Below are 72,089 nucleotides of genomic sequence, written 5' to 3' on the forward strand. Positions count from 1 at the left end.
GCCAGCCCCAAATTAAATGTTTTCTTTTATAAAAGTTGCTCTGGTCATGTTGTCTCTTCAAAGCAACAAAACCCCAACTAAGACAACTACTTAAATCTTACATAATGCAAAATCTACGGAAATTGTAGCTAGATTATCATTTTGGAAATAACTGTAAGAAAAAGTTTGTATGTGTTTACCACAGATGTAGTTCTTCTAACTATTTTGATTCAAATAGTTGACTCTTCGGATGCAGAGTGGGGCGATATGGAGAACTGTACTTAACAGAGCAGCCTGGGACAAACCAGGGCATGTTACAGATGTGTTTGAAACAGGTAGAAGGAGGGACACTTCTGCAATTGGTCAGAAATATGCCTTCTCTCCCTGCCCCCCCTTAGAAGTAAACCGAAGTTTCAGTGGGGGACAGCATACTGAGTTAAACGACCCTAGCCCCTGATCTTCTGGCAGTTGGGTGGCTGTAATATTGTCCTTAACAGTGTGAGCTGCAGTTGAATGAATATGGTCTTAAAATGTGGGAAGAGTAGAGGGCAAAGAGAGGCTTATACTCAGCTGAGTCACCCTTCACCAGCTACCTTCAACAGTCTTGCTTCACAGGACAAGAGGGAACCACTGTCATGGTGAAGAAACACAAGACCAAGCAGAGACGTGGACTCTCCAGGCCTTAGCTGTGCCTCCGGTCTGTCCCTCACCTAGGAAACAAAACCAATGGTTCTTTTAAGATTCTGTTGTACGAGTCTGTTTCTTTCAGCTGAGTAGAATCCTTAACCCCTATGTTACGTGGTGTTCCATTTGAATCGTTAATTTATGAGGAGTATGTCATTTTTAACTAGATTTCTGAAATGATTGCCTCTTAGAAGAACCAGGCCATCCCAGAATTGGTCCAGAGTGAGGGTTCATTTGGCCAAAGTGAGGTTTTCCTTTGTTTGGGTGTCTCTTTCTCTGCCGGAAGGTGATCTGACCTCCAGGCACCGCATATGAAATGATAAGCATGAAGCAGCTCAACTGGGTTCATTCGTTTTCCTTGGCCTTTGCTCTAAAAAAGGTTTCTCGCCGAGCCGATTTCACTCCCCGATAACTTCCTTTACATGCCACTTCCTAATCGAAGAGGGCCCACATCAGGGGCAGAGAAACAGAGGCGATCCTTTCCCAGCCCTCTCCTGGGGCTCCTTAGCTCTTTACTGCACCGCTGGGCTGGCTTAGCAAAAGCAATTTGATGTCCAGAATTTCCTGGCAGCCTGCCACAGCGCTGTCTACCCTCAGAACGTGTAGTCTGGGCGTGTGGCTGAGCAGCCTCGCTTTGTTCTGCCTCGCTTCAGCTTTGTTCTCTCTGCCGGTGTGTTCGGTGCTCACAGTGGGGCTTGTTCCGCTCCAGCCATGAAAGCCAACATGATTTTGGAAACTGAAATATATTTTCCCAAATCCTAGTCCTTGGGTGAGACTCCTCAAACCCTTAGTCTTGTGGGGGACCTCAGAAGGGAGCTTTCGGAACTGGATTCCCAAAGCCTAGATTTAAAATTGTACATTGCGGTGTGGTAGCTCACAACTAAACCAAATGAGGAATAAAATCAATAAACTATCAGGCTTTTTAAATTAAAGTGCTAGGAACTAGAAGTGGTGATGCTTGAGATTAGCTCCGCCCTTCTTTCCAGGGGATGTCCACCCAGAACTAGCCAAGATGCTCAGAGATTCCAAGGAACACAAACACACACACACACACACACACACACACACACACACACACACACGCACACGCACACGCACACGCACACGCACGCGCGCGCGCACACGCACACGCACACGCACACGCACACGCACGCGCGCGCGCACACGCACACGCACGCGCGCGCGCACACACACCACCCACATCACACACAGAGGGGTTTTGAAAACTTTGCCAGTCAGCTTACAATAGCAAGAAAATGCTCTGCTTCTCAAGTAAGCGAGCTGCAGATAAAATGAAGCTGGCTGCTGGGGTCTCTCCATAAAAGCTTCCAGAACATCTCCAGTTTTTCATTTGCATGGCTGAATTAACAAATGAAGTTGTAGGTACGAACCACAAATATTAAGATGTTATGAAGTATTCATCTCCTGTGATTCATCACCAAACCATGAGGATCATTTTTGAGCTCCTTTTATTTTGTTCTTACTTGTATTTTCTTTGAGTTACTGCTTTAACTTACTTAGAAACATAGCTAGAAGCAAGATTGCTAGAACATATTGTGATGTGTGTGTGTGTGTGTGTATACATGTGTGCATGGATGTGTGTATGTATGATGTGTGTATACAGGTGTGTGTGTGCTTCTATGGCTATGTATAGTGTCTGTATATATGTGTGTTTGTGTGTCTGTGTATGGTGTCTGTGTATATGCGTATGTGTTTGTGTGGCTGTGTATAGTGTGTGTATGCGTGTACGTATGTGCATGTGTGTGTGTGGCTGTATATGATGTGTGTATATGTGTGTGTGCACTTGTGTGACCATGTGTCTGTGTATATGTGTGTATGTTTGTGTGGCTGTGTATGGTGTATGTATGTGCATATGAATGTGTGTCTCTGTGTGTGTTGTCTACTTGTGTGCTCACTCATACACGTTCATGTGAGGAACAGAGATCGACTTTGTCATTCTCTATTACCCTGTACTTTACTTTTTTGAGAGCTTAGAGCTTGCCAGTTTGCTTCTATGACAGGACAGTGAGTCCCCAGGACCTGCCTGCCTTTGTTCCCCTAGCTCTGGAATCACAAATGCATGCAGCTGCCCCCAGCATTTACATGGGTGCTGAGGGTCTGGACTCAGGTCATGACTATAGAGCAAACACTTCCCACCTGGAGCCATCTCCTCAAAGTCATCGGTTCTAATTTATCCTCCACTCTGCTTTCCAGAGTGGCTGCCATCAATTTAGATTACAGATCACCCTCCGTCTTCACAATGCCGGCTAGCATTACTGTTTGCACCAGTCTTAAAGGCCTTTGAAAGCTTATAGTTTTGCCCAACCCATGGCTTGCTAACATTGCCTTTAAAATATTTGTATTAATAATTTGAGATGTTATGCTTTGATCATATTCACTTCCCACTCTTCCAAGATCCAGCCCATCTCTCTTCCCTCCTCACAACTCCATGTCCTTTTTTGTAAATAAGATATAAACTCCAATTTGTGCTGTTCGCATTATTTTCATGCATGGGGCCATTTACTGGAGTGTAGTTGACCTACCAGGAGCCACTTAAAGAAAATTGCCTCTGCCTCCCCAGAAGCCATCTATCCAGAGCTTCTCGGGTAGGGATGGGGACCCACAAACTCCCTCTTACACTAGTATGTTGGGTGTTGACTGGCTTAATCCTGTAGAGGTCATGTGCAGGCAGCCACAGATGCTGGGAGCCCATGAGCACAGCGATCCTATCACGTCCTGAAGACACTATTTTGAGTGGATACTTTCTGATCTTTGGCTCTTACAGTCTCTTTTTTTTACTTCCATGGTGGCCCTAGAGCCTTGGGGGTGAGGATGTGATATTTGTGTCCTATTGGTGACTCATCACTTCACTGATGCTTATTCTGGGCTCTTTGGCTAGTTGTAAGTCTCTGTATTAACTAGAGTATGCTGCTTAAAGAAGCCTCCCCATGAGGTCTGAGAGGCACGCTTATCTACAGATAGATAATTACGAATTTGAAACTCAGTTTGATATTGTACCTCTCTTGTAAAATAACAGAATCACCCCTGGGCCCTGTGAGCTCCCCAACCACAGATACTTGGCTAGATTTGCAGTAGCAAACATTTATTTCCTCCTGTGGAATGGGCCTTGAATCCAATCAAAAACATCGTCCCCATAATTTTCATGCCTAGCATTTTCTATTTCAAAGCAACGAGCTCGAGCTCGCTGAGCAAAATTAATGACCATCTCACAGACTGTCTTCATGTGTTTTCCCGATGTTGTGATAAAATTCTCTGGCTCAGGCAGCTTAAAGTTGACAGGGCAACACTTTATACTCATAGCTTACGTCTTGGTTTATTGTGTTCTGGAACTCCAGGCAGCTGGTCACATTGTATCAGAAGTCAGAAGAGAGCCAGGAATGCATTCATGTTAGCGCTCAGCTCCACCTCCCTGTCTTACACACAACCTAGGATCCTCCAGCCCAGCAAATGCTGTATTTCTTCATGTGTTATAATTTTTGTTTGAATTTTTTTCCAGTATCTATGTATGGGCGCAGACCTCCTCTAATCTCTTAATGTATCATTATGGTGGTTCCTGTAGGTTGTCAACGTGATTAGATTGAGATGTGTCTAGGAAATGAATCGTGCACACTTCTGGGTATGCTTAGGAGGCCATTTGCATAGACAGCATGATGAACAGCGGCTGAGTGAGAAATGGCCCATCCTGTGGCTGCTGGGACTCTAGAGGAATAAGAAGAAGCAAGAGTTCTCCAGACTGTGCATGCAAGCTTCATTCTCCCTGAAGGACGGTATCTATTGCTGCTCCCACTGCCCATTCTTCAGTCATTCTGTGATTCTGCAGGGAGGTTCTGGTCTCTAGCTTTAGTCTGGACTTCTATCACCATTCAGCTCACATAGAAGCTTTAGAAGCTTGAGTGACAGCTGTCAAGAGCTCCTAAGGGCAGATGCCCATTGTTGGACTATTAGGCCTCTAATTGTGTAAGTCAGCCTCATAAACCTCCACATTTAATTCTCTATGTAGTATACACACACACGCACACACAAACACAAACACATGACATATTCTATTGCTTCTCTTCCTCTAGAAGCCCTAATTAGTATGCTAATACTTCTCAGAACACTGTCAATGTACATAAGCAGATATACCGGCAAGAAAAGAAATCCTAGCTCCAGCAGAAAATCAATTTTATTACTAGAAGAATGGAAGAGTATCCTTGAAGACCAAGTAAAATTAAGTCACATGAAAATGTTTAACATAGTGTCTAGTCTATTATTATATTATTCTATTATTGTGACAAAGTACCCTGACCAACAAACAAACTTGGGTAGAAAAGGGTTCATTTTTTTCTTACATTTCCAGGTCATAATATATCATTGAAGGAAGTCAGGGTGGGAACTCTAGGCATGAACCTGTTATAGAAATCATGGAGGAACAGTTTACTGACTCACTTTCTGGCTTTCTCACTCTCTCATGCTTAGCTAGCTTTTCTGTATAGCCCAGGACCACCTACCCAGGTGTGGTACCATCCATATGGGATAGAAAGTACCACATCAACCAGCACCCAAGACAATGCCCTACAGGCATACCATGGGCCAGTCCGACAAAGGAAATCCATCAGCTAAAGTTCCTGGGGGGACTCTAGGTTGTCTCAGGCTGACAAAAACAACTAACCCATCATGGTGCCCAACGTGTCATAGAAACCATGCTCAAGATGATGACGATGTAGTTTTTCTCCTCTATCCTTCCGCAGAGAGCAGATGAAAATGCTCTGGGTGACTTAAGACTGAAAAGTAGCTATATGAGTAGCCTTGCTTGCCCAAAACACTCAGGAAGTTCCATACTGAGAAAATATGGGATCCTCTGAACTCTTCATCTTAATGTGTGTCAGCATTCCAACACTCCTTTGTTATATTCTGTTTGTTTGGTTAGTTTCCACCTTTTATCAATGGTCAGGCCTTCAAGAAGGGACCTTTCACATATTCAATGACGAACCTTTGCTCTGACTCAGCCACAGAAGCTTCCAATTTATTTTGGAATAACTGGCTTCCTTAAAAATGATTTCTTTGGATCAGTAGCAGAATTAAATGTTAGAGTGAAGAAAATCTTTCCTAGTTCCTGTTGTGACTTGGATCCATTTTTTGACAGAGAGGGAGAACTGGGGACCCCAGGTTCTGTCACACTTAAAGAATGGCGGTAAAGCCATTTCTACCCCAGCCTCACCAAGACCACCATGAAACTCCACCACGAAGCTGTCCTCAGAGCTGACGGTGAGAAGTTACACTGCACTCAGACATCAACTTAAGTGCATATTCATTCATGTGTTCACAAATACAAGCACACATACACACAGAGACACACAAGTTCACCAAGACTTTGGTAGAATGTGGTAGACATAAGATCCCAACCAAACATGTGTGCCTTTCCTATTCATGTTACACTTCAATGTCTCTTGGGTAATTCTTCATCCACTTTTGGCAAGTATAGAATGCAACTATAGGAAGAGAATTAATATATTTTGAGTACACCTTTTAAATAACCAAACCCAGTACTAGACACTGGACCCTATGTGAACTTATGCAAAAGCTCTGATGGTAATGAATCACTATTGTCATTTTAAAGCAAGGACCCTGAGGTCAAAGGAAGACTATGCTCAGTGTGGGTATAGTAATGATACTGATGTGAAGTTCTGGGTGTGGTTCCAGCCTGGAGAGAAGGCACCTCAAGAGAAAAGGTTTCATGTGACAGATGAAGACATCTGGATTCTTTAGTGAGGTGCTACATGGTTGTAAGGGGAAATGGGCCTTAGAGAAGAAGCAGACTGGCTTGAGTTCCCACTCTTCCAGTTGTAAGTTGTGTTTCTTTGGGCATCATATGAGATCATCTTGAATCTCTAGTTTCCATGTACAACAGTGATAACGTGTGTGTGTGTGTGTGTGTGTGTGTGTGTGTGTGTGTGTGTGTGTGTGTGTTTGTCTCAGAACATATCTGGCACTGCCCAGCTCAGGTCTCTGCCCAGTGGATATCCCATTAATGTTTGTTTCTTTCTCCCATCTCTGCAGCTTGGTAGAGTTCACAGACTCTCTCTACACAGAGTCATATTTGTATTGATTTGTATTGAGCACCACTCCTGCCCACCTAGTATTTCACATTTCAATGGCAGAGTGACGGAGGTATGATTAGAGCCTGTGATTCCTTTAAAAACTCAGAATAGTGAAATAAGAATACAATACAGTGCAAGTACTGTCTGTGTTTCATTTTTTCCTTCCTTGTAATTGAAACCATTTTCCAAGTTTTATTTAGCACAAAATTAATTTCACATTTTCATCAAGGAGCCTGGTCCCAGAGTGATTCAAACTTTCCAATACAAAAATTCATAGCATTCGTTATTGGTATTTTTCAAGAAGTTTATGCCAGAAAGACCCTTTCTAGTCCTTCTGTATAATAATGTTTTGTAAGAGGTAAGTTTAAACAACAACAACTAAAAACTACTTACTTGGACTCAACATTCTATTTTCCCAAATCAAAACATAGAGCTGGCTGGTGAGGGTCAAATGTAAAGGCACCTGCTACTGAGTCTAATGACCCAGGTTTGATGTCCATGACCCACATAGTAGGAGAGAATCAACTCTCAAAGCTGACCTCTGGCCTCCACATGCACACCATAACATGTACCCTCTCCCATGTAAAACAGTAGTTGGACTTGAATAAATTGATTTCCTCTTGACCTGAGCTCAGAACTGACAGGGCTTACTCATAAAGGAGAAATGCACATTAAATCAAAATGTGGGGGGTAGACTTTGGCAGAAGGCATCAGAAGAATAGAATCTCATGCCTCAGCTTTGCATGGGTCAGATGGGCCTGCTAGGACAAGCCCAGACGTGGGCAGTGCTGCACAGTATAAGCTGAGGACCTCCTGAACTTTGGTTTGTCCCAGCAGAGAAAAGAAGGTCTGCTTTAAATCATCTAACCCAAGCAATGTAAGGAGAAGGCCAGAGTTTGAGCCTCCAGGTCAAACTTTTTGACCTTAAGGTCAAAATTGAGCCACACTAAGGACAGGTAAGCATGGGCACTGGCCACAGGTCACATTGTGCATGCCTTCCAGGATGCACCTTGTACTTCTCAGCTTTTTGACTAAGACTAAATGGAGAATGTGCGTGTGGGCACACTGCTCATGATTCCCTCCACACCTCACCATGGAAGCCTTCTTTCTGAGTTTAAATTTTTAAATATATTTTTAGTTAGCATACAAAATAATATGCTTTATTATGACACTTTCAAACACATATATCATTGCACCTTGCTCATATTCATCTGCCCGTTACACTCTCACAAAGTTTGCTCCACTGTTTGCCTTTATGCTAATCTCAGACATAGATCTAGCTGGGCATAGTGGCTCACACTTATAATCCAAAAGCTCAAGAGGCTGAGAGATGAGGAACACAGTATATCTGAGGGCAGTCTGGGATACTTGCTAAGTTGCACAACACCCTGGGTTACAATGTAAGGCTCTGCCTTTAAACAAACAATCTAGATAAATCTAGATTCCACATATGAGAGAAAACATGCAATATTTATCTGCTAAGTCTAACTTATTTTGCATAGCAATATAATGTATAGTTTCATCTAGTTTCCTGCAAATAGTATAATTTCTATGAATATGAGAATGTCTCTCATAGGTTCATATGTTTAAATATTTGGTCCCAGTTGGTGGAACTGTTTGGAAAGGCTTAGGGATGTAGAGGTTTGTCACTTTGTCACTGGGGTATACTTTGAGGTTTCAAAAAAACCTTGTGCTATTCCAATTCTCTCTCTCTCTCTCTCTCTTTCTCTCTCTCTCTCTCTCTCTCTCCCTCTCTCTCTCTCTCTCTCATATCAAGATGTAAGCTCTCAGCTGTTCCTGCCTTTGCTCTGCCATCGTGGATGCTAACCCTCTGAAACCGTAAGTCCCAATTTACATGCTTTCTTTTATAAGCTGCTTTGATCATGGTATTTTTATCACAGCAATAGAAAGGTAAGACACAGTTGAATAAAATCTCATCATATATGTGTATTCCATTTCATTATCCATTCATCTGTTGGTGGACATCCATATCTTGTTAATATTGAATAGTGCAGTAATAAACACAGTTATGCAGTATTCACTTGGAAGCAGACTTAAATTCCTTTTGGTATACACAGGAGTGTTATTGCTGGATCATGTGGTAGTCTATTTTCATTTACTTTAAGGAACTTCCATCCTGGTTTCCATGGTGATTATACCAACTTGCATCCCCAGCAGCAGAGGAAAGTTGCTTGTTTCCTTGCTGACAGGTTTAATTTCCATTTCCCTGATGGCAAAGGATGCCAAGCATTTCTTCAGATACTTATTGGCCATTTATATTTCTTCTTTTGAGAACCGTCTGTTCAACTCATTTGACCACCTATTGATTGGATGACTTATTTGAAGTGTTTACTTTTTATAGTTCTTTATATATTCTGGTATTAATCCTCTCTCAGATGATAGTTGGAAAAAGTTTTCTCTCATTCTATTGATTTTCTTTTTTCCCCATTGATTGCTTTCTTTGCTGTCTGTAAGCCCTTTTTAATTTCACACAAATTAATTTCATGTCAGTTCATATTTCCTATGCCACAGGAATCTGACCTTCAGATTTTTTGCTTTACTTCCTCTAACTCCTGTCTCAAGCCATCATTGTCCTGGGCTTTTTCCAGGCACTGAGAGCCTTCCAGCCCCTACAGGATGCAGGCTGGACACTGCTCCCTAGTACTTAGAAAAGTAGCTATTTACTCTCTCATTCAAAACTCCTACTTTCATGGTCACATTGGTGACAATGTCCATAACATAAAATCCACCATTTTAATCAGGAGTTCAACTATGTATATAATGCGATAAAATGAAATCTACCTAATTTCATAACACCTTTATGAACCTATGCCTTGTAAGCACTTTCTCTGCATTCCCTTTTGCCCTAGCTGGAATAAGCCACCAATCTGCTTCGGTATCCATGGGTCTGCCAATGCTAGACAAGGTCCTTCAGGAAATCCTTTTTTCTTTAGACAATATCTTAGAAATGATGCAAAAGATGACCCAAGTCATTTCAAAATATCAACATTCCTCAAGCCAAATCTTAAATCACCTCAGAACAGAGTACATTGTTTTATAATCTTACCCCTAATTCCCTGTTTCATTGCAATGAACTTGAGTTCTTCCATACATGATAGCTTGTGTGTGTGTGTGTGTGTGTGTGTGTGTGTGTGTGTGTGTGTGGTGTATCCCTGCATGTATGTTATTGCAAATATGCATATGTTCTGATTACATGGGGGTAGAGGAATTTCCATAGTCTCCACACTACAAGGCCTGTTACTGTCAAATGGAAAGAAACAAACAACGCTTGATCCAGCAGTAAGAAGAATTTTGACTGCAGCCTGGCATTACAGGAGGAAAAGCAGAGTTTGATTCAGCCAAGTCACTCCCATCCCTGGGTCTCATAGAATTTTGCCCCTCTGCATCAAATGTCTGTGCTCACAGAAGTGCATGAAGAAGTCTGACATTCGTGTCTCTGTCTCAGACCTCCTGGAAAAACTTGGAAGAGCATAATACAGATTTCTAAAGTTATATTCAAAGGTCAACTCTCCTAGCTAAGATTCTTAAGGTGTCTGCTTCATTTAAATCAAGTATTGTGTTTGTACATGTGTGCTTTTTTAAAAGAGAAAATGGGATCTATTGAGATAACAATTCCATAGAAATTAGAAATATGTGCAGGTGTTCAGTAGGTTAGCTTTGCGAAGATGTGTTATTGTAGCCGTGTTTATAGGAACCGGATTCTCAGACAAGGACCACATACAAGGTTTACAGTTCTCTAGTGCCCTGGTTAGCCCCTTTTCCTTAGTGATGACATACTAGCTTAGACTGAGAAAAATCTTTCTATTCCTCCAGAAGTGGTCTCAGATGAACATGAATATACCATGAACTATCTTGGTGTTGTCATACTCAATATTGTACAATTGAAGAGACACGCAGCTTGAATGGGCCACACTAATTTGGCCAGCTTTGCCTTGATTGTAATGATGCAGACTACTTCAGGGCCAATTCTCTACGTAAATATAAGAAAGATTTGGAGACAAGCTTAACCCTCGGAGGGGTTTTGTTTCCTTGTTGATTATTGTTGTTTGATTGAGGGTCCCGCTATGTAGCCCAGGTTGACTTGGAATTCTATAACCTTCCTGCCTCAAGCCTCCAACTGATGTGATCACAGGTGCATACCACCATGCCTGACTGTCAAATTTAGTACTGTTTATATGACTTCCTGCGTTTAAAATTAAATACCTCAAATCATATTTCAGGTGCTGTTTACAATTACTGCTTCCTGTCCCTGGCGTTGGAAAACTACTAAGTCTCTAGTGACAATATAATGAAAGAGAAGAGGAAGAGAAAGGAAGGAAGGAGAGCCAGCATTCACTGGCCATCTTGTTGTCTGTTGGCTTTTGATTAATTTGATCTCAATTCAAATGTCTCAGCATCAACACATGAAGCAGATATCATTTCCATTTTCACAGATGAGAAGAGAGCCTGAGCAATTCACAAGAGGAAACAGAGCTGAAACTTACAGCCAGGTTGTTCTGCTAAAACTCAGATAACAGTTAGCTAAACGCTCCAAAACCAAGAGAGAAGTATGGGAAGGACCTGGCAGGCTCACTCTTGTTGCCAACTTTGTCTCTCTCTCTTTGGTCCTGTCATTTGAGAGCCAAGGCTTCTCTGGATTTGTCTTTGCTATACAATAAGAACAGTATTACTTACCTCTCTTGCCTCTTATGGGCATCATGACCATCAAATACGGAAACAAACACTGGCAAGAGGGTGGTGAAGTTCAAAAGTAAAGCATCTAAATTTAAGTGTAGTAATTTAAGGGTGTCTCTAGTTGGAAGCGAAAGTCAAACCTGCAACTTGGCCATCACAAGATTGAGAGATGAGGCCACTAAGATTGCTGTCACTTCTCTTCACTTGCCATTTTACTTCAAATACAGACATGTGAGCAGTCGCAGATGAACAAAGCATGGATGGGCCATGGTGCTTGATTGAGTGTGTGTCACAGAAGCTTCAGGAATACGAATGCATGGGATAATCAGGAGAAATCCACACTGTGGGTGTATGTGTTGCAGCCCTGGATGCAACATGAAGCTTCTTGTGAATGAATGAAGTCTCTCCCAAGTGATGGAGTCTCCACTTCTACTCCTCAAGCATCCTACAGAAAATAAAAACCATAAAGGCTACTTTTCTTCCATCAATGGAATTCACTTTTAGGGTTAAACTATTCACTAGTTTTAATCATAATACACTGTCATCATTGGTCCAAGTTGAAAAGATCTTTAGTCTGGCTATATCCATTTGTTCACCCATTAATTCATTCAGTGAAAAGGACATGGAAAGCCTAAACCCACTTTTCTGCTCAACGTGGGAGCAGGACCTCCCAGTGTCTGCCAGTTACCGCCCTCTACTGCCCTGTCTCCTATCTCCCTCACAGAAGCAACCAGGACCCAGTGTCCAAACCATCATTTCCTTGCTTTAGACAGTTTGAGCACATGTACTAAATACTGTGCTGCAGTTTTGTAGTTTTTGTTTTTTCTTTGTTTCTAAGATGTTATCAGACTTTGTTTCACTGAATGATAAGTGGGACACCTACATCTTGTAGTAACCAGAGATCACTTCATCGTGTGATGTTCTTTGAGGTGTGTTTGTACCATAAACTTTTCGCTTCCCCAAGGATGAATGGGTTATGCTATTAAACATTTGTGTTCATGACTCTTGCAAGAGCATGTTAAAAAAAAAATCAACAAACAGAATAAAACTAAATTAATTTCCAGAGTAGTAATGCATATGTCACTTTCTTAGTGACAAACTCCGGTTTTCTCATATGGAAAACTTGGATAATAAAGATAATACTATTAATAATATATAATAATTTTAAGTACACATAACTGTGAAGATTTGAGTGGTCACACCAGAAATACTTATGGTCCCTCAGAAAACAAAACTATCAACACATCAGCATTTAAACTTCTTTCCCAGACAGCTTAATGCCAAGTGTAGGCCAGCCTTGTATTCATTTGTATCTTCTAAAGGAGGAGCCTGTGGCACAGGCAACTGTTGTCCATCCCTGTAGACTGCAGAAACTCCTGTTCACCGTCAGATGTTCTTTCCTGTCTCCTTGGTAATTGTTCCCTGATCCTTGGAGCATATCAGGAAACATATCGCCACTGGAATGACTCTAACTCAGATGGCAGGCTTTCATTGTTAAATCACTGTGCAAAACTGTGACAGGGAGGGCAGACAGCTAATGGATGGAGTGGTGCTGAGAACAAAGTCCAAGTTCATAGGAGAGTCCTTGCTGACTTACACGGCATCTCCAGCGGCTGGCCTTTTTGCCCTCCTTGGCTATCTCCAGCTATTCACCTCTGAGACCACTGACCTCGTCGAACCCCAGAAGCCATGCTGTCTCTCTCTTTCCTGACTCGGGGCTGCTGCATACATCATGCACGTCATTCCTCCAGCCCTGACTCGTTTCGTGGCTACCTCTTTCTCGTGATTCAGTTCTTTGCCTAAAACCATTCTCTCATCTACCCCAAGCTGTACCCATGATCAACTCAGCTGACAAGAGAAGGAACTGGTTTTATAGAGGTTAAGTACCACCCCCAAAGTTATATACCCAGAAAGGAGCAGAATAGAGCTTTGGGCACAGCTCTGACTCCAAAGTCAGTAGGCCATGAAAGCTATAGGGAGAGGTAGCTAGAAAACACAGCTCTAGTGGATAGCCTTTTCTAATTTTCCAGCTTAGTTTTCTTGGGAATTCCTCATTTTCTATGCTAGATCTTGGAGCTGTTTTTCTTGTAGCTTTGCACAATGCCCCGACAGAAAAATGTCACCTAACTTCTTTATCTGTTAAACAAACATTAAGAACAGTTACTTGGCCAAACTCACATGATTGTCCCTGCATCTGTTGCACACAACAGTATCACTTATCAGTGGGAAAGCTTGTTCCCCAGTATCACAGCAGGACTTCAAACACTAAATAAATCCGTAAATTTTTCTGCTAAAGGCAGCAAAGCTGACCCCTTCCTTAACACGCAGATATTTAATCTGTAAATTATTGAACTCAAGACACTTCTTTTTCCCAAGGCTTAAACAGTAAAGTTGCTGTTTTCATTTCCTTTTGTATTTCCCCCAAGTGGTTAGAAAGTATTGCTCTTCAGAAGTACAGGCCACGGTTATATTTTCAATAAGTAGATTATGAGAGCAGGGTTCTCGAGTCCACTAGATACACTCTGTCTCCAGAGATGCAAGCACGAAGGGAAACTGTCGAATAGAAGCAATCTGAATCTTTTATACAATAAAGACACAGCTGTTCCTCCCTGGTTTATCATTTTGGAAAAGACCAGAGACATCCATATATCTGTCTGCCAACCACAAGCATCATTTCCTTTAAGAAGTCAATAAAGGTTGTGTCCCAAGAAACTAGCCTGTGACTAGACCGTGTTATTGCTCCTCAGTGCCTCTCCCAACACTCAACCTGACCCTCATTCCTCATCACTAACTCCTGGCTTGGGTTCTTAATTATGCTTTGCTTAGTGATTCCAAGAAAAAAGATTGCTGTGAAAATTAAAGTCTATTCTGGTCATATTTATATGGCAAGCATTTCAAGGGTGAGAACTATTTCTTCTAATTCTTTTATACCACATGCTAGCCTATGAATGCCTTGATACCTCTAATCCCCTCATCCATGCCCTCTTCAGACCAACTTTAAGGTCAGTCTAGATACTGCACTAGGCATTTCTGGGAAGACAAAACTGAAAAATTATATATGGAACTTGAATGCAGTCATAGTGAATACGCAAGTAAGGTGTTAAAAGCAATTGAATTCATTGGACAACAGGATCCTTCTGATGTCATGTGGTGATTTTTGCACAGTTTACAGCAAAAGATGAGCTTCTTTTAACAAAGTTCAATCACTACATTGAAAACAATCAAAGTCAAATTTACAAAACAAAGGAAAATGGGAATGTAGTGGACACATACTTGGGGTGTGAAAGTTTGTGTTTTTACTGAGACTTTACTACAATGCAACATTTCCAAGGCTTTTCTCTTGTCTATACACTGAAGATAAAATATCTCCTTCAGAGGGTCATTGTGAGAACTCTGTGTGATAATGTGACAGAAAAATACTTTGCAGACACTAGGCGGTGAAAGGCGTTGCTATTGACATGAACTGGCTCTAATTTCAAACGGCGGACGCTGGACAGTCTGCTCATTTAAGACACCACTAAGCATATTATGGGATTAAGAAGCTCAAGGCCAATTATCCACAAAAGCATTTTAAAGCTTGGTTCTTCCCCTGTGGATGCCAACAATTTGCTCAAGATGAGTGAATGCTTTAAAAAAAAAAAATGTTTTGCCCTATCCTGTTGGAAATCAAGAGTCAGACACATGGGGACCACAGGAGCAGTAAGTCGGCAGATCCCTCAAACTGAGACTTCTTCCATCATCTTCTGGGCCAGGGTAAAACTGTAAGTGTTAGGTTTTATTTTGATTTTATTTTCACTAGCCAGAGAAACTATAGCATGAAGAAGGTGATTTAAGAATTTTCCTCCTAACAAAAAGGAAAATAGGGTTCTGTGTAACCTAAGAGAGGAATTGAGAGACTCTGGTTTACGCAAACAGATCAGCCTCTCCCCGATCTAGCCAGAAGTATGGGGATTTCCTGGTCTGCTTCTTCCACATTAGATGTTCATGGTGCTTCCTGCAGAGGTCAGAGGGAAACGTTCCCTCTGCTTTTCTTTGTCCTAACAATGGGGCATCTCCTCACAGAACATCTGCCCTAACAATCTGCACCTACCAGAAGAAACAAAAGAAAAAGACTTATTTTCCAAACTTTCCTGACAAAAGCTGACTAAAGGCAAACCAGACCAAAATCTACTGTTTAAATCACTGGCATGAGGCATTCCCACCCCTACTGAGCCCCAGGGTGTCAAGCCTCTTTGCTTTTGTGAGATACCAGCTGTTTTGGGACCCCACTAGGCTATCCTAGCTTGGATAAGGCAGTTGATTTCTAGCTAGGCTCAGCTCCTTCTTGTGAGTAAGTGTGCCTACCTCTCCAGGCTGCCTTGGGGTTAAAAGGAGATGGCTGGTTATAGAGCGCCATGCACAGTGCCTGGTGTATATCAGGGTCCATAAATACTTGCTTCTGTCCCCTTCTTGGCAGCCTTCTCCCCTTGATTGTGCATTCAGCACAGATTCCTGGAACACTGGCACATCAGTTGTTCCAAGCATTTGGGGGTAATAAATAAAACCCAGTCCCCTGAGCTAGACCACCTACAGCTGCCTGATATAGCCACACTGGAAGCTAAGCAGCCGCCAGATACAGAGACAGGAGCCTGCCACGTGCACCTCTGCCCTCCTTCCTCTAACATAAGGGCAGCTCCGAAGGGACATCAGAGGATGGGTTTGGTGATCAGATAACAGATCACTTAGGCTCTCTGACCAACTTATCTAATCCCCAAGTAGTACAGCTATCTCTATTACCCACCCCTGTCACCCACAGATGATGTCAGTTCACTCCCAGGAGACCCTAAGAAGCACTTGGGCCAGTTACACTCTAATCTGTCTGAGCTGTGCACTGAGCCCTCACCGAGCTGAAGGCTCGCATCTTCCACTAATATTTCACTGGTCTGTCTGCCTCGGGTTGCCTGTGGGAGCCGGGCTGCAGATTCAGCATGCTTGTGTTCCCAGAACACTAGAGGAGGGGGAAGTGAGAAAAGACAGAAGACTCCAAAGACAAAGAAAGGAAAATACTCCACACAGCTCAGTGCCGCATCCAAGGCCAGCAGCATCAGCCCTGAATTTTAGGAATGCCAATACTAGACCCACCTGGGTCTCACTAAGTCAGTGCTACATGGTAAAGCCCAGAATGTTCCTTTTATTGCACAGATTCATGTGACTTTGATGCTTGTTATGATTTAAGTACCACTGACTTAACAATGTTTGGTGACAAAGGTCTGAGTTTAATGGGGAAAGCCAAGACCCAGAGAAGCCTAGTACTAATGAAGCAGAAAGCTTCTGAGGTTTGGCACAAGAGCCCTTCAAGTCAGTTTAGAATGGAGAGGAAAAAACAAAAACTATTGTGGAAAGTCACTCATCTTTTCTCAGCCTCAGTTTATCCATGTGTGGAATGTGGTTAATCTCCAAAGAGTCAGTAGGAATCCTATAGACAGCCTCCCCTGAGACCAAAGATCTCTGCTTCAGCTCAACTCCCACTGACACCGTGTGGAGAAAAACTGGTTTGTGCATTCCACCGTGCATCGCCCTGTTCTTCACTTGTAGCTGTCCTTAACCATGACAATCAAAACTATCCCCAAAGAACAAAACTGCTCAGGCTTCGGAAGTGCTGGAGTAGAAGATTAGTAAAACACAACATCACTCCATTCACTAGACCTCGCATTCCTCTCCCCATCTGTCCCTCAACAAGGTATCAGACTCAGGCGTTTTTAGTGACCTCCCTGAGCTGCAGTGTCCTCCTCTAGAAAAAGGGAAGTCTGCAGCTTCCGCTTCTCAGGGGCAGAGTGAGATTGAAGAGCTGTATATACAACTCAATACCATTGCACTGAACAGTGAGGAGCTTATCTTTTCATTCTCCTGATTAGGCAGATAGGCAGAGCAAGAGATGGGTTGAACCTTTATGATTGCTCTTAAATTAAAGGGAAAGCCAGAATCGTGGGATTAAAGGGGCAAGCCAAGATCACAGAGGAAAGTTGAGTCATACGGAAGCCCCGTCTCTGGAAGAAGGCGGCACAATGCAACTGTTTTGATTGGTTACACTCCCACTCATGACTCCGGGTTCCAACCCTGATGTTTGAGGCCAGTCATCTATGCCTTATAATTCAGCATGGCAGACTGGAACAGCGTGGAGGAGAGAGAGAAGCTAAGATCTTGGGATCCTCACAGACTCAGTATACAGCCTAGTTCTACACACATTGGCTCTGTGAGTTTGGCCAACACGCCCAGGCTCTTGCTGCCTCCATTTTCTGACTGGGGACATGGGAAGATGGATGGTCATTACCTCTCCATAGCTCATCTCAGTGGAGAGTTAGATGGTATCGTGTGCTGAAAGCTGTCATAACATTGTTGCTCTGTGCATTTTATAATGCTGGGGTATTTGGTTAAGCTTAGGATAGCATGCATGACAAAACTGAAACATAACAATGTCACAGACCAGTGCGTTTCACTATGGAAACAGGCTGGCATTTCACTATCACCCAGTCCTTTAAGCCGTTGTAAACTTTAGAGCCATCTAAACAGAGGCCAGCTACCATGAATCCCTAAGCAAATGGTGGGAAGCACTGCTCCACATTCTCAGGGGTGTGCATTTGTGATGTGTAGAGACTTCTTGAACTTGGTGGCAAATGCCTAGACTATCTTACCTTTGATCTAAGACAGAAGGCCTCTACCTATACTGTCAGTCACTGACCATTTAAAATGGTGTGGTTTCACATGTAATCTACATGACACACTTAATGTGCATGGCCACATTTGAGGTAGGTTCCACCATAACTCCTATGTTACGTGTGTAGAATCGGAAGTAAATGGGCTGATTACATATCTCCCGTTTTAGGCAGAAAACTAACCTAACTCAGTAAGTAACCTAACTCAGTTCTTAGAGAGGTTTTACAGTCAATCCATGTCAACTGTCGCCACTTAGCATTTTCCACAGTCGAAGGAATTATCTTCCTTTGCAATAAGCTCTGAGTTGCCCTGAAACTTGATTTAGAAAGATGAGAGGGACTTTGCTAAAGTGAAGGTCATGAATTTAACGTCTCCTCCAAGATCTCTAGATCCAGGCCAGACCCGGTTCAAGGAAGGGAGCTGCAGGGCTGAACAGCACCCCTACTTTGTGTCTGGAAATGGAGTTCCTCTCCTATACTGAGCTTGATTGACAGTTGGCAGACATCCCAGCCTTGTCCAGCACCTTCTGGGGAGTTGAATTTAGCCCTCTGTTCCTTTTTGCAGGTTACCAAATTTCACGAGTTCCCACACTCTTCATTTTCTGAATGTCAGTTGGTCAGAATTTAACATGATGTCTCTTAAACCTATCCGTGTACTTTGCATGAAGCCCTGGACTGCTCAGTGACTCTGCCAATATTCTTACAATGTCTCTTGCATGATCTAATGACACTTAGAAAGGATTTGAGACAACTTTTCTGAAAGTGAATTGGACAAGGATAAAATTGAGGAGTGGATGGGATTAGATGATTTTTAGGGTTCGTTTATAAACAAATAATGTATAGAAATTGCTTCTGCCATAAAACCTTCACTTCTAAATTTAGTGTAACAAGGGGGGAAAAAATCTTACTTGTGTTAATGGAAGCGAGCAAAAACCCAGCATGCTTTGTAACTGAACCCTTGAGTTTTGATATTTTTTTTCTTTAAGTTTTGATTTCTAAGGTGTTGTAGGTCATTGGTCCTTGACTTGAAGTGCTGAGCAGACAGTGGGAAACATGCGGAGGAAGCAAGGGTCAGAGCCTAACTAGTCCTCAGCGTAGTAAACTCCAGTTTATGCTGGAACTGAATTTGTCTCTAAGGCTTTACACAACATTAGGTCTCACCATCTGAACTCTTACAGACAAATCTGCACTGCTGAGTTTCAGGACAACTGGAAATGAAACAAAAACTGAGTCTTGTAGTAGTCGGAAGACATACTTGTTTTGAATTGATGTCTTAACACTTGTGTCTGGGAGGAAGTGTGTTCTGTTAAAATTGATTAATGTCATGAGTTCAAATCTCTTCTCCTATTGTCAAATAATCATGTGAAACTTTCAATGATTTCCTTTAGACTAAAAGTGGCTTTGGTTTTCATTCGCACTAAGTGCAAAAGCCCTGGAATTGCTTGTGTACAAGTTAGCATTTGAAATGGAATGTTTCAGCAGTGAGCAACTGTACTGTCGCAGAATCGAGACACAAGCTGGAATCCTTGGGCTTCCCTGGCTTCTCATTTTACCAACAAGGAAAAGAGGAAATAACTTTTCTCTAAAGACCGTATTTGAGAGCAAAGTGCCTTGCCACACGCTTGCTTGCTGAGAATATGAAATCTGAACGTGCTGACTGGTCACTTTCTAGTTTCTGACGTGGCAACTTGGAGACATTCTCTCCATGACTCTCTTCTAAACAGAATATGGATAAACCTCTACTACCAAGTCATGCCTGTGGGTCAGATGCAGGTCCACATTGCTACTCAGCATATGGTTGACATAGGCAGTTCTGCTTAGAGAGGCCCTGTGTCTCCTAGGGACCTGAAGAGGAGCCAGCAAATGAACAGCCCCTGTTCTGCCCTCCTCCCCAGCAAAGCATCTGGCAGACATCATTAATCAACCAGAGAATCTTGGCCAATAAGAGTGCTCGCTCGGCCAATGTTCTACCATCCTCCCCAGCAGTACACATGGCAGACAGCATTAATCAGCTGGAAATCTTGCCCAATAAGAATCTTTCTCAACATAGAATTCCAGGCATGCTACTAGTCAGCTAAATTTGGAACAAATCCTATTTCTCTATCCAACTTGAAGACAAAGGTGATTTATTCATTTAACACAGCACTGTCAGAGGCAGTGAGGCGCTGGAGAAAACTCATGGGCTCGTAGTCACAGGACTTCTAACCTCAGCTCTGGCACTCAATTGGCTGTGTGAGTTTGTTTGGGCAACTCACATAGCCTCTCTGTGTCTTGGTTTGCTCTCTGTTTAAGAAAGGGTTGTAACATCCAACAAGACTACTGTGGAGAATAAACAAAATAGCATGTCTTGAGCAGACAGTGTGATGACTGAAATTTAGTGTGTGTTTAACGAATGCTAATTCTTTCTTTATCCAGCATTCGCCATACAAGGAGTTGTGTATTTCACAGAGAACTTCAAATTCTCTCCTCGGTCTCTTCTACCAATCTGCCTCCCCATTTCCCCATTTCTGGCCCTTCCGCTGTGTGTACTAGAATCCTTAGCTAAGCAAAGCCTTAAGAAATGCTGAACTAGCTGTGAACATTTGGGTAGGTTGAAGAATTAAATATAGACTAAGAAGTGCCTACCAGTCAATTTGAGCAGACTGTTCTCAGTCACAAATGGCCCACAGGTTAGGTGGATTAAATGTATGTCTTCTCTTCCTGTCTTCTCAGTTTGTGATTGACTCATCAGAAGCAATCCCTTGGTAAGTTAAGCAGAATTGGTATATGCATCAACCTTCTATGGGTGAATGCTAATCTTGCTGAGCCTGACACAGCCAGATTGTTAAGCCCCAGGGAGTGTGGGCACATGCCACCAAAGAAAAATGAAGAAACATAGACCTGTGCAGCTTCACCATTTCCAGGACATTTCTTGCCAAAATCTTCACTTGTGGTCTGGTGACAATGTATCTTCTGCTCAGTGACTCAGCTTACCACGCCATCTGGCTCTGCTTCCTTCCTTGGCGCTGCCCCCAGCTTGCCCCCTCCCACCAGCGGCCTGATCCCAGTGCAGATACCAGCTCTCACTGAATCTACCAGCTTAGAAAATTGAAGAATCAACAAAAAGAGGAGTCTGCAACCTTGATCTCCTTCCAAACAGCAACACGCCTGTTTGGGCTGGGCAGTCGGGAGCCATGAATGTAATCCTGACCAATGCTGAGATTAAACCCATTGAATGACTTGGCTCGAGCTTTTGTGAACGATCAGAAGTGTGTAGCATAGCAGTGTTTACAGGTTTATAGATCTGCCTGGGGCACCCAATGCCCTTGACTATGATTTATTATTACAGGACAGAGATTATCTCAGACTGCGCTGGAAATGGATCTTGGCTGAGTTATTTAACTCAGCGGATGCAATGTGTGAGGGTTGATGGCCTTGTTTCTCAATTTGTCAGTTGTAAAGGGAGTCCCTGAGGCTCAATTTCAGACCCAGTATTGTTTACATAGCCCAGCAATAATACATCACATGTGGCAAAATATTACAAATTCATTTTTATGCTGATGGTACGGTCCATGCATAATAGCAGCTAATGTGCTTCTCCTTTTATTTGAAATTGCAGCAGTCTCTAAAGGCACAAAGGGCCTTTTGTGTTTTGAACCATAAAGAAGAGAAAGTATATGACAGTTTTTAGAAGGACTAATGAAGGGTTTGATCTGGCTCGGCTGCCATCTGTAAAACAGGCCTATTATAGCAGTTACGGCCATTATAATGCCATGCCATCTGAAGGTATCTGGCAGAAAAGTCTCAGACTGTTGTTATCGTTATTATTGTTTGGGAAGCCATGGAAAATGGCTTCCCATTCTGCTGTTCACATTTAGGTGATGGGAAAGGAATAACAGGAGAAGTGGTTTCCATCTGGTGCTTTATTCAAATGACCACCGGCACCAGTTACTCGGGAATGACAGCATGTGTATTAAGTACAGGAGTAGTATGCTATGTTTAAAATGTGGAGGCTGCTTTCAACGATCGCTGAATAAATCGACTCATTATGTGTCACAACAAATTGCCTGCACTCTGTCCCGTCCCTGGGGGGGTGGGGGGGTGGGGAGATCTTAAATAACGTATTTTAAAGAACTCAAAAATGCCCCCAAAGAGTGTAGAAGCTGCCTCGGGTTTCTGAACGTGGAATCCAAGACTGCAAAACTACAGGCAAGTTTCTCAAGAAAGAACAGAGCCTTTAAAATAAGATTTCATGCTCTGTGACACTCACAAATCAAAAAAATAAACAAATAAAACATCAACTTCCTTGGGAATGTAGCGTTTTAAATGAACATTTACAAAGGAAAAGGCCTGAGCTATTTTTTACTTTTTTTTTTTTCAGATTATTTGTAGCCCCACAAAACTGTATCTTTCTCCACACTAAAAGACGGCCAGTGGCTGCCTTTCCACGGGTAATTTGCATTTAATTGTGTTTGTGTAAGCCATACATTCCTCTCTCAAAGCCGAAAAATGAACCCTAGACATTGCAACAATCTGAAACCCCTACAGTCCATTGCCCTCAGAGAAAGATTCCCAGGAAAGTTTTATTGCAGCCTCTGTTTATTTTGGGGATCTTTCTAACACACACTAAGTTATTTAGAAGGAGGTAGGAGAGACGGAAAGATGTAAACATAGCATCTCCAAGTAGCACCACCATAGCAGGGGTTAGCAGAGAAATAGAAGAAAACACCGAAGCTGAGCCCAAGGCTTTTATAAAAGTTTGCCTGACAGTCACCTCTGTGTACCAAGGAGACAAAGGACAGCGAAGAAGAACTTACGATCCGCATCTGCTGGGTGGATTTAGGGAAATGGCTCCTGAATTTCTAAATGGGTGAGCAGGCTTACAAAAGATATCTAACCCTCTTTGTCAACTTGTAGCCTCACTGGTATCTGCTGTGATAGAAATGTGTCCTTCCAAGTTTGAATGTCATAAACAATCCCATGGTACCATTCTACAGAGAGATGCCCTCTGCCCTCTGTGTGGATTAAGTCATCTCAGGAGGAGGGCATTATAACAGCAAGTTTTCCCCCTCTTTTCTCTTTATCCCACTCTCATCCCCTTTTGCTCCCTCCCATGAGAGACTCAACATACTGGTCCTCAACAGATGTCACGCCAGGCCCTTGAATTTCCCACTTCCAGAATCCCTTAAGAAAGCAAATCCTTCCAGAATGAGGCTGTGATGTACAAAATAGACTAAGACAGAAGTTACTGGAGATTTTTTTCAAAGACTAAACATTGGCTGCTCGGTGGACACAATGTGTCTAAGGAGGTTACTTCACAGGATACTTAAGGCTACGGTGGAGCACAGATGGGCAGAGCCTTATTGTTACTGCTCTTCCACAAGTGTCAGTAGTCCCTGAGTTTTGGACTCAAGGAGACAGCAAGCAACTCAACAGTTATTCTGCTCTGTGTGGAGATGAAAATCAAACTGAACCAACTCTGGGATAAATGAATATAACCCTGCTGAGAGTCAACAAAGGCTTTGGAAATAAAACTTGAGCTAAGTTTCACAGCACAGATAAAATCCAGTGAGACAAACAAAGGGTTCTCAGTGTGCCAAGGCAAAGGGACTGAGGCCATGGTGTGCCCTGGACAGGCAGCCCTGAGCCATTCTGCCAGGCACATGGGCTGCCTTCAACCATCCTGCTGTGCTTTCAAGGTTTTCAGCTTAGCTGCAGAACACACAAGGACCCCCAAATGTTCTCCATGCAAACCAAGTATTAGAGTCTGGGTCATAGGCAAAAAAGTCACGTGCAGACAGGAAGCTGGGCACCTCAGGCATAACTACTGGGGAGGTGAAAAGTCGGGTTCAGTTTCCACAGAAGCCACCTGAATGCATTCAAGAGCCATTGGGAGACCAAAGGACTCAACTCCAGAAGATGTCTAGAGTTTTAAGACTTTTAGCCTGGTTTTAGTTGTGAACTCTAGGATTTAATTGCAAATTTCCTCCACTTTCACGTTCTGCTCTCTCTCTCTCTCTCTCTCTCTCTCTCTCTCTCTCTCTCTCTCTCTGTCTCCTGCATGAGCCTTTCAACTTTATAATCTACCTCTTCTTCTTTGTGCTTCTAAACTCTTACCTTACACACCACCCATTTCATTTCACATACATTATCTTACATAGATTTTACATTTCACTTTTAAATAGTACTTTATTCCTTCACAATTAGGAGTGTTTTATGCTCTCTGTCAGAGTCTCAGTACTGTTTCCCTTTCTGTCCCTCTTGGTTTCCCTCTCCCCCTCCCATCTTTCTACCTTGATTTTCTCCTGTTTGGTCCTGTTTCGGTTTGTTTTTACTAACCTCTAGGAAGACAAATGGTGATAGAGACGGGGCCATGGCAAGAGGCTCCCCGTGGGCAGAGGCAGCAAACAACCCAAACACCCTCTGTCCTTTTGGACAGCCCTATCCTTCTTTGCCTGGTGTCCTTGAAGCTACACTTGGAGCCAATCTAGATTCCACTCCCACCTTGCCAGCACCACCAGTGAATGACCTGACCAACTCCTTAAAAATACAAAGAGAAAAAAGACTTAACGAACACTCCAAAAGAGACCGAAGACTTGCCTGTGGGGAATAGTGAGTCACCTCTTTCCCAGGTCACAGCCGTGTGCAGAATCCACAAAAGTTACTGCGTGAGGTTTCCTTCTGATATCATAGCTTTTGGGCCTGCATGTTTGGAATCTGATGAAAGAGAGAATTCTTTCTTCTTTTGGAAGAAAAGGAGAGTTGGCTACCTGGTATTTTCTGCCCTAATACAAGGTATTTTTGGACATTGTCCCACCCTATACGGATGCTCACAGAACAACAGAATTAGAGGGAAGGGCCCAGGCATTTCCAAGATATGTCAAGGTCCAGAGTAAAGCAAGAAGAGCTGAGCTATTCTGCTTCTCATTGCTTTACCAGAGTAGACTGTTACTCTGAGGAAAGCAGAGCCTTGAAGATCCTATGACTTCCTGAGCTAGAGGCTACTGGGGACATATTAGTGTTATTCAGGCACATGTTTGGGAGGGGGAAGATTTCTCAGATGTCCCAGAGATTTTGCTTATAGGACAATGAAGGCCAGGAGCCTATGCAGCTTGCCAAGGGCCCCAGGACACTCTGATGTGTGTAAGGATGGCTAGCTGTTGGAAATATTGCCCAGACTCAACATGCCTTTGCCCGCAATTCTTGCTTTCGTGCATTTGTGGGGTTTCTTTGCATTGCTCTTTTAGGGCGCCCTCCTATTCCCCATGACTTCTAGCCTTTCTCTGAGAAACAGAGGGCAACATCCCGGCACCACACTCCAGCAGGCTATCACGTCCAGCTCCCCAGGAATCCTCTTCTGGAAAGAAAGCAGTCATCCTATGCTCTGCCTTTGACATCCTGCGCTTGGCTGGATACATAAGGAGCAGAGTTGTTCTGCCAGGCAAAACTGCAACAGTGGCTGCTTGTCGCTGAGATTGCATGCTGCTAAGCTGCTGTTTGAGACCGCTCTAGGGCACCCTGTCACCAGCAAGGTTTGTCCTGGAACCTTGCCAATTCAAAAGGAATAGCTGCTGTGCGAGCTTTCTGCGGAGTTTTGTGTTGTTGGTTTGCTCCTATCTCCAGCCTTTGTGGGCATTGTCTTAAAGTCTAGAGGGGATACACTTGAGTCCTGAGAAGGGATCGGCCAAAAGAAGCAGCTAAGATGAAGAAACAGGTGGAACTAGGCAGGCATTAACCCACATGTCCTCCACTGTGAGTGGCCTCAGGGACAATCTAGTAGTCCTTTGATGGGATGGAATTTAGGGATGAGTTGAAGTAGAACCAGAGTCTAGAGATCAGTTAAAAACTTTCCCACCCAGCTAGATGCTGAATATATTTCTCCAGAGTCTAACCCCATGAGACTACCTGAACCTACCCTCTATGCATCCTTTTCAACCTTCCGGATGGAACCTGGTTACCACTTTCAGTGGTCCAGTCTAGTCTAATGGCCACTGCCTGCACTAGAACCAACCTCTAAACATCTGACAGGGCTCATCCTGCCTGTCACCCAACCCACGAGCCACTTTCACACGATGTCTGACCTCACCACCAAGCCAAACTTCTCCCAGCTTGGCTCAGGAGACACAGCCTGTATATCCTTCACCTAACTTCACTCCCCCCAAGCCATTCCCAACCTCTGGACCCAACCCACCTTCGCATCCTTTCTTCTACCCCAACCTGCTGTGTCCACACAAATACAGAACTAAAAATAAAAGCCCACATGCCCGGGCCTCATGACAAAACAAAACAAACAAACAAAAACAAAAAACAAAAAAACAAAAAACAAAACCAACAACAACAATGTGAAAGATCTTGCCAGTATCTCCCTTCCTAAATCTGCTAGTCCTTCAGAAACATTTGCTAATGGGAATTACCTAGATGAAGCCCAGGACACAGAATTTGAAAGAACAATCATAAACTTTAAGTTTGAGGAAGACATAAAGAAATAGCCCAGCGAAATTATATTTATAAAACTGAAGATCTCAAACTTAAAAAAAAAAAAAAAAAAAAACACTCAAATATTGGAGCTAGAAAGATAATTCGGTCATTGAGAACACTTCCTCATTTTATAGACCAAGGTTTGGTTCCCAGCACTTGCATGAGGCTTCTCACAGTTGCCTCTAACTCTAGCTTTGTGGTGTCTGATACCTCTGGACACCAGAGGCAGCTGTACTCATGTGCACGCACACATGCACACAGGCGCACGCGCACACACACACATACACAGTGAGAGAGACAGATACACAGAGAGAAACACACACACATACATGGACATACGACAGACAGTCAGACAGACAGACAGAAAAAATAAAACCTTACAAAGCAGTAAAGGTTCAAGTTATCTTAAGTGGGAATGAGAAAAGGAGTTTCAAATTAGGAAGAGAAGAGAGATAAATACAGAAGGAAGGAAAAGAATAAATAATTGCAACAATGTTTGAAAAAGTCACAAGGAATCTTACTCTTAACATTACCTAAAAGAATCTACAATGTATGTAATTTGGTGTATAAATGAAATTTTCCTATCTGTGGTAACAGTGCTCCTTCAAGAGACAAAGACCATTTAACAAGAAGCTCAATATCAGGTATTATAATCTCTCTTTTGAGAATTGTCTAAGAGACTCCCAGAATATTACAGCCTTTTACTGTTGCCCTTGGTTGCCCCCCACCCCAGAGGTAGACGGTAAGTCCCCATTACTGAAGATACCATGTACTTCAGGCACAGGGCCCAGAGGCTAGTGAGCAGGAACTGACTTGAATAGGACTAGTTGTCCTATTGACTCTCAGAGGACTAGTTGTCATGGTGCCAGAAGGTGCCATGCAATCTTCCAACATTAAGATGCAACTGTCTGTCTTACCTAGCTATGATGCCAATAAACCAAAACAGGACCGGCATGGCATGTTAGCTCTAAGGATACAGAAGAGGCAGCCATACCTTGGCAGTAACCAATGACTCTCTAATTGGATTTAAGACCCTCTCATCAAGAAGGAAACCATGCCTAGTACTGAAACCCTAGCCAATTCCCCAGGGCTCGTGAAGTCATGGATCTTAGAGAAGCACCTACAACTGCCACTTCAGTAAAGTAGCACGAGCCCTAACTACATTCTAAATATTTGTCATCACGCCACACATAAGTGTAGCCCTCACCCTTCATCCAGAAAAGTTCTTTTGTCAGTAGATGGAGACCTGTAAAGAATACCACAGCCAATCAAAATACGTAATTGGGGAGGCCGGTCACAAGGACACATCTGCAATACAATCCTGTACCTAAGGCTCCGAGATCATTATGGAAAATGAGACCTAAGTACTGTAAACGCCAGAGGAACAGGAAGTTTGTTGTGAGATTGTGTCTATAAAAGTCAGAAATTACACCCGTAAAATCTCATCAACATGATTGTGTGTCTAAACCCAGATGAACACAAACAACACCATCAGACATGGCTAACGTGGATCGAGGAAAGTGCAGGAGGCCTCAGTCCTACACAAAGAACCACAGACAGCTAAGAACTGCAGAGAGCAAGGGAAACAGTCTTCCCCAGGGAAGAGCCCACCAATTGGTTTTCCATGTCATATTGTCAGCATCGGAAACATACCGATAAGTAACGTATCAACTGAGCAGGTTGTAGAGACAGCTAGATCTCTGATCTCAAGACCAGCCTAGTATATGGAGCAAGTCCCAGGACAGCTAGCGCTACACAAAGAAACCCTGTATCAAACAAACAAACAAGCACAAATGAAAATGAGCCGTATTTTCCTATCTGTCTTTGCCCATGACTTTGCAGTTTCAGTGCAAAATTCAGTTTGAATTTGTCTGTGTTTGTCCTTAGAACTTGCTTAGTCTAATGAGACACAAGTAAACACAATACATCCAGACTCCAAAAGGTACACTTGGACTGCACTTTCTCCAGGTACACTATAGCAACTTTCTTGCACATAACCCTGGAAAGCTTACAGAAAGGTGACAGAAACAACCTCCACCACAGTATCAGACATGTGAAGGAGCCTGCCTTAGAGGTGTCTACAAACAGCTGCCAGCTCACTGGAGATTGTCTAGCCTCTACAGTGGAGCAGACTAACTACTCAAACATGCTGTTTCTAAAAACGTCTACCTATTACAGAGGCCGGATCTGTCTGTCATTAAGATTGTGTTAGAATCTTTTCTCATAGCTCTGACAAAAACAACATAGGGACACGACAGTTTACTGTGACTCACAGTTTGAAAGTCCATTTCACTACGGCAGAGAAATCATGGTGACAGAAACCTGAGGCAGTTTGGTCACACTGTAAGCATATTTGAGACACACAGAGAAACCTAATTCTAGCTTTCTCCTCTTATTCAGTCCAGGGCCCCAGCCTGTGGGATGCTACTACTGATATTTAAAGTTTCCACCTCATCTAATGCAGTCTAAAAGATATTACAGACACGCGCACAGGATCATCTCTGAGGTGATTCCATGCACTGTTGGCAATATTAGCCCTCACACAGATCACTTATTCATTAACACAAGCACTAAATGCAATGTGTGCCAAGCACTGGGTCAGACATATTTTGTCATTTAATATTCAAAAATGCATGTGTCAGTCATTTCTTACCTTAACTCCTAGAACAAAATCTTGGGAAAGAAGTAATACTGACGCTTATGTGTAACGGCCTCTAGGTTATTTGTTTGTTTGTTTTTGTTGTTGTTACTGTTGTTTTTTGTTTGTTTGTTTGTTTTTAAGTCAGGGTCTCCATATGCTGCCCATTATGGACACAAACTTCTGGAATTAAATAATTCTCTCTCTCAGTCTCCTAAATACTTTGCTCCTCAGATACATGCCTCAGCACCCAACTCTCTATGAAGCGCGCGTGTGTGTGTGTGTGTGTGTGTGTGTGTGTGTGTATGTGTGTGTGTGTGTGTGTGTGTGTGTGTGTGTGTGTGTGTGTGTGTGTTCTTTGCAATTTTGAAGTACTAGGGACTCAAACTCAGGTCCACTGAGTTACACCTCTAGTCTTGATTTCATTTTAACAATATTTCTGAGACAGGATGACTGCAGAGATGGCTCAGCCATTAACAGCACTGGCTGTTCTTGCAGAGATCCTGGGTTCTAATCGCAACACCCACATGGTGGCTCACAGTCATCTTCTACTTCAGTTCCAGGGTTCCAATCCCCTCATCTAGATAGTACACACGTGTGGCATATACATACACGCAGGTAAAACATTCCTACACATAAAGTTAAAACAAGTAAATCTTTAAAAAACAAAATAAATATTTTTATGAACAAAGGTGGAGAATAATACAGGAAGACACCTAACATTGACCTCTGGCCTTCATACAGGCATGCAGGGGCGCACACAAGCATATGTGCACATGGAAACATGTGTGTATGTACACAAACGAAGAGGAAATGAAACTTGTTTTTATTCTTTCTTTTGTACGTGTGTGTGTGTGTGTGTGTGTGTGTGTTCCCAAGCACCCTCAGGTGTATTCCCTCAAGTATCCACTTTATTCTCTCAGACAAAGTCTCTCACTAACACCTAGGTCTGCAGTTAGGTTGAGCTGTCTGTCTTTGCCCCATTACATTGGGATTCCCGGAATCATATCTGGCTTTTTACATGGATCCTGGGGATCAAACCCAGGTCCCATGCTTATGTGGTCCAGCTCTTCCCTGGTGTGTCTCATTATTCATCCCAGGCTGCTCTCAAACTCATAATCAGCTTCTCTCTGCCTCCTCAATAACGGGATTATGGGCATGAGTCACTATGTCCAGTCATATATCTTGAATCAATAGCCCCAAGCTGTGAATACAATACGAATATTGTTGTCGTATCTTTATATCAATAGCTTCTATTTCTGAAAAACACTGACGTCTTTTTCCCAAAGTTTTTTTTTATGTGCATTGTGTGCCCATGTGTTTATGTATATGTGTGAAGGTGTCTACGGAAACCAGAAGAGAGCACAGGTCCTCTGGGGTTACAGGTGGTTGTGAGCTGACCAATGTGGGTGCTGGGAGTCGAACTCAGGTCCTCTGGAAAAGCAGCATGTGCTCTTAACTCAGTGAGCTATCTCTCCAACCCCAACAGTTTTTTGTTTGTTTGTTTGTTTGTTTGTTTGTTTGTTTGTTTATGTAGAGGAAAGACAGTAACATCTTTTCTTCATTCATTGAGAAGTTTGTTGCTTGGACCCCATAAGAAAAGACGAAATAGCAAGAGAAAGAAACAACAAATTTATTTAACAAGGTCATGTTATAAAAGAGGGATGGCAGATATTATGGCAGCATGTCCATTGATATAATGTCTCTTCCATAACTGCAGTGAACTAAGCTATAAACCACAAGCTTTATTTATAGTAGGAGACATACTTTTTAACAGCTCTAGTGTTCAGATCTACACAAAATATATTTTCCTCATTCTTGGGACCAAGTATGAAATATCCCCCAGATTTTTGCTGGACAACAACATACTTGGCTAGTCTGCAATGTACTTCCTAGACTGGAGATAGAGCTCAGCTGGTAGAATGTTTACCTAGCACACACAAGGTCCTGGGTTTGATCCCCATGCATAAACCATGCATGATGTGCTTGTAATCTCAGTACTTGAAGATAGAAACAAGAGAGTCAGAAGTTTAAAGTCATCCTTAGCTATATAGTAAGTAGGAGGCCAACCTGGGCAACATTAGCATCTGTCTCAAAAAAGAAAAAAAAAACCAATACAAATAGGGGCCAGGGAAACAGTTCTGTGGTTAAGAGTGTGAATTACTCTTTAAGAGTGTGAATTACTCCTCTTCTGGAGGACCTAAGTTCAGTTCTTAGCACCTGTACTGGGCAGCCCACAGCTACCTGCTAACTCCAGTTCCAAGGCTTCAGGTGCCCTCTTCTGACAACTACTGGCACTAATAAACACACACACACACACACACACACACACACACACACCTACACAGAGAGAGAGAGAGACAGACAGACAGACAGACTTAAAATAATACAGTGAATCTTCAAAAAAAAAAAAAAAAAAACCAAGCATTTTTCATATGCAACCAAATCTATTCAAGCTTAAACCTTTCTCCAAGTAGTCTCTAAATAGTCTCCAAATGTTGTCATTAGAGTGTGTGTGTGTGTGTGTGTGTGTGTGTGTGTGTGTTTAAAAACAGTTTGGATATTTGTTAGAACAAACATTATTTAGTTTTCAAATAAAAGCTTTTTCTGAAAAAATATTATCGGGAACACAGGGATTTTAAATACTACTATATCATTTATGGCTTGTCTAAAATGTGTTATATTTGAAACTACTTTGTCCTCTACTCTAATTCAAACCAAGTATGGAAAAATAGTATCTATAGTAAACCTCAAAAAATAATATAGAAAGGCTTATTATTAAGCCTTAAGCTAGGGGCCTGGCAAATAACAAGATGGCACAGTGGGTAAAGTCCCTTCCTGTCTAGCTTGGCAAACCTGAGTTTGATCCCCAGGATCCACAAACCCATATGGTAGAAGGGAAAACTAAGGTCCATAAGTTGTTTTCTGCCCTTCACATGTGTGCTCCCCACCCATACACATGCACACTAAGTAAGTAAAATATGAAATTGAAAACATCACAATCTCATGCATTTCCAGTTGCATATCTCTGTGGATAGATGATGCAGTTGTACATCTGCTTTGTGCCACTCCAAATGGGAACGACTCTTGTGTTCACTACATTGCACTGCACATGTGACCCATCAGCTGGTTACTTACTTCAGTTATCACATTGGCTGAAAGCTAGATTATACATAGAGTTTTCTGAACTAGCTGCAGTTTCAGGCATGTGATGGGAGACTTAGGACCCAGGGCTATGCATAAAGGTGGACTATAGTATAAAAATTTAAAGATGCCATAGTGCAAACTGAGTGAGGTCTCTAGGGTTGAGGACCCAATGGGCAATGCTATTCAGAATTGATGATGTTAGAAAGTTGTTCACATTTACTCTGGAGATGTTCAGATGCCATGAGATGCTAGATGTTCTGTTGACCCAGAGTTAGCCGCTTGCTAATTTTCTTTTTTGAAAGACAGAAATGCCTATGGATACATTTTATATGTAAAAGCATCGTTCTTGAAAGTCTGGACTGAACAATAAGTGAACAGAATCAGGTATGGGTCACGGGAACATATTCAGATGAGGGAGCTGGTCCAGGTTGCCAGATACTTCCAAAAACAACTGAAGGGCAAAACAGATAGTGAAGAGCAAGAGAGCAAGCTGGAGACTGAGGTATTTGTTTATATGGAGAAACTTCTAGAAATGACAAGAAGTAAAAAGTGCCCATGGAGGGAGCTGCTGAAGCCTGACATGGGAGGCAAAGATGCATTATGGGAACGCTAAGCTACGGAGATGCTAAGGACAGCAGTTGCTTGGTTCCTTGAAAGCCATTCCATTGGTAAACAGCCAAACTACAGTGAGATATATGAAAAACTCTACCACAAATAATGCAGAGGTGATGGCCCTGCATTAGTCACACATCTGGAGACAGCACTCACATCCATCCCTCCCTTACCCAGGGCAGAAGGCTGTGTCCTTTGGTGGAAGTGCTGTCTGTGTGCTCTCCTCTTTGTTCCTGCTTAGCTATGAGAGCACAGCAAAGGACATCTTTGTATCTGGACCTTTACACTCCCTGTGGTTCACCAGGGAAGCACAAATACAAAGTCTTGTTTGTTTTAATTTTCTTTTGTTTCTAGAAAAGAGCAAGGGAGGAATTACCAAATTCTTAGAACAGCATTTCTCAACAGGTAGTTTACAGAATGCTGGCTCCCAGAGGAAGCACACAGTAAACTCCAGGAAAGAAATTCCATAGCTTAATAACACTGAAGAGTCCTGAGTGAGAGGAAATGGACTTTCTTGCTACAGGATTTCTCGGGGACTTTAACGTATGATTGTACATCATCACCCTCCACGAGACAGCTCTGTTATTTCCATTTACCTTAGACTAGAAAGATGGAGCAGTATATCTAACAAAACAAAATCTGGCTCATCTCAGATGAAAGATTTTGGCCTCTAAAAACCCTTAGATAAGAAATTTTGTCCCATTGGGACACTGCCCTAATCTGGAGTGACTGTCCCTAATTCAAGTTTTCTCATAAGCTCAGCAGCAGCAGAGAATCTGACCTGGACCTGATCCCACCACCTGCATCAACTCTGCATGCAAACCACCAACGCTTTGCAATGTTCCTTCCACCAGTAGAGGCAATGGGCTCCTTCTTCCAAGCTCTTGCTACCTTGGACCTGAATGGCCTCTTTCCAGGAAGGCAACAGAACTGAGAGATTCTGATTCTGGGACCAAATCAGAGATTCCAAATTGGTCTGGTCTTGTCACAGAATAAGACAATGAGAGACAGCCATACTGAGCATAAAGAGAGAGCCTGGAAAAGGCCCACCAAAACCTGATGGTACCGTGTGGGAGGCAGAGTGTGGCATGGACAGGCTCAGTCCCAGTAGTGCTTCCAGGCCTGCTTGTTCATAGGCCAGATCCTGACTGATGGGTCCTTGGATCTAGAGGCACAAGAATAACTGGGCTTGGACTCCAAGAACACAAAAGCTATGCTTTCAGTCTGGACACTGAATGGGAGTCCACAGAAGACAAGAGGCATCATTATCCAAACACTTAGGCATGAGCTCAGTAGCAGCCAACTGCCTACAGGCTCTTGGCAAGTGCAGTTCAGATTTACATAGACTTCGAAGGCAAGACTGTCTAGGCTTGCTCTCAATCCCTCCCAACTGAGTGCGGTAATGTACTGCCTTCAAGTCTCAACCCCAATTCAAACCGTACCTCATCCTTCCTAAGAGGCAGATTCTCATCATTAAGATGACTGCCAAGCACAGGTCTTGGAGCACAGAGATGTTTGTAAGAATACAGAGATGCTAAGGTTTGCCGAACTTGTAACTCAGTCATAGAGCATTGCTTAGCCTTCTTAAGGCTTAAGACCCTAAGTTCAGTACAAAGCAACGAGGGGGGAATAAATGCATTTTCAGGTTTTACTATCATTTGAAAGATTCTCAGACCCAACACAAGGAAAAGTCTCTGGCAGCTCAAAGTAGAGAAACCAAGGTCATCATCTTAAGAAAGGAAAGAGAGTTAGCCCCAGCCCCCAGGGTGCTGACTAAGAACCCTTAACATCAACAGTGTGAAAAACATCAACTGGCTTTATAGCAGCCATCCACACCAAGACCAGGACCTCTCCTTTAAGTACTTGCACATGGCAAGAAGAACTAAACAGAAACTACATTCATACCCAGGCTTAACCCACAAGTCTGATGCCTCTGCATCCCAAGTATCCCCACTTCTCCAAATCAAAGCCTTCTTAGGTACCCAGTAGCCCAGCACCACTACTGGGCCTGCCTGCATGGTCAGGAGTGAGCCTGCTCTCTCTTCTGGTGTTTCCATGAGTCCTGGAGCTATTCTTGCCTGTGAAAGAAGGGGTAACTGGAAGAGATGCATGACATGCACCAAAAATTGTTTACTGCCTGCCATACGGTCATTGGCCCCTCAAGCACCATCACTGTGTCTTCCAGTCTCTTGTCACCATCACTGGCTCCCATAACTTGTAGGAAATATAGTTCCAGGCCAGTCACTCAATGTTCTAAAGAAGTAGAGTTGGGTACTGGGAAACTATGTTCTGAGACCTTTGCCCTGAGATGGAGCTGGAAAGTGTTGCTCTGGATCCCACTCCCAACTGATGGGAGTCATCCTTTCCTCAAGGACTAGCCATGCACAAGCCCTCACCTGCTCCACTCCATGGTCCCCAAGGATGCTGAAGGTTCCCACTGTATGGAGCTCTGTGCAGTCCCCTGAGAGACAGCAGATCTAATGACTACTCCAGAAGATGTCTGCTTTGCAGGTGCAGTAACTCCTGGGTGCTAATAAGGCTTCCCCTCTCCCACTCTAAGTATGCTCTGCCCACTCTGTAAAGAAATCAGAGTTCTCTCTCCTCTAGCTCCAAACCCGCCAAAGCCTCTACCTATCCTCCTCGTTTTCCATCTCCTGCTTACTGTTGAGCACTGGACAATCAGAGCTCTACCCACAACATCCTTCTCTCTCACTTCAGCAGCCCCTGTCAAGGTGAGAACTTGGTGCATTCAGTCGGGTCTTGGGGGCTCAGAAAACACCTCCACACACATTTGAACTTCAAAACAATGTGAGAAAGCATGTGACATCTCAGAGACCGTCACATCAGTCCAGATTATTGCTCCACTCTCCCAGTCTCTACCACGTCCCTGTAGGGAATACAAGACTCTAGGGCCAGTCTGTGGTTAGATAACATGGCCCTGTGGTGGAAAAACCAGTGTGAGACCAAATATCACATGCCTCACTCTGGACATCTTGGAGACCACGAGTCAGCTAATAATGCGTGGCACTTGATGTGCAGGGAGCCTAAAGGTAAACAGTGATGTAAATAAATAAAAACATCACACATCAAAATTAACCAGGTCCAAAGTCTATATGACTCAATAAATTTCTAAACAGCATTTTTATTTACTTGCAAAGGTCTTTAGAATGAAAATGTTTATTAAAATATTTTAAGTATGCAGTGATTTAATCTGTCATATATTTTGTGTGTATTTGTATAAATATGGCCTTAAAATCAGAGGCAACTGCCCTCGTCTTTGCCAGCCGGCCTGTATGTGTGTCTATCAGCAGGCCTGAATGCCTACCCCCATGTATTCTGTGTGCCAGTCTGGGTGTGTGTCTGTACCAATCTCTGTGTAGCCCATATGTCCTGGTGTACTTGGGTGCCTGCCTGCCCAGCAAAGACGGTGCTAACCTTCACTTAAAGTGAATAAATTACGTCATATCTGCCTGTAGTCTCTTGTAATTTCTTCATGGGCCTACCCTTCTGTCTCCTTCTTCACTTCCTGGCCGCTAAGTTTGGACCCCAGAACCCCAGAGTCCCTTGAGTTATTACTTACTTACTGTTGTTCTTAAACTGACTCATACATTTTAACAAATTTGCTTTGAGACACCTCTACAATTTTTATCAATGGAGAATTGATGTCACTGGTCTTCAGGAAGTGGCACAAGACATAGAAACTCACTGAAAACAACACATTGCTTAATCTTGCTCTAAACCACAGGTCAAGGGGAGCTCCTGGGCCCTAGCCAAAGCAGTTCTTCTGGTTTCCATAGATCCAATCTAAGATTGGGGAAGCTTAGCCCATCTACTGAGATCCCTCCTGGCTTGTCTGAGAGACCAGGTCCATTCATAGAAGACTAGAATCAAACGTTCCTCTCTCCAGATTCTAGACCTTTCTTGGGACCTGCTCCTTGACATTGCTGCCCTATCACTGAGTAGTGTTCATGGAGGAAATTCTCCATCACTGTAGAGCTCATTCATTCCCAGGGGCTCGTGGGTTTCTACTGCTGCTGTTGTAGAAGAAGAAAGGCAGTGGTCTACTGGCCACGGCTTCCCATGTAGTGAGCATTTTCTCTAAAATTCCAGCTGGAAAGTACCACGTGAAAAGGCTTAGCTCCCATGGTCCAGCCACACTTCATTAAAAAAAAAAAAAAAAAAAAAACTGCACTCCATAGAATGACTCACAGTATCTATAATATTCACATTCTAACCTAACAGAAAATCATCCGTGTTGTGTGGATATGGAGAAACTGAGACCCTGTGTATCACTGGCAGAAACATATAATGGTTTATTCACTGTGGGAAATGTGAAACGTCCTTAAAATAACAAAGCATAGAATTACCATTTGATCTACAGATTCCACTTCCAGGCACAGACACAAAGTAACTGACATCAGAGTCTCAGAGTAAAACTTGCTCAGCCTCCTTCACAGCAGAACTACTCACAGCAGCCAAGGAAAGGAGAAGTTCAAATGCCCAAAACGCTATATGCTTACAAAGGAATACTATTCCACTGTAAACATAAGTAAAACCCTGACATAAACATCGCAGCTTGGTTAGGTCAGTGCTCTGCCACTGAACCACGCCCCTAGGCAACCCCAGAACTTAGACGAACCATGAATAATTGTGGGAAATGAATATGGCAGATACAAAAGAATAGGCATTGGTTATATTTATACAAGAGAAACAGAAAGTGACATACTGTTGGCTCTGTGTCGATGACAGTGGGAAAGGATTATTTGCTAGAATACAGATTTATAAATCTAGAGGGGTGTTAGTGATTACACACAATATGAATTTGTGTATTTGATGTTGAGAACTGTGTACTTTAAAATGAATAGAAGGCATAGATAGATAGATAGATAGATAGATAGATAGATAGATAGATAGATAGATAGATAGATATAGAGATATATCCACAAATATCAGAGATCAGCAGTTAATCACAGAGCATTAGAGTCCTTTTATACCAACCTAAGGCTTTCTTCTCGACTGAAGTTGAACTGAAGTTAGGACCTAAGTAACTCATTATCATGGGAAACCACATATCACTGTCATTTGAAAATTTTTAAGAAAAGAATCTACAACAGATCTAGTCACTGTGTAGAAGAGGATGGTCCAGCTCAGACAAAACTAAATGGCTCTCCCAACGCCACATACAGCAAGTGTGGCTTGGAAGGTCATCTTCTGCCTCCTGCCTGGACAAGCCCTGCTAGCTCTGCTGGGCCTTCTCGCCCTTCCCTGTGTTCTTCTGCTGTGAGACTCCAGATGCTGGCCTCTGGTTCTCCTGCTCAATCCCTTTCTCTATGATGTAGTACCCTTTCAAAGAGTAATAGAGCTTCTAAGAAATTTCTTTTTGAGTAGTGTTAGATTTTACAGAAAAAAATAAATATAAAGTGTTGAATATTTTTCTTTCTAAATAAATTAAAATGTGAGTTGATTGAAAAACAAATAAAAAAAAACAAACATTAAGTCATCAGCTCAAAAAGGTAGCATTGTAAAGATCCTTTTAATGGACCCTGGGGAGTGTGGCAGGATAACCTCCTCTTACCAGTGCTCTGTGGCATTTGTTAGCAGACACTTGATGACACAGTGAGGACCAAGGCCGTCATCTACATGTGGGGTCACTGCTGAATTTGAGAAATGACTCGTTCCCATCATCACAAAGACACTCGGGACAGCTTTGTGACCCTGAAATCCTGCTCGTTTCTCTTCTTACCCACAATTAGACACTCCAAAAGTTTTGACCAGGGGTCTCTTCCCTACCTTCTCTGTTCTCTTTGTGGAATTAACTTTGACTCTTCTCCTTGCCCTCTGACGCAGAGGCCACGAAAGGGAGGAGGACATTGTGACAGCTCGGAGGCACATCTGTGAGGAGCATAGACTCTCTGACTGCAGGGATCTATCTTCAAGTCCTCTGACCCATACAAGGTGAATGGCAAAAATAATGACCTGGTGAGCCAGCAGCCATGGGCACAGAAGAAGCCCTTCTTTGTAGTCAATCTGGGAAAGTCCTTTCTCTCTCTTTTCACATCAAACAGGTCTTCCCCTCCCCCATCCCTCTGCTGCCTTTGATGTCTCTCTTCTTGACCTGGGTCTTGGTGCTGGTGGGAAGACAGTCAGAATCAGACCAGATCTGCTGATCGCCCACAGAGTGATGGAGTTTATTGTTTAAGGTCAAAGTTCAAAGAACTCATTACAAGTTTCTTTTAAAATATAAAATTATCTCCTTAATTAAAAATTCACAGGGCTAGAAATGACCTGAGGTTTGGCCTCCAGTAGCTCCGTAGGGGAGGGTGGAGAAGTCTAGGGAAGTAAGTGACAAGCCAGCAGTGTGGTAAAGGGGTGGGGGTGGGGTAGAAGGTGATATTGTACTGTGTGGTGTGTGGAGTATCATACCATCCATAGCACTGTTGACAACCATGGCGCTCATCTTTCATCTGATAACAAAAGGTGTCAAGTTCTGCAGCCTGTGGCAGGAACTGGACTCCATGAACCCTCCAGCCCCAGTCTGCCTATCCCACACTGCTAGCCATCTCTCCTCTTTCTGCTTATGATCTCCGCTCTCATGCCTATGCAATGTCTTCTTGCACATTCAGATACCGGCCATCAGCTCTGGATGTGAAGATTGGAACAAGCCAGCCACCACACCTCCATCAGCTCCATAGAAAGCCCCACATGGCCAGTCACAGGGGCATTGCCAACCACTAGCACTGACAACTTCACCCTTGCAGGAATACAACCCAGCCCAGCACTCAAGACAGCTGCAGCCCAGCCCAGGTAGCTGCAAACAGCTAGCCCCTCCTGGATTTCTGTTCTTGTCTGTTCAAACTTCGGTAACAATGCCATAGACTCAGGCCAGGGATGTGGCTCCGTGATAGAAAAATTGCCTGCATTCTCAAGGCTTGGTGTTTGGTTCCAGTGCAGGAGGAAAGGGTAGGGAGAGGCAGAAAGATGGACTGTTTGAGGCACGTCTTGACTAAATACTTTTCCACAAAACACCTCAAAATGAGATGAAGGGTGGGCAGAAGAAAGGAAAGGAAGCAGGATGGAGAGAAAGAGAGAGGGACCAAAAGTCTTACTTATGTAGGCTGACTTACACACAATGAAAAATTATTTCTCAGAGCTCTAGAGTCTAGAAAGTTTAAGACTATGGTGGCATGATGACATAGTGAAGGTCTGCCTCCTGACTCATAAATGGTTATTCTGTTGCTGTCCCCTCACATGGCAGAAGGAGCTAGTTAGCTTGCCAAAGCCTCTTTTCTAAGGACACTACCCTGAATCATGAAGCTCTATGCTCCTGGCCTGTTCATTTCCCAAGTCTTCACCTCCTCACACCATCGTGCTGAAGGGTTATAGGCAACCACAACTCAGTGCCCCCCAGGCAGGGGGAGTGTGAACTTCAGAGAGCCCCACCACCTCTGTCTTACCTCACTCTGTTACTGGCCACCCGGGCAACAGAGGGAACAATATTCAGGGAGAAAATGAAAGACTGAAAGAAATTAAAGAATTTGTGAGAGCTGGCGACAACAAAGAAACTGCAGTGGAAAACAAAACGCAGAGACAAGACAAGAGGCAAAGATTATTTCCCAAACAGTTGGGCATTCTTCATCTCCCTGCTACCAATCTCCAGCTTGTCTGAGTCTCTTCTGGCAACATGCCTCGAGGCATGAGTGAGGCTGTGAACAGCCACTTGGCTCTTCCAGGAATAGGAAACCCTTGGTTTTGTTACAAGTCGCTAGAGCACTCTTCCCATTCAGAAAAAAACCGAGGGTCTGTTGTGTGCAGTTACTGAGTCTGTCTAGATCAAGAAGAAAGAGGCTGAGGCTGAGCCCTGGAGAAGTTTAAACTAGGGGATGCAGTATTTGAGCAACTGGCTGTTGCAGGTAAGTCTTCCCAGGAGGCACAGTCTCCCCTGAGAGGACAGACAGTGACTACGCAGTCTGTTTCACAGTGGCAGTAAAGAGTTGGAAGCCCCCAAGGTTATAAGGAGGGCACCCTAGACTTGGGTTTTAAGGGAAATGCAATGGAGCCATGGGACATTAGCACGATGCCAGAGACCACAGGCTCTTTGGAAAAATTAAAGAATCTGAATCACAGCTGGACAAGAGGTAAAGCTGGGGAGGTAAACTGAGGCTGCAATGAGATGGGCTGGGCTTGGATCAGAAGGTTCTGGGGAGCATGATGGAAGTCTGCAAGCACTTGACTTAATATCGAACTCCACCAAAAGGTAACTATCGGGATGCCCCTTTGAACGCAACTTCCTACAGTCTTGCGTTTTCTCAAACAGCTGGCTCCACAAGAAACACAGACTGTCAACTTCATTGGACACTGAGTCTCGCCCTTGGAGAGAGCATTGGAGTCACAGACGAGACACGGTATGAATAAATTGCGTGATCAGGAGACATTTAATCTGGGCCAAATCCATTTGGTTGTGAGGGTGATTTATCAGAAAGCAAACACACTGCCAAGATACAGGAGGGGGCGGCTCCTGGAGTTGATTTAAGTGCCCAGCAGAATGCTTACGTCTCTGCAGATCTCCCTGGAGCCAGCACAGCTCCTGGGCGGCTCACAGCTTTCCCTGCACCCGACTAGACTCTCTGGTAAAGGAACCTCATCCTTCAGACCACCCTACCGCGTGCGCAGCACCAACCAACCAGAAAGAGTCTGGGTCGGTGGAAGTTGTTGCAAGTTCCCCAGGCTGTACTGATGTGACTTAAATTCTGAACAGTGACCTCATCTAGAGGCCACCCGGGTGTTCTTGGAGACACTGGGCGCCACTGGGACTGAAGAAATTAATCACCTGCAGTTTCTAGACCCAGGAAACTTCACGGCTCCCATGGTTCAAGGAACATCCTGCCTAAATATTATTCTGCACCAGGCGTTTACAGCCTTCTCTGTTGCCTCTAGATTCTGGCTCTGGGCCCCCACCACACTCTGGGGGAGGAAACCCCAGAGTGTCCCACCATCCCATCCAGCTTCTCAGGTGACATCAGGCCGAGCCAAGGAGAATCCCAATCTCCCTAGCTATGGAGCGCCTTGCCGCCTGTGAGACACATTAGACCCTCAGGGCAGGACCTGACATTGTTTTGTAACATAAACACTTTCCACCCAGGGTGAGTGACTCAAGCGGGGGTTGACTGTGGAGTCGGAATCGTCCCTATCATCTGTTATTGTAGCCTCCCGCTCTTCCTCCTGATTACCGTGCTCAACATAATCTATGGCACTAGGTGATAAACCCGCAGCACTCAACTTAGAAGCAAACAATTCCTGTCTTTTTTTTTTAGGGACTTATCTCCTCCAGCAGTCAAAGGAAAACTGTATTTAGTGTCTCTCTGGCGTCTAATCCTTTTTTTCCTCCTCCTCCTCCTCCTTCTCTTTTGACACAGAGACAGATTTTATGCTGGGTAAAGGAACAGAGTTTAGCTTCTTCCTGGATCATAACAAACAGCTTTATATCGAGGGACAGGCTGAGCATCCAGGGCTGGTTAGAGAGAGAAAAGTGCTGGCAAGGTTGGCTGGCGGCAGGGGCTTCCTGCCCAAGGCAGAAGTGAGAAAAGTGAGAAAAGCAGAGATGATGCTGGGAACTGGAATGGCTGAGAGGCGACAAGACCAATGGCAGGCCAGGATCACAACCCTCAGCACTTTTCCCAGGATCAGAACCGCAGCCCGTAGGAAAGCTCTGCGTTTACACAGCATCTTCAAAGCATTTCACAACATCCTCATAATGAGCCCCTAAGGCAGGCTGAGGTCAGAACTGCTCTCAGTTTTTATGTGAGGAAATGTGAGTAAACACGAGGCCCTGAAAGCCAGTTCCCTTATGCTCTGTATTCATTTGGGGCAAACTCACTTGCACTCCACACAGTAAACCCACCCAGCCTGCCCCAACAATTGTGAGTACCCAAGAGGAAACACAAACATGTGGCCCGGACTTCTCTCTACAGTTATTTATTCTATTATTCCTGTATAGATGTGGCTAATTGCTACTGAGGAAACAATCTTAGCACTTTAGAAGGAAAACCAAAATTAATTAGGAGTTCAAAGGTGAAGCTTTCATTTAATTGACTGTTTTCTATACTCCACTTGCAGAGGGTAGGACTCCAAACACAAGCTGACAAATGGGCTCAGCTTCCTTCCCAAATCTTTTGCCACAATGGGGAGTTCACCCCACAGGGTAGCTGCTTTCCACCTACTGGTACAGGACAGAAGTGTTACTGAAGAAAGAAACCAGGGGTTTACAAATAAGGGTTTCTTTTTCATTTTATTTATATACTCGTGTGTGTGTGTGTGTGTGTGTGTGTGTGTGTGTGTGTGTGTGTGTGTGTGTTTAGGTGTGGCTATGCATAAGAGGACAATTTGCAAGAGTCAGTTCTCTTCTTCCTCCATGTGGACCCCCAGAATTGAACTCAGATCACCAGACTTCTCAGCTGGTATCTTTACCAGCTGAACAACTCCAGTGGCCTCAAAAGAAATTTTAACTACAAATTGAGATGCACAGTGCCTCCCATTTCATAATCAGTCTGGGTGACTAAAGGTTTCCTCTGCAGGACAAATGGCTTGTCACGCACTTCTCAGAACAAAATGCACTGGCCATTCGGGGTGAGGTCCTTTGCCTGATGGCCTGACATGGATTTTTAAAGATGAGACTCACTCTTTATCCCAAATTTCAGATCAACTAGACACAGCAGAAGCACTACGACCACACTGTGCCCCTCTCCACAGTTAAGTTCTTCCCACACTTAGCTCTAAGGGAGTATCTTCTAGAATGAAGATTGTTCTAGAAAGCAGTGTATGTGGTAGACCTAGCAAGAAGCAGACAAAACAAAGCAACGTCCTTGGTGCTTCATGTGTGTCAGATGGAAGGCAGAACCAGGCAAGGCTTTGGAATGTGGGGACCATGACATCTCACCCCAAACAGAAGAAACCACTGAAGTTAGACCCAAACCTGGGTCCTCAAGAGTGACAGGAGCTGGCAGCCATCCTTGGATCAGAGGATAAGGCCCTGCTCTGCCCTTGAGGAGCTTATCCATGGCCGTGAGGGAAAAGATGCCCAAGGCTATAAATCCCACGTACAGCAGTAGCAAAAGCCTACAGGGTCTAGAATTTACCTTATGTGTGATATTATAGTTCATGAAATGGCTCACGATGAAAGCAACCCTTGGAGGAGAAATTTGAAAGATTTTTTTCCAGGTAGAGAGTTGCTAAGTGTTATAGAAATACTTTGAGTAAAACTTAAGAAGATTGTGATGGGTATATCAGGGGTCGCCCAAACAATATGTCACATCCTACCCCTGGAACCTGTAAATGTAGCCTTATTTGGGGAAAGAGTCTTTTCAGGTGTCATTGGATGAGATCATACCGGATAATCCAGGTGAGTGCCAAATCAATGACAAATGTCACATAGAGAACAGAAAAGGGTCATGGAACATTGGAGAAGCCAGCAGAGCCTAAAGGAGTGTCAAGAACTGTGAGGGATACATTTTTGTTGGTTCGGGACCTCAGACTTATAAGAGTTTGCTGTGGCCACAGCCCCTGGCAGAGCTGCAGGAGTGTCAATCTCTACTAGACCTGTCTGTCCCCAGGTTCACCCCTTACCCTTAAGCTGTTTCCAAAACATCGTCCATCTGTGCTCTCACGTGGTATGACCTCTGTGTCTGTCTATGTCTCAATCTCTTTTCCTAAGAGAATGCTACCTAAATTCGATTGGAGCCCACCTTAATGAAATTGTCTTGACTATTAGCTTTCAGAACATGTGTTCAAATACTGTCACATTCTAACACATAAGCTGTAGGGATCAGTGGTAGAGTGGTTGCCACGTATGTTCAAGAGCCTAGGTTAAGTCCACAATACAAGGAACAAGAAAGGAAGGAAGGAAGGAAGGAAGGAAGGAAGGAAGGAAGGAAGGAAGGAATAAGAAAGAAGGGGTTTCATTACTAACATAACTCTGTAAGTGTTCACAGGGAGATGAAACCCCTTAGTTGAAAGTCTGCACATTTTGAAAGGAATCAAATAAGTTCTTCCTACAGCCTAACCGTCCAGACCACAGTGCAAACATATGGTATTTAATCTCCTTTTTGTTGTGTCCATGAGGAGTTAAAAACAATACTCAGGACATGCAAAGCGTCATTGCAAGGAAAGGGAAACATCTAAAGGAAACGAGAGAAACTGCCCAGGAGGCTGTGTTCTATATAGAGCAGCCATTTCTGTGTGCTAGCCACATGCAGCCCACAGCCCCTCCAGTACCGTAGTCCCAGGGAGCCATATCCACGTGTCTGCAGATGAGCCCCCAGTTATTAATATGGGACCCTGCAGGGTGCGGCGCAGTAAATTGTAATTCACGAAATTTATAAACTGAGATAGGACTTGCAAGAGGTCCTGTGAATTGTAACTCTCTGGACCTGACAAATGAACTCCTTTGAGCAGCGATAGCTTTAGCAGAGTGAGAGAAATAAATCAGCTGGCTGTGCTGGGACAAGAAAGCAAGCCTTTTTATTGGTCTTTGGTTCTGGAGAAAGGTTGATTAAGTCAGATTTGGAATCCCCCACGGCTGTTTTACAAGCTGCTTTATCCTGGAGACCCACAGCACGCCCTTCCCCCCGGTTCCCATATTACCATAATCTTCATGGAAAAATGAAGAGTGAGTTACACAGTGTTTAGAATAAGAAACAAAAATATATCTGTTTATGGTCCTGGACAAGGTGAATGCGACACTCAGGAGGTCCCAGTGTGCCAAAGCCCATGGAAGAAGTTCACAGATGCGTTTCCACAATAGCCGTAACTTCTTGATCACTTGGGGGGGAACGAGAGAGAGAGAGAGAGAGAGAGAGAGAGAGAGAGAGAGAGAGAGAGAGAGAGAAAATACTTAAAGTTGCTGAACCCATTTTATGAGAATATATTTAGTATAAATGAGACTGGCCAGAAGTCAGCTTATGAACTCATTACGTCAGGGTTTACTTGGCAAGCTAAAGGTCAATCCCACAATGCTGTGGGTAGCAGTTAAACAGCAGACACTAGAACAAACTGCTTTTAATTATATTTATGTCCTAAGAGAATCAATTTGCTATCAAGGAACTAATGTGCTAATTGCACTCTGGACTGTTGGTTGAAGCAAGGCCCCCAAAGACTTCAATCTAGGAAACAGTTTGGTTTCAGCAAGTCGTTAGGTTCATTTTAAAACAGAGTCTTCAGCCTCAAGATGCCAGATAGTCAAGGTTTGTCTTCCTTCCAATTACCAGAAAGGAACTATTTAATTCAGAAATGTGTTGGCAAAAACCCACACAGAAGAAAGGGGCAGGCATGGAAACACTCGCTGGTGTGCATCTCTGTGCTGGGCAGTGAGCTCAGGGTCTGTCTCCCAGAGTGAGATTACCATGCTTGTGCTTCAGTGCCAAGAACGCTGCTCAAGGCACACCCCCACCTACAGTCACCCAGCAGTAGTTAGAAAAGGCAGGAATTAAGTGGCCTTTAGGTTGATAGAATCTTTACACACGAAACAGTTCTCTTCCTGTCCCCAGTCTCTCTTTCTACTTCAAGATACAGACTTCCTCCGGTCCCAAATTTGTCTACCTCCAGGAACTTCCTTTCTCCTCCCAGAGCACCTGAAGCTGCCCCTGTCCTGACTATTAGGCAGGAGCGTCATGTCTCAACAGGCAGGAACGCTTGCTTGGTCCCCCTCTTTGACTCGCATGAAGCAGAGCCTGCAGGGACATGGGACCTTTGCCAGTTTCAGAAGCTGGCTGAGCCAAGGTGGAGAAAGGCAGGTCACAGCCTTGCTGCGGCCGCAGACCTGAGCAATTTGTTGGAGCCACAGGACACTTCCGAAATGTCTTTCCCAGAAGCTGTGGCTCCAGAAGGAGCCTCGGAGTGTTTGTGTGGCCGCAGGGCACCGGCATCAGAGCCCAGGACTACCCAGGTTCCCTGCGGCAACTGGAGCAAGAACTTCAGGGGGCCAGCACATAAACGACTGCAGTGAAATCTGACTTCAAAACACAAATCCAGGGGATGTCCACTTCCGGAACTCTCTGGTCTGGGTCAATCACCAAGATTCCTGAGTTGGAGGCAGGGCAGGGGCCGAACTTCTCTCCTGTGGAGATGGTTATGGCTCACCCTCCCCCACTTCGCTCTGCCTGCTCAGGCTAAAACTCTTGATCTTCCACGGAGGAGCAGGTTTTAAAGGCTTCCTCTATCTCATGTCTCCCAGATTCAACCAAAATCGTCCTTTCTTCCTCTTAGTTTAGACCAATATTTGAATCCAAGTCTGCCAAGGGGGCTGTTAATTGTAAATCGATGGGTGTAGGGACAGGATTTCTGTTTTTCTAACAGGTTCTGAGAAACGATGAAGCTGTTGGTTTGGGAATCAGTCGTGAATGACCAAGTCCAGTAGACATGTCTCCTAAGGCTGATGTTGAAAACCTGAGGCTGCTTCCCCAGCAGACCTTTCCAGCCTACCTGCCATAGACTCCAGACAGACTACCTCCATCAGTCAGCCGACAAGGACATGATAGCCCAAGCTCACCCCTGGTACTTCCACGAGTACCGTGTCCACTAGCAACAAGGCATGCATCTTCTTTGCCACTGGAATCCTAACCCCTGATAAGCCCAAGTTTTCCCACCAAACCCACTGTCTTCCTGACAGGAAGAGCTGAGTTACAGAGTATAGCACACAGAGCAGACTGCTGTCTCAGGAAATGTCAACCCCAGGGATGGTGTATGAAGGACAGAGACAGATATAAGTTACCATTTCCTTCCAAAGCCACAAGCTCCTTCAAGCTGCCTGGGCTGGGACCACTGCTCTTTGGAAGCACCCTACTCCAAACCAGGACATGCACTAGGTGTTAGGATGTAGTGATATTGTGCTGAACACCTGTGTGAGAGGATCTGGCGGGTACAGGTAGAGTATGGTGTTTCCTGCCTCATCTTGATGATACTAACTGCCAGCTAACGAAAAGCAGATTCCAAACTTGATGCTTTTCTATTGGTAAACACTCACCGGGGAAATGACTGCAGGACCCTTAGCCATTCTTGGTTAAGGATGAAATAAATACTCAAAGGTTTTCTCTTCACAAACGCCCCGAAGAAGGCCTTTCTGAAGCTCTTCCTGGTCTTCCTGTTTTACTGCAGGCATTGAAACTGTACCAAGGTTTTCTGATTACAGAACCTCTACAGATCCTGGTACCTCACAAGGAATGCTGATCACTGGAGATACAATAGAAATTTCCATCTTATCTATCCTGTTTGCAGAGGGGGGATGTGGCATGGGTCAGTATGCATTGGGACACTGGGGGTGGGGGGCGGGCAGCCTTGCAAAAAGTATAGTGGGTTTTCTTTCCCCAAACTTTGCTGTCTGTTGTTTTAAAGGGAGTTAGGTAAAGGGATTTTAGGATCACTTGTATTTCAAGAGATAAGACTGACGATAGGCAGTGTATTTGATGATGATGATGATGATGATGATGATGATGATGATGATGATGATACATAGTTACAAGTAGTCTCATATTTGGTCAGCCTGAGTAATCAGAAATACATTCCCTGCTATTACTCTTTAGGGCTTGCACTAATAACTGGGTGAAACGACTGCTTCAAGAAGCTATTCACAGAGTTAGCAACAGGCCTCAAACTCACTCAAGCCCAGTCTTTAGAGACGTACTAGATGTGAAAGCAAGTCTCTCAAAAGGAGCAAATACTAACTCCAGCGTCACCTCTTAGAAGCAGCAAAGTGTATCACTGGAGCGTAAGTCAGATACAAGTCTGTTTCAGAGTCTCCAAGATGCAAAGCAGAGTTAATCCAGCCTCTTCTTTGGCAAGAAGCACACATCACAGGGCACTGATGCATATCACAAAGATCTCATCTAAATATCCAGTGAGGCTTCAAGTTCCAAAAAAAAAAAAAAATGAAGTTATCTTGATGACGTGTCTGCTGCCACTGAACAGCTTTATAATGCTAGGTTTACCTTGTAAGAAATCTGGAAAATGGGTATGTGGACTGTTCCACCAACCCCGAAGGGGCAGTGTGACAGTCAAATCAGTCTGTCCCTCAGCAACCTCCAGGTCAACTCACAAAGAGGTGAGCACCCTGGAGGCAATAGCTTCTGCAGGCTTGAGGTTCAGCTAAATTAAAAAATGGGAAAAAGGAAAACAGTGGACATTTTAAAGGAACCAAAATCACCTCCAATTTTACATATGACTCTCTAAATCCCTCCCTGTGGCTTCACAGTCAGTCCTCAAACAGGTCCTGCCATTACACCTCATCAACCCTATCAGAGACACTGGCTGACTTAGATAGCCTGCCATTTCTGCACCCCCACTCCTTTACTCCCCCACTGGTACACCCCTAAAAAAGGAGCCACCATTTTGTCTCAAGGAAGCACCATTTTGTCTCAAGTCTGAATGGCTGAGAAAGGTCAGGGGAGGAGAAGAGCACCTGTCAGAAAGTCTATGATTCCTGTAGAACCCGAATGTAGAAGTTCCACCTCTCTGGAAGCCTCCTGAAGAGGTAGTAGGACCTGAGCCAAAAATCAGAGCCAGGACAAAGCTTTGCCAAGAATCGGTACAGCACCTCAGTGTTTCCCTGTGTGGCCCAATGACCAGAGAACCCTCCTGGAGCACATTATGAATGAATGTCCCAGAATCTGGAAGGCAGCATTGCAGGGAGATGTGAGGCTGAGTTTTAGCCCAGCAGATTGGCTCTAATAACAAACTGAAAGTATCAAAAGTATCAAAAGGAACATGCGTTCCTCATGCCCTACTATGTGGTGTCGCGCTTACCGGCATGCTATCTTTCCGGAACATTATTTAAGATAGTTCTGCTTTCCCTGGAGACTTCAGAGTTTAGAGGGAATGGCTCTAAGGGTCAGCACAAGCTTTCTGAAATTACTTCCTCCCCTCACCCCCAGTGAGAGTCTACACAGGGAAATACCAACCCAGCAAATATTTCCTCTATAATCTGAAACTCAAGCCCTGAAACCCCCAGTCCACCCTCAACACATCCCAACAAACCTTGGGCATTAAAAGCTTTTATCTTTCTGCTGTCCACAAAGGAACTTCATAAACACACCAAGAGACAGATACCAAGCTTCACAACTAGCAAACATGGCTGGCAAGAAGCAATGCTGAGCCATTCTAACCAACAAAGGCTCACGGAGGTGTCATTGTCTTTAGTTTACACTGAAAAACTATCGAGAGCCAGATGTTGTTAACCAACTTGCTAAACACATCACACAACTGAGTCACAGAGCCAGGATTAGAATCCAGCTCTGGGGCTGAGGTGGTCAGCGTGCGTGAGGACCCAGGTTCAGTTCCACAGGGCTATGGAGCCTCAGTTATCTATCTGGTGTCATGCAGCAGTGTGCCCCTGTTTCTCAGGCACATGTATAAAGACTTTAAATCGTGATCATTAGCCTGTTTGTTTAACTCCTGGAGAAGCAGTGAATTCTACCAGTCCACTAGCTGTTGCTCAGATTGGCTCACTTAATGTGATGATTGGGGTGGGGCCTTGGCTACGGGCTATGATGTAACAGATGCTACGTTATACTTTGATGTTTAGAATTTGCCCGGGCTTTGCATCAGCACTCCAAAAAAAGTGCCATGACTTTGTCACATGCTCCTTCTGCAGAAGCAAATAGCAGGGGAGTGGCTATCACCAGTCTGAAGGTCACTACAGGCTTGGAAAATACCAACCCTTTCCTGGAGGCCAGGGACAGGTACTATGCAAGCTTACCACTTCACACCCACAGGTACCTCTCTCTACTGTCTGTCACTGCAGATTCCTGAGGTCAGCCACAGGTTTCTGGGAAGGGGAGCCCTCCCTTATCCCTTTGGGTTTCAGCTGAGCTTCTAGCAGGTGGTCAGAGATCTCACAGAAGGATTTGTGGGCAAGCAGAGCTCGTCTGTATGGCCATGAACCTTCTCTGAGATGGTTTTCAGCAGCAGCCAGGTTAGGAACCAACTTCAACCCTCCGTTTAGCAGTCAGGGTCACACAGGGCAGGAAAGTGTGGGGATACTCAGGCTGTCCAGGGCCAGATGAGTCACTCAGGGACTGGCCAGCTGGACCACAAGTCTCTTTCTTGAGTCTGTTCTACGCAGTGTAAAGATTTGGGACGGATGCTGGCACCCACCTATGGAAGTCATAGAGGCTTCTCTGAGGCCCAGGATGGTTGAAGGGTCGCTCTGCCCTGTAGAGAAAATGTTTGCCTAAAACTTTCAACATGTTAGAGCATCACTGAGTTGTCTTGGATTGACTTCTGGGTTAGTGGATCTCAATCTATGAAACAAAGCCTCAGTGGGGCCCTGTTAGTGTGACATTAAAGCTATTGTTCAGATCATTTCTACATTAACACCCCTTCTAGAGGTGACAGACTCTAATTGAATCCAATCAAACACGTATGTCTTAGCTTGGCACAGTTGCTGTAACAGAATACCATAGGCTACATAGTTTATGACCAACAGAGGTTCATTTCCCATGATTCTGCAAGGTAGGGTATCCAAGGTTAGGCACCAGCAGATACTGTGCCTGGTTAGGATCTGAATTCTGGTTCCTGGAAGGAATCTTTGTGATGTATCCTTACTTGTTGGGAGGAGTGGTCTCACTCCTGGGGCCTCTTTTACAGGGGCACTATTTCTCTTCCTCGGGGTCTTGACCTCATGACCTAATCACTGCCCCAAACGTCACCCATCACTTTGGGTGTTAACATTCTAAGAGAATGTTTGAGAGCCACAACTATTCAGTTCGCATCACAAACCTCTTTGCTTTGTCTTTATCCCTTCACTCCCCGGTTCCCTGGTTAATGAGATGTGCAGTGTTTCAGCAGAGAGAGCTGTTTTGAAAGCAGGTTGAAAATATTATACCTCAGCACAGAGCTCAGCATAGCATGGGATCACAGCAGATGCAGGCCGATTTCCTGGATCTGCTGCCGTGGCTTCCAAGTGCTCACATTCTAAGAAAGGAGAAAGAGAAAGCTACTCTTCGTCAACCACAGTGAAACCGGAATTAGACAGGGCCGTAGAGATAGTAGGTTGTTTCTCAAGCTATGCTGAGGAGGGAATGTTCCAGTCCTCAAGCAGCAATGAAAGATAGTGCATTGACCCATGGAGGGGTACAGTTGATGAAGTGGCCGTCACTGAGGACCACAGAGGCAAAGCTTCAAGTTGCAAGGCTTGGACTCTCCAGACAGCCGTCTGCAGAGAAGATGACTGGGGCTGAGGAAACCCATCAATTTCCCTTCCATTTCAATCTAAAGAGGAAGCTTCCTTGGCCCAGAAAGGGTCACTCCTTGTTGCAATAATATCTGACAGGAAAGTGACTTGAAGGTTCACTTGGGCTTGACTAGGAAATAATACCAGAAAAAGGCCAGAGACATGGAGACAGCTTGGCTCCCCGTGCTGGGAGGATGACGTCAGCCATGCAGATAAATTCCAAAGAATCTATTGCCCCTCAAACAATGTTTTACTAGCTTGTAAAATGTTCCAAAGCCCTGTCCATCCTGACAACTCCTGGGGGCTATCCAGGGCATTCTGGAAAGTTACAGTAAGAGTGTGTCTGTCCAGTTCTCCTTTACCCAGAGTCTAATTTCTTTTTAGACTTAGTCTAATTTCTTTCTGCTGCGTGAGTCACTGTTAAACGGGACCACTTGTTACAGCCTTAATACAGGATGTCAGGCGAAACAATATGGAAAAGCGCCGAGTCTAGATTGCAGTCGGAAAGCATACCGGAGCTCCGTGATGACCACGGCATTCAAGTGGTCCCCTCCGACTTCCTGTGTCCTCCCTGGGTCACTGGGCAAGCTCTGCCAATGGGTGTCCTTGCTTTCAACCTCTGTGTTAGCAAAGCAACATAAATAAAAACAGGAGACGGGTTGCTCGAGAGTAGTTAGCAGAGGAGCTGTTTGTTGCTAGGTGTTCTCGATGTCATTTGCAGGAAAAGAGAGCAGGATTCAAGACAGTAAGCAAAAGCAGAGACAGAAGGTAACAAAGGCCCAAAGGCTCCTCGTCAGGAGGAGCTCCTTGGGTCTGTGGAGACCTAATGTGATTCAGGAGGGGTTGGTCCCAAGAGGCAGAGACACAGTCCATCAAACCTCATCAAGCACTTGCCACCAGACATGATTCCTTTATAGGGACTGTGAGCTAGCTTTATAAAGAGCTCTTGAAGATGTATAATGTCTGACTTGTTGCTGACAGAGCTGAGTTCTGTCTCATTATTGCTGTTTTCCAGGCGAGGAACCAGAGACTTGGAGAAGGTACCTTGCCCAATGTCATCCAGCTAATACGTAGTAAAACCAGACCACCCAGCAGCCTGGCTCATCTGAGTCCAAGTGAATGCTCTTTGCCCTACATTTCCGAACTTCATAAATAGATGAGTTAACCAGAGCTCGTGTCATTGGACATCAAAGGAGACATTTGTCAAAAGAGACTAAACATGTGCTCTGAACAGGCAACTGAGCTTTAGAGGAGGGTTCACTAAAACCTCCCCCACCTATTCACACAAAATGTGAATGGCAGGTCACTCTAGAGGAGGTGCCTCAAAGAAACCTGGTCAGGGGGATGCGGGTGGGAGGGGGAGGTGGGCGAGGTGCTACAACCCTGGCCCTGCCGGGAAATCCCCTTGAAACTGATGACTGTCCAAACAGTCCACTGGGATCTGACATTCCCCGATCCTCAGGGAAGCCCTGGCCTTCTCAGCCTTCTGGATGTTAGAATCTGGTCCTAAGGGTACAAACCTGGGCCCTGGCCCCAGGGTACCATTCACACAGACTCAGAATCCCTCTCTCCACCACACTCAACCTTCCCAGAACTGTCTCAAGAGGTAAAGAGGGGACAAAATAATACCCCCAGGTGTGGACTCCAGTGTAGGTGTGACCTCCTTGGGAGCCCAGGCCGAGGCGAAGTGGCTCATTTTGGCCAACACAGTCACAAGCCTAGATCATAGGGGGGAAAAGGCGGAAAACCAGTAGGCAAGGAAAGTGCACTGTCATCCAAGAACAATAAAGTTTATGTATTCCCAGACGTGGGTCCTCCCACCTAATCACAGCCAAAGCCCACACCAGTGAAAAGAACTTTTCTCCAGCAAAATGGGAAAGCAGCTTCTTTGGGGGCTAAATTTAGATTTTACCCACAGGGATTATTTGCTGGTTCTCTGGGGTTGCTAACAGAACAAGCACAAGGTCAGCATCCCTGCTGGCTCTGGCTGAAGCCGTCTCACATACCCTGAGCCATCTTGTCTATGGGGCTGGGCTCTACCCCAGGCTTGCTCACAGCTTTTGGCCACTATTTGTGTGTCAGCTCTGTCTTGACATCACTAGGGAGCAGCCACTGGCAATAATTGCTCCAAAGACCAGGGTTTGAAGAAACCAGAGAGTGGCCAAAGGCTAAGTCTCCTCCCTACCCAGGTAAACTAAGGGTATCTTGGGAATGCTTTACCGAAGGGGCAACATTTAGCAAAGAAACCAAATGAACAGAATACGAGGAATAAAATGCTTGCACAGAAAGAAATGGGTTGCCACGGTCACGCTGGGCAGCAGTGAGGGCACTGGGCAGGTGCATTCCCCTGCAGCAGGACACCTCCCTCCACCTGCGGCCCAACTGCAGTGGCCTTTCTCCTTCACCAACAAGCATGGAGGATTCTCAGGAAGTTGAGGGGGAAGTGAGTGTGGCTCCCACCAAGCAAATCAGACAAAGGTCATTTTGTTTTTTGATCTTCCTTCTTAACTAAGAGGAAAGATGAGGATGGGGTGGGAGTGCTCTCAACACTCGGGGTCTCTCATCTCATCTTAACCTGCCACCTCCTACTTCATCCTGCTCAGTCCCCATCAGAACTAATCAATTCAGGAAGGGCTGGCAAGGCCTGGGCTGGTAACAGTCTTGTCGATGCTTTCTTAAACCTCAGCTGTTTTCACGGATAGAAGCGATCAGTGCCACCACCACCCACTTTATTTTCAGAGGAAGCAGAGCTGCATCTCTCGAGAATAGGTCTCCTGGCTGTCTGGTGTCCCTGCCCAAGGGAAGACATGCTCCTCAACTGTCTCAGACTTGCTCAGCAGGTCAGGCACTTTTGAGAACTATCCTCAGCGAGTCCACCGTGAATGCACAACATCCAGCACATAGACGGTGTGGGCGTGGCCTCGGGAGCAAATCATCAGACTGGAGCTCTGCAGCTTGCTCGGCCAAGCAGGAAAATTAAGACCACAAATCCTGCTCAACAAAGTAAATAAGCTTTTCAGCAGCTAGACATCTCCTAATGGGGCTTGAGCTGCAACAACACAAGGTACGAAACAAGAATACTGGGAGCCTACTGAGTGACCACAGTGGGCATGTGGGCTTCCTTCAAAAACAAACACACAAAGACAACTAAGGTACCATGTGTATTCCAACTCGAAGGGAAGACGTTGGACTCAGCAGGTAGGAGCTGTCGCCCTCTACTGGATGGAATGTCACAAGAATGCTAGAATTTCATACTTGGCAACTGCCTGGATGGTTTTATTTTGTTGTTGTTGTTGTTGTTGTTGTTGTTGTTGTTGTTGTTTTGGTTTTTTGTTTTGCTTTGTTTTTTTTTTTTTTTACCTCCCAAGGGTGGAGGTGACCTCCTTGGTTGTCATGGTGAGTTTCCCAAGGAAGAGGGAGAGCAGAAAGAGAAGAAAACGAGGTAGCGAGGAGACCCGTTCGGACAGACATCCTGGTACTGCCTTGCAAAGCGCATTCACACAGACAGAATCACCTGAACCTCCAGTGTCCCTGACAGAGGTGCTGCTGCTAATAGACACTTTAGCAGAGTAGAAACGGGAGCCAGAAAGGGTAGGGACATGATTTGACTCTGGCTTTTCAATCCAACTCTAGAATGGCTTCCTTCCACTCCCGCCTTATCTGCTAGACTTTATTTATTTACTTGCAGGAAAACTCAATCTCTAAAAACTAGGGACTAGCAGAGATCAGATCAAAGCAAAATCTCTTAGGGAGCTCTCTTGGGTTTGTAGAAAAGGAGTAAATATTTGTAATAATATTGTGATGTCAAAAAGGAGTAATACTAAGAGGTTGTTTTGTTTTGTTTTGTTTTAAGCAACGTGGGAGTGGCCCCTGGAGCCCATTGCAGACTGCCTCTGGTAACAGAGGCAGCAAAGGTTCCACTATGGGAAAGAGAGCTCCAGTCTACAGCATCTGTATGTCCATGATTCCCTTAAACTCACTGGACCACTTACACAGTGTGAGTTGCTTTATTATATGAAAACCTGGAAACGGCTCAAATGTCCGTTAGTCGGAGAGTGGTAGAGCCTATGCTCCACCCACACCACTGAGTGCTACTTAGCTACTGAAAGGAAGGAATTATTGATTTGTGAAACAACTTGGGTGTTTATATGAAGGGCATTATGCTGAATAAAACAAGCTATAAAAGAGTGTGCACTAGGACACCATAGCTCAGAGGTTCTCAACCTTCCTGATGTCACAGTCATTTAATACAGCTCCTCATGTCGTCCCGCGGCCCAACCATAAAATTACCTTTGTTGCTACTTTATAAGTACCGTTATGAGTTGTAACGAAAACATCTGTGTTTGCCAATGGCCTTAGGCTGCCCCTGTGGAAGTATTGGGTTGAGAACCACTACAGCAAGATGAGGGGAACACTGGGTCACCTGAGGGCTGCTGGTAGGTATGTCTGTGGTGAGCGGCTCCCTGGGATGCTGGAGCGGTTCGGAGACTAGATATTGTGGTTATGTGCATCTACACCACAGAGAACACAGAACATATAAAAAGGGTGTGCCTGAAGGCTGAAGGCGAGGAACGGCAGCTACCAGGTGCCTGGTTGAGCCAATCAAAGCTCTCATTTCATCAAGGCAAATAACCACTGTTCCTGGGCTGTCTTTGCACTGCTGTTATTTCGAAACATTTCTCTAGTTATTTCGAAATAAAAAGAAGACTAAGATGATAGAGAAGGTGCCCTTAGGGCTATTGCGCTGCCCCACCAGTTAACAGATCCCACGGTTACCTCCTGTTTTTATTTGGGTTTGTTTCTTTGTCCAAAACAGGGTCTAATTCTGCATCACAGGCTAGACTGGAACTCACTCTGTAAGTTCAACTGGCCTCAAACACCCAGTGATCCTCCTGCCTTAGCTACCTTCATTCTGTGAGGTGAGCTGCCATGCCCGACTTCCTGCCCTCACTCTTAAGAAGAGCATCCCGTGGTCCTGGGTTTTGGAAGCTGATGTGATAAGAAACAATCAGACACAGACAAGGAGACATATAAGTAAGACGCAGTTGTTCAACAGCTGTGTGAAATAAAGAAGAAACTAGAACGCCAACATTCAGATCAAAGGGAAAGCCCCAATCCGGGAGGAAGAGTTTGAGCCAAGGAGCTCACCAGACAGGTCCCTCACCCTTGATTGCCTTTGCACCCCAAGACCCCAATCACAGCAATGGGGCTCTGCTGCTGGCACTAGTGGGTTCAATGGAACTGCGGTAGGTTGAGTGGCAACTGCTCTCAGTGTTGAGAACCTGGGGTGAACACAGCCTGAGATAACCCGTGTCACCTTGGAGAGCCTCTGGTGCGGCTGCAGCTGTTGTGTGGGTAGGAGCTCAGTCAGTGCTAAGTCAGAATGTTTATTCCACGTGCAGAGATCAGGACAGATAGGTCTCCAGACCGTTCCAGCCCTGACATCCTGCATCGCCGTGAGTCATCTGGCTGATCTAGTCACGGATGCAGCAGCCGTTGGTGCTCTCTGCTTTCTGTTTCCCGGCAGCCAACATGAAATCACCTAGTATTGTGCCAAGTATTTGACACTCATCGTGGACAGCTTATATTATTGACTATACTGTTATCTATCCTGTCCCAAAACTAAATTCTCAGTTTCCCCGGAGACATGGTTGACCGTTACTTATAACGTTTAATGTTCTTTCACACAGCACATGCAACAGTAAGTTTTGATTGAACAGAAGTCAACAGCAAAACAGTAACAATTTTAGTCTAAGCATTTGATAGATTTAATCATTTGACTGTATAAGAAGTTAAAAGTTTTACAAAGTAAAATCTACCAAAAAAATTAATGGCAACATATCTGCAAAGTATATGAAAGATAACCATCTAAGCATAGATAAGCAAGGGGAAAAGCCAAACAGATGACTGACAAACTTAAGGTAATACAGATGCTAGTCCTCAACCGGCCAGACACAGGACCAAGAGACGTAATCTACCAGATCAGCAAATGCCAGCAGGAATCAGATTATTCAGCATCAGTGATGATGTGAGAAGGGGTCATTGATATTCTCTGGTCAATCCCAGAAACAATGACAGCGAAGATGCAGTAAAATTTTATCATAAACTGATACCATAGCTCAGCTATTAGGAATAACATGAATAGTGCCTCAGTTAATGTGGTATCAGGCAAATGTAGATTCCGTCCAGTGGACAGCTCATGGTAAGGCTGGACCACATGGTAAGGCTGGATCACATGGTATAGCTGGATCACATGGTATAGCTGGATCACATGGTATGGCTGGATCACATGGTATGGCTGGATCACATGGTATGGCTGGACCACATGGTATGGCTGGATCACATGGTAAGGCTGGATCACATGGTATGGTTGGATCACATGGTATGGCTGGACCACATGAACAGCCCATGGTGTGGCTGGATTATGTGGTAGTTCTTTCTTAGCTTTTTGAGGGAGCCTCTGTATGATTTCCACAGTTCACACGCCCACCAGTGGTGTTCAAGGGCTCCTCCCCAACCCAGTGTCCTCATTAGCACGTGCTGCTTTTTATCTTCTGGATTTACCCTTAGCCTAGGGTAAGATGGATTCTCAATGTAGCATTTTCAGATAGCTAAGGATGTTGAACAGTTCATCTATTTATCAGCTATTTGTATTTCTTCATTTGAAAAGTCTGTTTGTGTCCATATATATATATATATATATATATATATATATATATATATATATTTGTTTATATGATTCCTTTTAGTTTTGTTTTGGGGCATTTGTTTGTTTTAGTTCTTCAGATATATTCTAGAAAATTGTCCTGTTAGGTGAATATTTAGAAAACTATGTGTAGCATGCAGTTTTATCTACACTGCTTTGAGTTCCCAGTGAGTCGCATGCATGTACCTGCCCAGGGGCTATCTCTGATTCCCAGATAAAAGACACACACATATTTAGCTTGTTTTTAACCTGCTTTATGACTCAGCGGCTGGGCTCTTCTAAGCCTCCCATAGCTAGCATGCCTTTTCCTTTACTCCTTGCTCAACACCCTACATCTGTTCATGGCTTAGTTGTGTTTCTAATCTCCTGCCTGGGGAAGTGGCCAATGACTACTCCACCCGAGATCTCACATGCCTGGTAACAATCTCTCCTTCTCTCAATCTCTCCTTTTCCCTCCTGCATCTCCTAGCCTGCCTACAGAAACCTGGAAGTCCCGCCTCTTCTGCCCAGCCATTGGCTGCTGGCATCTTTATTCATTGACCAAGAACCAATTGGGGAATAGGACCTTCAGCATTCACACACAGATTCCTGATCAAAGCATCAGAACCACCCCCTACAACTATGGCTATCAACTGCTTCTTAAGCTAAGCCAGAGCTCTAAGTAACTACTGTAGTATTTCCTGTTGCTATGATGAAACACTATGACCAAAAACAACTTATAGAAGAAAGAGCTTGTTTTAGCTTACAGTTCCAAAGAAAGAGTCCCTGGTGGGGGAGTCATGGCAACAAGTGGCTATGCCAGGAAGCTGAGAGACCACAATTCTATTCATAGGAAGGAAACAGTGTGAAATAGAAGTGGGGTGAGGTTATAAACCCCGCAAGCCTGTCCCCAGTGATGTATTTCCTCTAATAAGCTCCATCTCCTAAAGGCTCTATGTCCTCCTAGCACTGTTCCACCAACTGCAGACCAAGTGTTCAAATGCACAAGCGTGTGAGGGCCCTGCTCATTCAAACCATTACAGACACCCACTGACAGATCCCCAGAGAAGGAGGGAGAACAGCTACTTTGTAGATTCATGGTGGAGCTTTACCCAGTCATAAAAAAAAGACTGAAATCATGTCATCTAAAGGAAAATGAATAGAAACAGAGATGATCATATTAAGTGATCATATTAAGTGAAGTGAGTCAGCTCAGAAAGATTAATATTGCATATTTTCAGTGGTGGATGGAAATTCAGACAAAAAAGGAAAGAAAAGCAAAAAAAATAAAATAAAAGGAGAAACACTGGGATGTGGAAAGAGACTGAGAAAGGTGGAGGGGACAGTGAATGTTGTCAGTGTGGGTTACATGCATATGATGAAATGTTATCCTGAACACTACAGTCTGTATGGTTAACACATGCTGATAAAAATATACATAGCAAAATTGATAGTAGGTAACAAAACTCTTTCATATGCACCCAAAGAGTTCATTTGTGAAGTACTTTTTACTTTTTTCACAGTTATTTTAGTTGTTGGAGTGGGTAGCCTGCATGTGCCATGGCACTTGAGTACAGGTCAGAGGACAGTTTGTAGGAGTGGATTTTCTCCTTCCGCCATGTGGATCGAGAACTCTAACTCGGGCCATAAGGCTTGGCACCAAGCCATTTCCCTGCTGAGCCGTCTCGGCATCCACTTGAGATGTTTGTTTAAAATAATAACAATAATAAGGCAACTAATACAAGAATACTCCGTTTAGGGCCTGGAGGGTTGGCTCGGCAGTTAAGAGCATTTGTTGCTCTTGCAGAGGACCCAAGTTTGGTTCCTAGCACCCGCGTGACAGCTAACAACTGTCTGTAACTTCATTTCCAGGGGACCCCTCTTCTGCCTCCATGGGCACTGTACACATGTATTCACAGACAAACATTCCGTCAAAACACCCGTACACATAAAATAAATTAACTTAAAAATGATCTTCATAGTTATTGTAAGCTGTAAATTTAGTTGTTTATTCATAGAAAAATTATAAGCATCAGTTTTTTATCAATGAATTGTTGTACTACATATAAAATAGTTATTGATTTGTTCCAAATATCAGAACAGAAAAGAACATTCATAGGCTAATAGCATCTGGTATACATTTTTAAAACAAAAAAAAATATTAATTTTGTTCACAGATATATGGCAAGCTTGTCCCCAGGGATGTATTTCCTCTAATAAGCTCCATCTCCTAAAGGCTCTATGTCCTCCTAACACTGTTCCACATGATCTTTACATTGTGCCTTGCAGAGTTGCAAAGTGAAGAAATGCAAAAAGTTTCCACAGAGATGGTGTCAGGTCTGTGGAGGAAGCCTGAGCCTACCCTGAGGCTGTACCCAGCAATGCCCCTCAGTGCTGATGCCACTGGGTTTTCCTGCTAGCAATCCTGAAAGATGGGAAGTGAGTGGAAGCCGGCAGCCAGTCCACAACGCATAATTAGAGTGGGTGATTTCCTTCTTCTGTGCTCTGGCCAACAGAGCACTCACGATAAGTAGGTGAGAACTACTTATGGCACAAAACAAACCTTCAGGCTTGGGGGGGGGGGGGGGTTATGGGAAACATGTGATTTGTAAAGGTCTTATTTTTTCATTCTGTTAAAATTGCCAAGACTTGGTGTGTGAGTGTTGGGGAAGGTGCTATTGTTCATGCAGATAATATGAGATAATACTCACTGTTTGACAAGAGAAGCAAGTGAAGAACCACAGCCTGGAGCCTCCCATAGGCAGTGATCACCAGCCAGGCTGCTGCTGCTGATCAACCATCATGAGGGCAGCTATGCCTTCCTAGGAAAGAGGTAAACACAGTGTAAACAAGCCAGAGGTCACGTGCATATGACTTAAAGTGACACCCAGAGCATCACAAAACTGCATGCATTTTAGGTGGGTTGGAACTGGCTTGGTTTGGAGCAGTGTAGGTGTTGGTGAATAAATAAGGAGACTAGTCCTGGGCAAAAGCCTGGACTCTGCAAAGAAATTCCCACTGTTAAAAAAAAAAAGGTTTCCAAAGTTGGACACCCACAAAGTTATACAATTGTTTATTTGTTTTTGCCAAATCTGTGATTTGTCCCAGGAAACCTGGGAATGGAAAGGTGTTAGTAGATGCAGCAAATGAATAATATACATACATACATACATACATACATACATACATACATACAAACATACATACATTCACGTGTAGATATAATCAGACACAAGCAATGAAAGAACTCAGAGCCTGGATCACTTCAGGTTCATGAGGCAGAAGCTTCTCCTGGATCCCCTGATGGGCTCTAAATACAGTTGTGAGCATCTTAAGGAAGGAGGCAGCAGGAACGCTGACCCAGAAGAGATGGAAGCAGTGTGATCAGAGGAAGGAGTTGGAAAGACGCAGCCACCAACCATGGAACTCCAGAAGCCAAGAGAAGGAAGAGCAAGTTAGAGCAGTCAACCTTCCTAATCCTGCAGACCCTTTTATAGAGTTCCTCGTGTTGTGGTGACCCCCAACCATAAAATTATTTTCGCTGCCAATTCATCACTGTGTCTTTAGTATTGTTATGAGTCATAATGTGAATGTCCGATATGCAGGCTATCTGATAAGCAACCCCTGTAGTGTTCCACGGGTTGAGAACCACTCACTTGTAATTAAATCATGGATCCAAGCTTGCAGCCTAGGCTCTTCTGAGATGACTTTCCAGAATCTCTCTCTGCAGGTAAAAATTCTAAGTGTTGTCTGGATAGCTCGTGGGTTTTCTGACCAAAGTCAGAAAAGGTGCTATGAAAAATTATTGTATCTTCCAACCAAGTCAGAAATCCTGCTCAGAGAAAATTCTTGAAGAACTGTTTTGCTCTCTAAAGATCTCCAGAGAGCCAGGACTACACAGAGAAACCCTGCCTCGAAAAACCAAAAAAAAAAAAAAAAAAAATCTCCAGAGAGCTCAGCTCTTGTTAGAGAAAAACCAAAAAAGGAACTGCTACAAGTTTCTGCTAGCTCATCTCATGCAGACCAAAAGCTCAGTTTATTTACATATCAATTCAGTTATTAATTCCAGGTTCCCTTTTGATTATCTTATGAATCAGCATCCGGTGACCCTCATCCTTTTATTCTTAAGAGATAGCAAGCATTCATTTTTTTCTTGAAATTGCAGAATTCAGTGATCTGTCTGTCTTCGTTAAGCACAAAAGATAAGCTAGTTGGGTGTTGGGTGGGACCCTGCCCTGAAATTACTCTTTCTACCACACCTGGGCTTAAACTTGCTGTATCCCAGGCTGATCTTGAACTCAGGAATCTGCCCACCTTTGTATCTGTCTGTCTATATATCTGACAAGCTGGCTCATAGTGTAGCTGCCTTTGTTCCTTTAGATTCATGAAGCCCCTCATAATTCATATTGCATCCTTATATTTTGCATAGTTGAGAATTTACATATATACATATATGCATATGCATATATACATATATACATATATAAATGTATATATGTATACATATATACCTGTCCCAGGGGCAGACCCAAGTCACTATGTCACTCTGTCCCCACCAGGGCCATTCTGGGCTCGGCAACATGCAAGCCTGAAAACCTGAGTTCAAATTCCCAGACCCCAGAAAACCTGGTCATAAATAGCACACAACTGTAATCTCTGACCCTCTACTGGGAGCTAGAAGCAGAGACAAGATCCTGGGAGCTCACAGGCCAGGTAGCCTGGTGTATGTAGCAGCACACAAAAGAGATGAAGGACAAATACCTATGCACAAAGTTGAACTCTGACCTCCATGTGTTCAAGGTACTTGCACTCATACGAGCATGCACTCAAATACACATAAAGATTTTTTAAAAGAAGGAATATCATTGGCACATCCTATGTTCATAATCTGCTTACAATTTAGCCACCAAGCCCAAGTCATGGTATTTTCATATTAAATTTTTCACTAGTTAATTTTATTGTAGTTTTATTGTACGTTAAGTACACAAGGCACATGCAGTTCCTGATAAGTCCAGAAGAGGGCATCAGATCCCTAGGAACTGGAGTAACAGGCGGTTGTGGGCCATCTATGTGGATGCTGGGAACTGAACCCAGGTCTGCAGCAAGACCAGCCAGTGCTCCTAGCATCTCTCCATCCCACAGATTGATTTTTTTTTTTTTTGAGACAGGTTCTTGTGAAGCCCAGACTGGAGTTAAACTTGCTGAACTGAAGACAACCTTGATCTTCTGACTCTGAATGAAGGGATATAACCAGCCATGCTCCAGTTTACTGATTTGAATGTTATTCCCCCTGCAGTCTGTGCTGGTAAGAGGCATGAAGTAATTTGGATTCCCCTGTTTCCCACAGGCATGTCAGGTGCCTGATGCATATAATATTTTGAGGAGCAGGACACACCCCTGGTCTCCTTTCCACCATTCCTCAGTTCGCAGGGTTAGTTTGGACTTTTCATCCTGTCCCCTGGACTGTTCATGCATACAATGGTGCCACACTATTACATGACTAAATACTCACAATGGAATATCCCCTTTTCTGGAATAGTTCTGCTCTTGCTTCACAATTTGCTTCGTTATTTCATTACCATTCTGTGTCATTTGTGAAGCCTCATGTCTTTATGGTCAAAGTCTTCCTAAACAAGAGTGGGTGACACCTTCCCTGTTCCAGTGTACCGTGGAAGTTGTCACATGCTCCTGGAGAAGAAATTTTAAAGTTTCATATTTTGGATACATGCTGTGGTTTAAATGAATGTCAACCCCCAGAGCCTGCATGTTGGAGTATTGGACCCCATTCAGTGGTGCTGCAGAGAAGTGGACAAGCATTGGAATGTGGGGCTTAGGGCAAAGCCGTGGTTTCAATGGAGTGTGAACTTCAATGTGATGTCCCTCCTTCTCTCCCTCTCTCCCTCCCTCCATCCATCCCCCCCCCTCCCCACTCTTTCCCTGAGCAGCTTCTATCTGTCACATGCTTCTGGCCATAATACACAACTTCACCACAGGCCCAGTAGCAACAGGCCAGTCAGCTAAAGATAGAAACACCTGAAGCTGTGGACCAAAATAAACATTTCATCTTTCTAAATTGATCATCTCAGGTATTTCATTACACTGGTGGAAAACTAATACAACACTGTAGCAATGAATTAGTTAAATGGTATGCACGCACCCGCCAAGACTCTCTGGATTCGCAAGTGAAAGACATGCATATACCAGCTAATTTGGATATGTCTTGACTAGCTTAATGGCTGGGCATTTCTAAACCTCCTCACGTCTAACAAACACTCCCCTCCAGTATTTCTGAGTTAATATCTTTTAGAATCTATATTTCGGCTACCTCAGATCCAATTGGGGAAGTGGCCTCTAGGGTCACTTTCCTGGATTCTTACATGTCAGGGCCTCTAAGTTTCATCTTTTCCTTCCCCATCATGGTGATTCCACCTTTCTCCCCCTCTCAGTCTCTTGCCCACACAATCTAAAAAATAATTTCATCTTTTTTTCTCCCTGTCATGGCAATTCTCCTCCTACCCCTACCTCTCTCTTTCTCCCCGGCTCTTGCCCACACGATCTAAAAGTCCTGCCCCATCTCACTGTCCAACCAATGGCTGTATGACAATTCTTTATTATCAGTCAAAGCCAGCTGGGGGCTGGGACCCTCAGGTCTGGAAGTGTGGCTTTTTGGGAGTTAAAATAAGACAAAACATTAGAACCAATCCCCAGCATAACACCTTTATAAAACTTATTCCCAAGTATGGTATTTCCTTTATTATTATTAACTATGAGATTTTAAAAATATGTTTTCTGATGGTATAAAATAGAAGAACTGGTTTTGCTCTATTGACTCTGCACTCTGTCACATTACTGAATTTTTAAAATTTTAGCTCTCTCTCTCTCTCTCTCTCTCTCTCTCTCTCTCTCTCTCTCTCTCTCTGCCCCCCACCCCCCACCCCCCACCCCCGCTCTTTCAGATGGTTCTTGTGAAAAGGGAGTTCAGGCACCAGATTCTACATCATCAGAAGATTCTACAAATAGCAGTAGGTTTTGTTTTCTTTACTCCAATTTTTATAGCTCTGTATGTTTAGTTACCTAATGCTATCAGTTTATATGTTGAGTAAAATGATTTTAAAATGATATCTACTTAATCTTTTTTTTTTTTTTTTTTTTTTTTGGTTTTTTGAGACAGGGTTTCTCTGTGTAGCCCTGGCTGTCCTGGAACTCACTCTGTAGACCAGGCTGGCCTTGAACTCAGAAATCCACCTGCCTCTGCCTCCCAAGTGCTGGGATTAAAGGCCTGTGTCACCACTGCCAGGCTATTTAATCATTTTTATTCCAATTAGAATTCTATTAGTATTATATGGTCTATGTAAGATTTGAAATTGGAATAAATGCCAATGACACATGACTATTATTAATATTTGAAGTGTTTTATTAAGAATCAACATGAGATTATATCAAAAGATCTAGAAAGAAACAATCTCATTGTGTATTTCTCAATTGTGTAATCCATCATTCATGCTGTGACAGTTAATCATGACTTCACACCCCCCCCCAGGTAGTCTGTGAGGTCATTTCCTGGAAGGACTAAACGAAGGCAGAAGGCCCTTCCCCAGAGTGGGAGGGTCTTCCAGCACCAGCACAGATATAAAATGGTTGAGGAAAGAGGGGAGATGCTTTTGCCTACCTGCACTCACTCCCTGTTGGTTGGTGCGTCTACTCTGTAACTGTCTCTGTTGCTGCCATTCTCTGTGGGCATTGGAACCCAGCTCCTTTGGCCTTCCAAGGTGACTACAGACCAGTGACTCCCCAGGAGCCCTCTAGACCTTCAGTGCTACATCAAGACTGCTGAGGTACCTAGTGGTGTGACTACGCAGCCTCTGGGTTCTCAGGCTTTCAGTGTGCTGACAGCCCATCTGAGATAACACAAATCAGGTAAATCCCTGTTTATATGAAAATACATATTCATTTGGTTGGGTCTGCTTCTCTAGAGTTCTCTAATACTAGGATCTTACATAGCTGTTTCTGTTTTAGTGTTTTCTATTTTAGAATTTTAAGATAAACACTTATTTAAAAGATAACTATTTTGCAATCTTTGTGATTTGCTATCAATAGTTAAAATTGTAAGTTATATTTGTAAATTTTGGATATTTTGCTTGCTTTGCTCTGTTTTCTGGTCTATTTGGGTTTTTTAGTGGTTTTTTTTTTCCTAAGCTATGGATTTTTTTTTTTAATATAATGATGTGTTAGAATTCCCTGTGAAACATTTTGGGCCTGGTGTTTCTGTGGTGGATCGCTTTTTGACAACTTCACATCTTCTGTGGGGAATATATTGGTTTGGATTCTCTTTCTTTTCTGGTTCAGTTTTGGAAGCATACATTCCTGGAAGATATTGTCTCTTGCATCTAATGATGCCTCAGATAATGAAAAAAAAACATTTCTGAGTTTTTAACTCCCTACATTTCTATATACTTATATCCATATATCCATATATATGTGTGTGTGTGTGTGTGTGTATATATATATATACAATATGATATATATATATATCATATTGTAAACCTCCAGGATGGAAAGGGAAAGCCCTTTTTGACTACAATACAGCATCTGAAGCCTGATGGTAAACCCACAGTTCTCACTTGAAAACCCATAATAACAAAACTCTTTAGATAGGAGAAAACATGCTCCCGGTAAAATCAAAGGTTTACTAATACATTTTGGGAAACAACAAATTATGTAATAAATCAAGGGTAATATCTCGCATAGGTTTATGGCAGTATGTGTGTACATGGGAATCAAACTCAAGATCCTGTTTGTTTGTTTTTGTTTTTGCAACTGGACCTTTTTACATGGCTCAGACTGGCCTCAAACTGTTGATCTTTTCAACCTCTGCCTCGGGATAGCTGTGGTTTCAGGTACGCACTTGTAGGAGATACACTGAAAGCATTTGTAAACACATTAAGAAACTCAGTTTTGTAGAAACAAAGCAAGATGTATGGCTATACAATTCAGGGAAAGATGTAATATCAAGCATAAACCTTCTAGAAGATACTCCCACACACATGACACATGAAGAAGAAAAGCATCCCAGCAAGACCGTTTTTAAGTAAACCCTTGGGGTCAGCTGAAAATTGTTTCAGGACTCTGTGGAAGCCATACGTACCTTCAATGTTCCGTGCCTAGTGCCACTCGAACACAATGTGAATAATAATATTCTGTAGTGTTTAATGATAGCAAGAGAAACACTCTGTAAGAGTCCTGTAAGTACAACACCAAACCATCTACGGACTAACTACACACAGTACATACCTGGTTGAACTCCCAGACACTGAAGTGGGAAATACGAAGGGTGAGTTGTACAGGCAGAAATCGTCAATATTTAATCACATGTTTGTATGTGGCAGATAGAACTAAACCTCACTCGTATTCAAGGAGGGAAATCTGAGCCCATCCATCACATAGGAAAAGGCTTTGACTCTGACATTCCACCTGCAGAAACATAAGCTGCAGTCCTGGCCAGCAGGGAGCGACAGGCAAGTGCAGCTTCCGACAGCAGCTCTGCTTACAGGGAGCCCCATAAACTCTCTCGGATGGGGACAGTTTTCACACAATGGAGGACAGGAGACACTACATGCTCTCGAGAAAATCACACTTGCTGATGTTGGCTGGGTGTCCGCACAGCTGTTTCTCTTCCCTGGGTTTGACATGGAGGGATCTCGCAGCTCACCCTGCTCAGCAGCCCCCAGCCATCTGATCTCGGCCACACAACACCTCAAGTCCTCAAACAATGAGAAACCACAGATGAGAACGCTCCTCCCTCCCGCCCTAATGACTTTAAGATGTGACACAAAGTTGCCCTCTCCTCCGCCTTTTAATTCAAGCCACTCTATTAATTCTGTTACCCCGACATGATTGCCTTCGCTTTAAAACTTTTGTTGACATGCCCTTCAGTTCAAATCTATGCCACATTTCTAGAGAAAGCATTTGTGCAAAAGTCACCCCTCCCCCACCTTCCTTAGGGTGCACAACCCACCTGCAAATACTGTCTGAATTCTCCCTGGCAATAGGAACAGAGTCACAAACTTCTTTTTATCAAAACTAGTCATGATCCTAATAGAACATATTCCATGTCTACCTCTTTTCTTGCCATGCACCACTCCCACCCCTAATCAGTGCAGTCCTTCCTTTGCTCTGGGAATAAAAGACAGCATTGAAAGGGTTAACTCCCCAGCAAAGCATTTTGCTGACCTAGTGTGAGATGGATTGGACCAAATTCAATTTAGCTGCAGTCAACAGGAAAGTAGGAAGGAAAATGGGATTTAACAAACAAAGCATAAAAAAAAAAAAAAAAAAAAGAGGTGGAGGGGGAGTCCACAGCAGGAAATAATTATTTGGGCAATTGTTCACTTTGTTAAAGGACTGGCCAGGCTGAATATCCACCAGGACACTCTGCTGTGCTCGTGGTTTCTCTGCAACACCCTGTCTGCTCCAATTAGTTGCAAAAGTGGTTTGCTGGGCTGGAGAAATGTGTGATTGTGTTGTGTGTCGGGGAGCGGAGGCTTATGTCACTGAAGCAGAGCCTGGCACCAGCTCGCTCTGGCGAAACCTCCAGTGCTCCTCCAGAAGGGAATCAATAGGAAAGGAAGCCTGCACGCCAACAGAAGTGGTTTACAAAAATAATTCACTGACCATTCCATCTGCCTCTGATTAAGCATGTTAAACGGTTCAGCTCAAGTTAGCATTTCTAACATATAGATATACATAAATAAACAAAGCCACATATTTTATCAAATATTTGCATTTGAAAAAAAGCTCCTCACCTCCCTCCTCAGCTCAGATGCGCTTTCATCTCTCCCTCCACCCCCCCACCCTCCATCCCCCCGCCCCCCCCCCCCCCCCCCCCCCCCCCCCCCCCCGCCCTTAGAACATTTACACTAAAAACACGAAAGCTTCCAAAAGGAGCTCAGAAGAGAAGCAAGAGCTCCCCTTTGGAAAGGCAAGGGAAAATAATATTTTCAGAATAAAAATCTTTCAATCTGTAAAAGGAGTTTATAGTCTTGCCCCAGGAAAGTCAGCCAAAGGTTCAACTGGTGAGAGAACAGAAGGGTCCTGGGGAGCCCAGGCTTAGCAGTTTACACTGCCCCAACTCTGGGTGCTGAAGACAAACCAGTAACCTCCTGAAAGACAATCGTCTACTAGCATAGAAAAATTCACTAAACACATTTTAGTCACCAAAAATTAAAAACTAAGGTGACAAGACACAAGTAAATAGCAAATAAAGAATGTGCAGAATTCCTTAAAAGTTTGCTTTTTTATTTTTACTATATTTTATTACTTTACTATATTACTAATTTAGCAATATATTTTATTAGTCCTTTCTGCACAGGGGTGATAGCTCAAGCACAGGCTAGGGAGGCAAACTCCTCAAGGCCACCAGCTAGGATGGACAGGAAATCTGCATTGGGTCTGGACACATGACTCCAGGTCCTACTGTCTCCTGCTCCTCTATACTCAGAGAAAGCAAAAGGATCAGGGGCCTGAAGCTGGTCGGAGCCAGCTGAAGGAGCAGGCAGAGCCCAGGATAGCTGGACAGACCGGAAGCTGGCTGTGTCCTGGGAGCCAAATCCTGAGTTGAGCTAAGGACACCTTTGCAGGCTTCAGCTTCCAGCTGGTGAGCTTCGCAGGACTTTTGTACCTAAGACAACGTGCTTAGGTGCTGGCTGCCTAATAGAATCAATGATTCAAGGCTTCTTCCTTCAAGTGGGTTAAGCCTGCTTCTAACTAGGGTACGCCTGATGGCTGTTTGAAGGGCCGGAGTCCAGCAGGCAGCTTAGGGATACAGGGGTTCAAAGGACAGTTTGACGTTTCTGTGTGCCTTTACTCAAGACCCTGTAGGACCAACCGTTAGAAAATTGTCACTTGCCTGGCGGCAGGCTAAGGTGGAGAATTTCCAGCACCCAAGGTAACGGGAAGTGTTGAGCAAGGAAGGTGAAAAGCCCCGGTCTAGTATTTCCATTTACCTACTCTGTCTGTCTGAAGAAGTGTCATTAATTCAAACCATCTCGAACGAGGCTTGATGATGTGTGAGAGCGGAAGCCACAGCACCAGGTCTCTCACATCCTGCGGACTCTCTCTGCTTGCAGCGATCGATGAATCCCTCATCCCTCCACCGCCCCCCCCCCCCCCCCCCCGCAGATTTGCTGCGAAAACCACCGGGTGCTGACCACTAATGCGAATGAATGCGCGCGGCTCCGGCTGCAGACAGCTGCAGGCTGCTCTTCCCCACATCTTTCCCTGGCCCCCTGCCCTGGCTGCCACCTGCTCCTCCTTCCTCCCAGCGCCTCCCTCAGGAAGACCTCAGGACCCACAGTCCAAGAGAAGAAAATCCGGGAAGCTGGGGTCTTCTCTCAAGGAAAATACCTCCACATCAACTGTCCCGGGCGGCTTGCTTCTCGATGCTAATACTTTTCTTAGGGTGGCAGAGTTCTTGATGAGATGATAGCTTGCCTTGATAACTCTAAATTCTGCAACCAGAAGGAAAATCCATCCTTTTCTTAAGACCAAGTCTGAAAAACGTAGCAACACATAAGTTTAATATTTTGGTTGATAATATGCCATGCACTCAGAGTATTTTTGATTTCCTCTATCCTTTTCCCAGTGACTTCAAAGGTCGTTATTAAATGTATCAGAACCTGAATATGAGTTGTAATGCTAAAAGTGGTTTTTTTTCCTTTAAAAAATATATTAGACTCATTCAAATGAGTCCGCTGCTCCTTAGGGTAGATTCTTGCATAGGATTAGGACTTAACGTAGCTTCCCCCACCCCACCACACAAAAGCAAGCTCTACCAACACACATACGCAGGTTTTTGCCCAGGAAGTGCTTTTACAATTTCATTTTGCATAAGCGCACCATTGCTAATAACTTTCATGGTGTCATGCTAAAATTTGTGGGGGGAAGTCCCAGAAGTTGAGTGCCAGGCCTGATCTGATACTTTTAGAAACTAGGCCAATTGAGCCAGGCAGAATGCTAGCGAGGTAACTTCAATCCCTGCACTCAGGAAGCTGAGGCAGGGGGATGATAGAAACAGCCTTGGCTGCATAGTCCTGGCTCAAAACAAGAGCACTAACAGCACTAGGCTAGTTGGAGGGTAGAGCAGATTAATGATTTAAATGACAGAGGCTTGAATTTAGGAAAGTGT

Source organism: Arvicanthis niloticus, chromosome 8 (genome assembly GCF_011762505.2).
Source record: "Arvicanthis niloticus isolate mArvNil1 chromosome 8, mArvNil1.pat.X, whole genome shotgun sequence".
NCBI lineage: Eukaryota > Metazoa > Chordata > Mammalia > Rodentia > Muridae > Arvicanthis > Arvicanthis niloticus.